At 34.9% G+C, this 72,089-nt stretch overlaps 1 protein-coding gene, 1 long non-coding RNA gene and 1 pseudogene across 2 annotated transcripts; 2 read left to right on the top strand and 1 right to left on the bottom strand.

Annotated features, from left to right (window-relative positions):
• The first annotated feature begins 22,945 nt into the window (after window positions 1-22,945).
• LOC125660854 (uncharacterized) lies at window positions 22,946-24,323 on the top strand. Its single transcript, XR_007364503.2, has 3 exons — window positions 22,946-23,465; window positions 23,764-23,892; window positions 23,999-24,323. It is a non-coding gene; the product is annotated as an uncharacterized LOC125660854 (long non-coding RNA).
• A 5,150-nt stretch (window positions 24,324-29,473) lies between these two features.
• LOC125660805 (uncharacterized) lies at window positions 29,474-54,845 on the top strand. The gene is made up of 10 exons (XM_056146750.1): window positions 29,474-29,711; window positions 35,266-35,478; window positions 35,749-36,006; window positions 36,185-36,322; window positions 37,249-37,383; window positions 46,976-47,113; window positions 49,856-49,990; window positions 50,812-50,949; window positions 53,846-53,884; window positions 53,965-54,845. The coding sequence occupies exons 1-10, from the start codon at window positions 29,654-29,656 to the stop codon at window positions 54,249-54,251; spliced, it is 1,539 nt and encodes a 512-aa protein (XP_056002725.1). The 5' UTR covers window positions 29,474-29,653; the 3' UTR covers window positions 54,252-54,845.
• On the bottom strand, window positions 42,787-44,758 carry LOC125660824 (uncharacterized; annotated as a pseudogene).
• Window positions 54,846-72,089: the final 17,244 nt, after the last annotated feature.

Below are 72,089 nucleotides of genomic sequence, written 5' to 3'. Positions count from 1 at the left end.
ATTTCTTCTTAAATTGTTGCATTTAAATACATTGTATATACCTTTTGCTTAAATTGTATCTTGACATATTTGATATCCTACACTACGACTCTTTAATGGTCTACTAAAATTTCGCAATTCGGTGGATTCTTGTATTATACAATGTTTTAATAATGATGTACCATATGTGGATGCACAAAATATTAATCAGAGATACATAAAAATAATCTTTTCAGCGAACTTATTTCATTTACTGAGAATTAAGACAAAATGTCCCATACGCTACGAGATAAAATTGCATAAAATCATCTCCATAAATTGTGAAGTCGCCATGGTTACTACTTGCACAATCTACATCAGAGATATGAATATATTGTTTTATGATTTTTTTGATGAATAAATCTGATCAATGTCATTCATAAATGGATTATGTTCTTTGTTGCGAAATACAATCGGCTACGTTTTCGTTAAAAACCGGGTATCGTAAAAGTTTCCAGCATTCTGATTCTTTACAACTCATACAAATAGTACTTTTGTTTTTGGGATGACATGTGGATAAAATCGGTGGCAAGATAAAGAATACCAACGCAGTGAAATGATCCCCAGACAATTGTGTTTTACAAGTGAAATGTAATCATTTACCAATTACAACAGTATACAGCAAAGTGAATCAACTTAAAATGTTTCTATTTAACACCCATAATTGTGTATCACTAGTATCGTCTTTGAAATACATAATTTACATACTTAGTCATTAATACATGGCTCATGTGGTGTTTCCGAGATCGCAATACCCGTATCAACCACCACCATACAAAATAAAAACACCATACGTACACGTATTTACATCCACTGAAAAAAAAATGAATATCAAAGTGAAAACTTGACAAGTACATAAGATTCTACTACTAGATGTATTCCGTTCAAAAGCACCATTTATTTCAACAGTAGTTATAACAAAGAAGGAATTGGTTGGGAGTTTAATAAACTTCTTAAATTGAAGATTTGATCGTAGATTTAATGATAAATATTCGTCCTATCAAACTTCTTCACTTAAGCTACGGTGGAATATCGTGACTTTACGACAGAATATGGGATATATTGTGTGTCCAGGGGTCCGTGTTTGTCCAACTATCTATTTTGTATTGCTTATAGAAGTTGTGAGATTGATCGATGTTCGCTGCATACATAATTCTAAAGTCAGTATTTTTCGTAGAAGTTTAGTAGAACCTGCGCCAGATCTTATAAAGACTTAAAACTAGTTTGATAGTTCTTGGTTGTGACAATTACGACAACAATCAATCAGTGTATGGAATTCTTGGATTACTAGTTAAGTGATTTAACACTGATCATGAGCTAACTAGGAAGTGTAATATCACTACATGTAACACAATATAACAGTTAAACCGGATATCATAAAAGAATTCTTCATATCGAGGAGGCGAAACACAGTTTCAGAAATAAATGGTAAAACATCGCCAATAGTCTCATTCTATCCTCACAGGAAAAACAACAAAGAACATGTGCTCAATTCAAATCCAATATTTCTTTGCACCCACTGCTTATCAATCACCATCAACTCCATTCTTAGACAATACAAATGTTTCCAGAACAGGATAAAATTATAGTTTTAGTATTCAGTTATGTAAGTCTTGGTAACAATAAAAAATACCCTGTAAACTGTTCAAGACAATCAACAGGTAATGTCAATAGACCCATGCCTTGTAACTCAAGATTATTTGACAATGTGTGAATTTTGGAACGTACATCGCACAATACAAAGTGCATGTGAAGGTGAAGATAACAAACAGTGACTAATCCCAGAATTCCTATAAGGAATACAAAATAAAAGTTGGGCAAACATGGACTCCTGGACATATTAGAAGTGCGATCAGGTGCCTAGCAGGAGTAAACACTCCTCGCCAGCCGGTCACACCACATTGAGGCCTATGTCTTGATCAGTTAAACGGAGTAATCCGTAGTCAAAAGCAGCGACAAAAAGAGTGTGTCAGTAACTGCTTAACAAACATCGCGTGGTTGTTCTTCATTGCTAAATCGCTGGTATCTCATAAAATTAAATGATAGACATGCTGAACGAACCATGTACAAGAAATTCTGTAGAAACGTGATCATGTCCCCTGTGAAATTAAATATATGATACATATAACGATAGTGAAATATGTAGGTTATGTACTAGTCAAAGACAACCGCAATGTTAAGCTTGATCTTCCACGATACTGAGTAGATATTTCCAAGTAAACAGTCATGTGATTTGTGAACTTTGTCCCTGTGACTTGCGGATCATTCATAGGAGTTATGAGATTGATCACTGTTCGTTATTTTCACCTTGCATTATTACTTTAGGGTCACTTATGTACCAAATCAAATATCTCTAAAGATATTGAGCGAATGATATTTTTTATGTTCAGACTATCTTGATTTTTAATATTGTGACCTCCAAAAATGAATAGGGGTAATTTACTTATCAGTATTACCAGTGTACCAATTTCGTTCGATGTCTTCTGTGCAAAGGCTTCTCGACATATTGATCAGAAAATATACTTACTTTGTCCAGTCTGACCTTTGACCTTGTGACTTCAAAAATCAGTTGGGTACATCTACCTATCTAGCATATCTACAAGAGTGTACCACGTTTGATGTTTATCAAACAAAAGGATTTTAAAGATATTGACCAGATAGTATCTTACTTTGCCTAGTTTAGCTATTAATCTTTGCTTCTGTGTCCTGAAGATCAAAAAGGACATTTACTTTTAGAAGGAAATTATAGTACCGAGATTGATTTCTGTCAATGATGTCTCGTCAAACTACAAACGTTTAACATTTAGAATGAGCTCTCCCGGCAAAAAGGTGAAAGTAACAGGCCTTTAAGAACAGAGCTGAAATTACCTCGAATAAAAATCCTAAACAAACAAATACGTTTTCTTTAAAAAAGGTAATTGGTGGATTGAAACCAATATCTGTTGAAAGAAATAACCTAATATTACTGAATATTGGTTAGAAAAGATAATTGAAAAAGGTGGCGAACAGTGAGTTTCCGAAAGGGCGATGTGGAAGTCAACTTTCTCTTTGTACAGAGTTTGAATGTTTTCAACCTTATCATCTATATATGCCAGCATTGCCATGTACATTTGTGGCGAAAATGAAGCTCTAAATCGGCCACTGGACAATATATCCGTTTTAAAAACTTAGAATATCGTTCTGTATAATTTTTGCAATATATACTGCATTGTAACCCTTACAAACCGAAAAACCATGTATATGATTACAAATAATATAAAAAAGAAAGCTTTTGAGCAACGGCACATGAAAGTTGCCTAAACGGATGTTAAAGGCCTGTATCGGAGGAGGGATATAGTGGTAGATTTGATTTTGTGAACCACATTCAGATAGCAGAGAGTTATTGATAAATATCATAATATTGACTCAAGTTCATCATCACAATCTTGAAAGAAGGTATGCTCTTCTTGTAAGTTTGCATCTTTGGGCACATAATAAATTTCCTGTCAACATTCTGCTAAGCTGTATTTTACAGTGAAATTCACAATTGACAGCCAGTGGGCGTGATTTACTTTGTTATTGTTTACACCGGATGATACCTGAACAGCTCGGCCATGGTTACATGCAGAGTTAGGTATGTTTGACATACTTAATGTAAAACTTATACGGTACCAATTTTGATGCACCGGATGCGCATTTCGACAAATAATGTCTCTTCAGTGATGATCAACCGAAATGTTTGAAATCCGAAATAAGTATGAAGTTTTAGATCTAGATATAACCAAAAACAACGTGCCAAACAAGTGTAGCAAAATTCGTCCAAGGATAAGAGCTATGTATGAGGGAGATAACCCTTAATTTTGAAATGAATTTCAAATTTTATAACAGCAATTAAATATAGATCCGTATTTTCAAGCTAGTAACTTGAATATCAGCCTCCAAAAGATAAATCGAAAATACAATTTTGTTTTCTATTTGCATTGATTGTGAAATCATCCCTTTGTACATTTCATAATGCTGAGTGTTCAAAATCCTTACACCGGGGTCACTGACTGTCAACTATGAAATGAAAGATTAATCCTCAAATAAATACTCCAACAAATGACCCATGTTTTGCACATCTTTCGGATTTGGTAGCATTGTTCTCACAAAAATTCAATCTACTCAGATACATAGGTAAAATGCCCGTGCCATTGATGCCCTGGGTGAAATTATTCTGCCTTGAAGCTTGGAAGTTATATTTTTTCTCGACATATTGTTGAACACTCCATCTCCATGTTGTAAAATCATTTCACCAAAGCCTGTCATGTATCTTTCTTCCCCAGTTTTGAGTCCCGGAATGAGGTGGTATAAATAGCTCAATTTCCCACCGTAATTGCCATATGTTTGTAACTCTGATGCATGACATAGTTTGCATAGGCTGAATGGACATTCTTCTTTGTTACTCGGTATCTTAAAGGATGATAAACTTTTTTTCATCATCATTATTGACACTGCATTAAATTCCCAAACGCCCAGTAGATTGCATGTCTGTTTGCACCTCTTTGTCCGGGCACTGTGGTGGTACACATGTTTAAATGGTTTTGTATCGCCAAATGTATCTTCCTGTGAGTGTAATGGGTCAATCTAAGGGCGAAAACTCAAATAACTATACAAGTTTTAAAAGGTATATTTCAATGTATTCCACTAATATCCCAAATATATTTCTGCTTATCCTAATTTTGCTTAGAAAAGACCACAAATCGTTCTCTAAATGATTGCTGAGTAGGTAGTATTATAAATTATAATTGATGTGGAGATGTGAAGTCTAATGAACCTCTTACATGATAGCATGGGTGATAGGAGAATGGTTTATTACTTCATGAAATTTGACTCCTTGGTTATCGGCATGCTGGAATTTATTTTTAACTGAGCTTCTGCAATAAACACAGCTCACCACCACATTTGCTTAGTTGCACTACCAATGAATTTTCCAGTAGGTCTTGATCGGCCGTTAAGGTTTGTTTGACAAATTGATAATGCGTTGAGAGCATTTTATTCTGGATTGCATCAAATCTCAGTAAAAAAAAAAAGGATTCAAGAAGCGAGATACCCTTAAAGTAAACTATGCAATAACAGTCATTTTTATACGCTTTTAGGAATTCCTAAGTTTTCAAAACAACAATAACGAAGAGTAGACTCCCTTGTATTTCTTTAACAGTAGTACGGAAACAGTCTGTTTTTCTTCAAAATATAAATACAATATTGTTTTTACAGAACGCTGACAGTTTGGATCATCTTCAATATCAACAACAGGTTGATTTCAGGGCAATGTTAAGGGTATTAGCGTATTGCTTGAGGAATTGAAGAAAATTTGTATAAGATAAGGGTTGCATCATCACCACATATCAATGCCCAACTAAATCAAATGCACAATAACAATGGAGGAAATAATAAAAGTACCAGAAATAGATGGGGTCAGGGATATGGACGACTATCAGGAAATGCGCGCTGTCACTGACCAACCTCTACAAAACTAAACTTCCGCCTATCTCAATTTATCTTCATGATACGAAACATTTATTTACATATCGTTTTTTTAAAAAATATAATGATAGGGGAATATACACGTATTTAGCAGGAACTAGACATAAACCGAATGACAAGAAGAATATGTCCAATAGGATGGAGTACATGCAAAACAAATTTTAGCATTCAATGAATATATATATTCTCGACAGAGACGTTAAACAATGTACACGCAATCAATTTGCTTTCCCATTCTGCCATATACGTTGCTCTGATTTCTATTTCGCTGTAGTTGAGAGGTGTGTTACATTTACTAGCATGCATAATAAACATACATAACGTTATGATACAGCTTGATAACTTTGATAGAACATGATGATTATACCACCGTAATTATCGAAAAAGTCAATATGTCTTTGGTTGTGTTGTGCATGAAACAAATGTTCTTTTAATAGAAATGAACTGGATAGTTTGCTTACACGCAAAGGTCGAAAGGCCTCTTAATTAAATAATTCGAAAGATGCAAGAACAAGGAAGCAGTAAGCGACGCGTGAAATTCATTTGATTAGCATGGTATCGAGTTCTTCAATGGAATTCAAATACATCACTTTCCAATAAAGGTTTACTATCTCATACAATTCGTAATACCCGTATCAACCACCGTCATACAAAAAAAAAAACACCGCACGTATTCACATCCACTGAAAAAAAATGAATATTAAAGTGGAAACTTGATAAATACATAAAAATTCTACTACTAGATGTATTCCGTTCAAAAGCACCATTTATTTCAACAGTAGTTAAAAATAAAAGAAGGAATTCGTTGGGAGTTTAATAAACTTCTTAAATTCAAGATTTGATCGTAGATTTAATGATAAATATTCGACCTATCAAACTTCTTCACTTAAGCTACGGTGGAATATTGTAACTTTACGACAGAATATGGGATATATTGTGTGTCCAGGGGTCCGTGTTTGTCCAACTATCTATTTTGTATTGCTTATAGGAGTTGTGAGATTGATCGATGTTCGTTACATACAGAATTCTAAAGTCAGTATTTTTCGTAGATGTTTAGTAGAACCTGCACCAGATCTTATAAAGACTTAAAACTAGTTTGATAGTTCTTGGTTGTGACAATTACGACAACAATCAATCAGTGTATGGAATTCTTGTATTACTAGTTAAGTGATTTAACCACTGATCATGAGCTAAGTAGGCACTGTAACAGCACTACATTGTAAAACAATATAACATTTAAACCGGATATCATACAAGAACTCTTCATACCGAGGGGGCGAAACACAGTTTCAAAAATAAATGGTAAAACATTGCCAATGGTCTTATGCTATCATGACAGGAAAACCAACAATTTGCTCAATTCAAATCCAATATTTCTTTGCACCTACTACTTATCAATCACCATCAACTCCAATTTTAGACAATACAAACGTTTCCAGAACAGGATAATATTATAGTTTTAGTATTCAGTTATGTAAGTCTTGGTAACAATAACAATTACCCTGTAAACTGTTCAAGACAATTGAGAGGTAATGTCAGTACACTCATGCCTTGTAACTCAAGATTATCTGACAATGTGTGAATTTTGGAACGTACATCGCACAATACAAAGTGCATGTGAAAAGTGAAGATAACAAACAGTGACTAATCCCAGAATTCCTATAAGGAATACAAAATAAAAGTTGGGCAAACATGGACTCCTGGACATATTAGAAGTGCAATCAGGTGCCTAGCAGGAGTAAACACCCCTAGCCAGCCGGTCACACCACATTGAGGCCTATGTCTTGATCAGTTAAACGGAGTAATCCGTAGTCAAAAGCAGCGACAAAAAGAGTGTGTCAATAACTGTTTAACAAAGAGCACGTGGTTGTTCTTCATTAGTAAATCACTGGTATCTCATAAAATCAAATGATAGATATGCTTAACGAACCATGTACAAGAAATCCTGTAGAAACATGATCATGTCCCCTGTGAAATTAAATATATGATGCATATAACGATAGTGAAATATGTAGGTTATGTACTAGTCAAAGACAACCGCAATGCTAAGCTTGATCTTCCACGATACTGAGTAGATATTTCCAAGTAAACAGTCATGTGATTTGTGAACTTTGTCCCTGTGACTTGCGGATCATTCATAGGAGTTATGAGATTGATCACTGTTCGTTATCTTCACCTTGCATTATTACTTTAGGGTCACTTATGTACCAAATCAAATATCTCCAAAGATATTGAACGAATGATATTTTTTATGTTCAGACTATCTTGACCTTTAATATTGTGACCTCCAAAAATGAATAGGGGTAATTTACTTATCAGTATTACCAGTGTACCAATTTCGTTCGATGTCTTCTGTGCAAAGGCTTCTCGACATATTGATCAGAAAATATACTTACTTTGTCCAGTCTGACCTTTGACCTTGTGACTTCAAAAATCAGTTGGGTACATCTACCTATCTAGCATATCTACAAGAGTGTGCCACGTTTGATGTTTATCAAACAAAAGGGTTTTAAAGATATTGACCAGATATTATCTTATTTTGCCTAGTTTAGCTCTTAACCTTTGCTTCTGTGTCCTGAAGATCAAAAAGGACATTTACTTTTAGAAGGAAATTATAGTACCGAGATTGATTTCTGTCAATGATGTCTCGTCAAACTACAAACGTTTAACATTTAGAATGAGCTCTCCCGGCAAAAAGGTGAAAGTAACAGGCCTTTAAGAACAGAGCTGAAATTACCTCGAATAAAAATCCTAAACAAACAATTACGTTTTCTTTAAAAAGGTAATTGGTGGATTGAAACGAATATCTGTTGAAAGAAATAACCTTTTATTATTGAATATTGGTTAGAAAAGATAATTGAAAAAGGTGGCAAACAGTGAATTTCCGAAAGGGCGATGTGGATGTCAACATTCTCTTTGTACAGAGTTTGAATGTTTTCAACCTTATCATCTATATATTGCAGTAATGCCTTGTACATTTGTGGCGAAAATGAAGGTGCCCGTAACCCCGTCACCTCTAAATCGGCCACTGGACAATATATCCGTTTAAAAACTTAGAATATCGTTCTGTATAATTTTTGCAATATATACTGCATTGTAACCCTTACAAACCGAAAAACCATGTATATGATTACAAATAATATAAAAAAGAAAGCTTTTGAGCAACGGCACATGAAAGTTGCCTAAACGGATGTTAAAGGCCTGTATCGGAGGAGGGATATAGTGGTAGATTTGATTTTGTGAACCACATTCAGATAGCAGAGAGTTATTGATAAATATCATAATATTGACTCAAGTTCATCATCAGAATCTTGAAAGAAGGTATGCTCTTCTTGCAAGTTTGTATCTTTGGGCACAGAATAAATTTCCTGTCAACATTCTGCTAAGCTGTATTTTACAGTGAAATTCACAATTGACAGCCAGTGGGCGTGATTTACTTTGTTATTGTTTACACCGGATGATACCTGAACAGCTCGGCCATGGTTACATACAGAGTTAGCTATGTTTGACATACTTAATATCAGCCTCCAAAAGATAAATCGAAAATACAATTTTGTTTTCTATTTGCATTGATTGTGAAATCATCCCTTTGTACATTTCATAATGCTGAGTGTTCAAAATCCTTACACTGGGGTCAATGACTGTCAACTATGAAATAAAAGATTATTCCTCAAATAAATACTCCAACAAATGACCCATGTTTTGCACATCTTTTGGATTTGGTAACATTGTTCTCACAAAAAATCAATGTACACATATGCATAGGTAAAATGTTATGTCCGTGCCATTCATGCCCTGGGTGAAAATATTAGGCCTTAAAGCTTGGAAGTTATTTTTGCTCGAAATAATGTTGATCACTCCATCTCCATGTTGTAAAATCATTCCCCAAAGCCTGTTATGTATCTTTTTTTCCTAGTTTTGAGTCCCAGAACGAGGTGATGTAAATGGCTCAATTTCCCACCGTAATTGCCATGTGTTTGTAACCGTGATGCATGCATAGTTTACATAGGCTGAATGGACAATCTTCTTTGTTACTCGGTATCTGGAACGATGATAAACCTTTTCTCGTCATCATTATTGACACTGCATTAAATTTCCAAACACCCAGTAGATTTCATGTCTGTTTGCACCTCTTTATCCGCGCTTTGTGGTGGTACACATGTTTAAATGGGTTTTTTTTTTATCGCCAAATGTATCTTCCTGTGAGTGTAATGGGTCAATCTAAGGGCGAAAACTCAAATAGGTATACAAGTTTTAAGACGTATATTTCAATGTATTTCATTTATATCCAAAATTTATTTCTGCTTATCCTAATTTTGCTTAGAAAAGACCACAAAACGTTCTCTAAATGATTGCTGAGTAGGTAGTATTATAAATTATGATTGATGTGGAGATGCAAAGTCTAATCAACCTCTTACATGATAGCATGGGTGATAGGAGAATGGTTTATTACTTCATGAAATTTGGCTCCTTGGTTATCGGCATGCTGGAATTTATTTTTAACTAAGCTTCTGCAATAAACACCGCTCACCACCACATTTGCTTAGTTGCACAACCAATGAATTTTCCAGTAGGTCTTCATCGGCCTTTAAGGTTTGTTTGACAAATTGATAATGCGTTGAGAGCATTTTATTCTGGATTGCATCAAATCGCATTAAAAAAAAAAAGGATTCACGAAACGAGATACCCTTAACGTAAACTATGCAATAACAGTCATATTTATATGCTTTTGGGAAATCCTAAGTTTTCAGAACAACAAATATGAAGAGTAGACTCCCTTGTGTTTCTTTAACAGTAGTACGGAAACAGTCTGGTTTTTTAAAATATAAATACAATATTGTTTTTACAGAACGTTGGCAGTGTGGATCATCTTCAATATCAACACTAGGTTGATTTCAGGGCAATGTTAAGGGTATTAGCGTATTGCTTGAGGAATTGAAGAAAATTTGTATAAGATAAGGGTTGCATCATCACCACATATCAATGCCCAACTAAATCAAATGCACAATAACAATGGAGGAAATAATAAAAGTACCAGAAATATATAGGGTCAGGGATATGGACGACTATCAGGAAATGCGCGCTGTCACTGACCAAACTCTACAAAACTAAACTTCCGCCTATCTCAATTTATCTTCATGACACGAAACATCTGTTTGCATATCGTCACGTGTGTGTGTGTTTTTTTAATATAACGATAGGGGCATGTGCACGTATTTAGCAGGAACTAGACATAAACCGAATAACAAGAAGAATATGTCCAATAGTATGTAGTACATGCAAAACAAATTTTAGCAATCAATGAATGTAGATATATATATATATATATATATATATATATATATATATTCTCGATAGAGACGTTAAACAATGTACACGCAATCAATTTGCTTTCCCATTCTGCCATATACGTTGCTCTGATTTCTATTTTGCTGTGCACATAGTATAGAGGTGTGTTACATTTACTATCATGCATAAGAGACGTACATAACCTTATGATACAACTTGATCACTTTGATAGAACATGATAATTATACCACCGTAATTATCGAAAAAGTCAAAATGTCTTTGTTTGTTTTGTGCATGAAACAAATGTACTTTTAATAGAAATGAACTGGATAGTTTGCTTACACGCAAAGGTCGAAAGGCCTCTTAATTAAATAATTCGAGAAATGGAAGAACAAGGAAGAAGTAAGCGACGCGCAAACTTCATTTGATTAGCGTGATATCGAGTTCTTCAATGGAATTCAAATACATCAATTTCCAATAAAAGTTTACTATCTCATACATTTTGAATATTCTGGTATATATATCTGAAGAGATATATCACTCTAATAGTTGAATATTTATTCCAATAAACTTGAATTATAAGATACATTTATTCATACGTTGACGCCTTTCTTGATATTTTCGGAAGATTTTAGTTATTGATAAATGATAATAAACACAATTTGCTCGAGGCAAAAGCACTATACAGTCCACGAGTACACCCCGAAATACACAATACAGTCCACGAGCACACCCCAAAATACACAATACAATCCACGAGTACACCCCGAAAAACACAATACAGTCCACGAGTACACCCCGAAATACACAATACAGTCCACGAGCACACCCCGAAATGCACAATACAGTTCACGAGTACACCCCGAAAAACACAATACAGTCCACGAGTACACCCCGAAATACACAATACAGTCCACGAGCACACCCCGAAAAACACGAACCGCCGTTGACAAAAAGCCCATGCTTCACCGTGGGCAAAGAAAGAAAGTAGGGGCCTTTGCAGTTGCGATTTCTGCGTTACCCTTGGATCTGAGAGCCCTCCGCGTAACAGGGTGTGTCCACGGAGTGTCACGGTGTATTTTCACGGTGTACACAGAGGATAAAATTTCAAAATACTAATAAAATATTAATTATTCAAATCAAAATATGTATTTCATGGGGGATTTTAAAATGTTTGAAGATTGATTTGATTTAAATGAAGATTTCTATTTTATAGATATTTGAATAATTTGTAAATTGTGCAGTAATTCCTATTCATATCAACTATCGTTCTTATGCCTCGTTCACATGGATGCGCATTGAATTTTACTTCGCATAAAATTTGATGCGAATTAAAATAATGCGAATTAAATTAATTATTCGAATTAAATAGTGTTCACACAGCGGTAATATTTAATGCGAAGTAAACTAATGCGCATTAAATCCGTATGCATCTCGTATGCGCGAAATAAATTAAATAATAGACTATGCTATTGAAAATTATTTTCATAGATATTTTGATGAATATTGTGTAGATACAGATTTCTTTGTTCAAAACACCATATACATGTAGTATACTATATGTTTACAATTTACATGCATAACTGATCTACACATAAGGAGTTTTGTCGTGTTTATGTATATGTTCCCAAGAAATTACTTGTTATTTCCTCTGACGACCAGTATTCAATCTAGACAATATATTGTTTCTTCATGGGCCCAATTTTAAAACTTCGGAACGTCTTTTTCACCATTCCGCTGACTACTGTTGTGACGTAATTTTTAATTAATAATACGTATATTAAGGTATTCCATGTATAATGAAAGGATAATGAACAATTTTGAAGGATTTAGATCAACATAAAAGTTTATTGTTAAATAATGATGAAAGTGAAGCAGATGAAATTCACATGACTGATAAATGATTAGAAGCTGACCTTTTTGCACTGAAGACTTTTTGAAAGGGTTGTCTGCCCTTTGTAAAAATAAGAAAAATATAATTTTCTAAAGTTGTGTGTGGTCAATGATTAATTTTATTTCATATTTTCATAAAAAGAAATTGTATGTAACTTTCTACCAAGAAATTAGTATGAAAATATAATTTGTTTTTAAAATATTGTAATAAAACATGCTTTTCCCATATACTTCAATGTTAAATTCCAGGTGAAATAAATCGAGTAGTAAACAAAATTTTGAAAATTTCTATAATGGATTATTTTTATTTGATGAACCCTTCAAAATGATACCATGATTACATATATTCCACCATCCATTTATTAGATATGAGATATGGTCATTATACATTGAATAGCTTAAGTCTACTATGACGTCATGTGGTATAAAAATTAACAATGAGCGGCACATTTGTTTTTAAAAATGTAAAAAAGAAAATCATATTATCACTATTTTAAATATTTTGTCGTATTTAAAAACAATTCCTTCCACATGTACTACTCAGTATGCCTATGCAGAGCACAGATTTACGTCTGATATTATCTAATGGCATGCTGTTTGTACGTGTTTTTAGTGATTATTATCATTTTGCTTAGTTTTTCGTACAAAACTAACATTAATATATAAAGCTGACCATGGGTATGATGCATGTGACCCAAATTTGCCATTACGCATGCGTGTACATTTAATCCGAATTAGCTTCGCTTAGCATTCACACGGAGCTAATGCGAAGTAAATTTAATTCGCATGAAATCGCGACGTCAATCTTAATTCGAAGTAAACTAATGCGCATTAAAATATCTGTGTGAACGCAGTTCAGATTTAATTTGCATTAACTTACGTTTAATTCGAATTAAATTCTTCATGTGAACCATTATTGTTATAATTTGTTTATTTGATTGAGGGCATCGTGCATTGAATCATACCATGTTCGAAAGTTCTAAACTACCGAGAAAGACCAGTTTTTATCAATACCGACGTTTCCAAAGCTCCGAACAACCGATTAAAGACGTTTTGTTTTTATTGTAGGGTTACCTATGAAAAAGACGCATACGTGATACTTACATCACCTAGAGTACTCGCACTATTGGACGGAGAGTGTGCTGCCTACTGCCATTGTGTTTTTGACGATGCTAAGCGTTCATGGTTACTTGTATTTTTAATGTTGGCACAAAAAATCATGTTGGTGCTTAGAAATGCTAATAGTTACTGATACATTTAAATACTGCGATGTTTGTGTTTCTTTAATTCGTAAGTATCCATATCGGTGTATTAAGTATGAACTTATTTCAATAAATACACGAGGTACAAACTGTCGGTTGTGTGTAGTGCTGGTTTATAGATATACACGCGGTTTGGATTGGAGGTGGGAAAATCAACCGTGGGCAAAATAAACCAGGATATTTAAGGTGGTGTTTATTTTTTTTTTCCTAAGACAATTTTTCATGATATGTATATTGTTTTTTAGAGTATTGAGATAATTACAACGGTACCAAACACGATCTACGTTTAAAACTAGCTCAATTAGCTATATTTTACTTCTAAAGGAAGAGAATTCCAGTTTAAAATGCCATGATAATAAAGATTTGAACAATTGTAGGCCCTAACCTTAGGAACATGATAATCAAAATTGGAGGCTCCCTTAGTACCATTATCATTTCTGTCAAATTTCTCATTTAAATAATTTGGTGCAGACCATGATTGATATTAAAGACATGGTTGAGTCTTAATTGTTTAATACTATCTGCTACACAGAGTGTGTTTATGGAATCTAAAATATCACAATCTATACTAGTTCTGGGGTTCAGATTTAAGATGAATCTTATTGTTTTGTTTTCAAGAATTTGTAGCTTTAATTCTTCAAGAATTTATATAAGCTTTCACACCATGCAGAGGAGCAATAATCAAAGTAACACTGAATAAGTACAGAAGATAATGTTAACCTTGACCTTTTATTCAACCACTTTCCGTTTCTATAAAGAAACTGAAGTCTGTAGTTGACCTTGGACACAATCCCATCCACTATGAAATGACGAACTCACTAGATTTAATAGCATGACCGTGACATTCAACCTCAAATTGACCTTCAGTTTTCAGTTTGCGACTAGGGCCAACAATAATATACTCTGTTTTTCCAAGATGAAGAAATAACTTGTTATCTATACGCCACTCGGAACATCTCTCTAGCACTTTACCAAGTTTATCAGATATCGCATTTTTTTAAAGTATGAGAGGGGTATGTTGCATGTTGACTTGTCCAAATTTAACAAAAGCAAACAATGACAACAAATTGTGGTTTTTTTTTTCGAACTTCAAAACCCTAAACCGTGTACATGTGTGTGGGGTGGGTGGGCAGGTTTAACTCAAAGTACCCCACCCCCCACCGCTTGATGATTTGTGAAGTGGGTGGGTCACTACATGGATTGAATACTAACTTTTAAGGTTAAATATTTTAATGTAGGTTGCTCTCACACTGCTGCCTCTAACAAAATAGGCGGAGGACCCCATTTATCTCTAATATCGTCGTGAAAATAGTGGGATTGAGTCTCTCTCTCTCTCTCTCTCTCTCTCTCTCTCTCTCTCTCTCTCTCTCTTACCTACATTAATATCCCCTTTGAGGAAATTAAACATATGCACTCAAAATTAATCTCTGGCATTAACTAATCATTTCATTTATTAGAACTTTAACAATTATTATATTGTTGATTGTTAGGTTGTGATGCCACAAGCTACAGTGAAAGTTGTTCTCATGTATGTGACAGGAGATGTCTAAACCAACACTGTGATGACTATAATGGTGAATGTATATATGGATGTAGTAAACCGCATTGTGCTGGATCATATTGTACAGGTAATGTCGGAATTTTTTTTCTTGCTCAAAAACTTTAATTCGTTTAATACAAAATTTGACCTCATTAAGGGACATACATCCATATTGCATTACTTCACAAAAAATGCATGCTGTCACAGGCTTTACGAATTAAAGTCCTATGTATAAAGATTAAGTTTCAAGAGTATGGACTGTCACCAGACTACCCCACGCAAAGACTTTGCATGTTGCAAGATGATGCTACGCGATGCTTTCAAAAGTGGAGAACGAAATTGATTGATTTTCAAAAGCTGCCGATATGTTCAAAATAAAAACGTTAACAATCTCTAACTTTCATCCAATATCAATTCTCCCGAACGATGAACATATGTAAAAAAGAAAAATAATTTAAAAATACGCAGATGGTTGGTATAGAAGCCTTCAAGTGAAAAATCAAAGCGTGTTAGTGTTAAATAAAGACAGTATATAAAGTTTAATGAAGTTCCAGACCTGAGCAATCACGCCCACTTCTAACGATGAATTACAAAAATTAGCTCCTCGGATGTTCATCACAAATCCGCAGTATGCAATTAATGACTGTGTAGATATTGGTTCAATGTTGATTTCATTAAAATAAATCTACATCGATTCCTTAATGCTATCGACTTAACAAATTTGTTGGCAATTCAAATGCTGGACGAGTTTGACAGGGACTACATAATGTGGCGGAAGGATTGTTTAATCAAAAAGTTCTAAATCTGCATGGTTCTATTGTTTCCGTTTTATCCCAAATATCGTCAATATTTATAACCCTATATTTGTACTTCAATTTATATTTCATTATAATAGTAGTAGAGACTTACAACTAATTCAAATGTTGTAATTCAATAATTTGGTGGACGTATTTTTCCCAAACACATATTCTAAGTTTAAATTAACTTACCCGATATTTTTATAAAAATTAAGTACTTTTGCCAATAATTAATAATAATAATAAAACAAGCTACGCACTCATCTTTAAAGACTTTTTAATGTATGTGCAATTTTGAAAATAAGTAATTCTCCTAAAATGTCTTTTTAACTATCAAATGATAACGTGAATTTTTGGTACCCCAAGTTCAAAAACGTCCTTAGTCATTTCCATTAGAAGTATTTTTATGGTTATGTATCTGTTTTATTCAATGATCGGGTTGTGTTATTTATGCTGCGTTGACATAAACAGACAAATCAAGGATAGGTGACAAAATCGACAGGGTATTTAATTTTTTTTAAATGGCAAGTTTAAGACACTTAAATTCATTAACAAGCATTATAACCCCAATTTTTTTTTAATTTCATAGTTCACCTTCAATGTAAAATGTCAAAACTGTCACAACAATCGTAAGCCCTATATCTTCATTGGGTAAACGAACTATCTCTAGTTTCTTCTGTTGTGTTCAGAGATCCATGTTTGCCCTACTTTAATATTGTTTATAGTTGATTATGAGATATATTCTGCATGTTATCTTTACTTTTTATCTTTTTAGACTGTTTTCCAGTTTGTGCTGACGGATACTATGGCGACAGTTGTTCATTGCAATGTGGTCACTGTAAATATAACATGTCCTGCTATCATGATGAACTATGTCCTCTGAGTCGTTCCGACGCTGGAGATTGGCAATATCCAAAATGGCAAGGTGAACAATCTACATCCATAGCTACCTTGAACAAAATATATGGCAAATATAATTTAATTGAAAAAATCTACATCAGACAATACAAATATCCCTGTTATTCTATTATTAAAACTGGCATCAAATAAACTTGGTCTTAGTTTGTAGGCTCCAACATCCTCTCATCATTTCTGAAGATCCTATGTCTCCATCAGCCCTGGTTCTAAAGTTATACAATTTCTATGATCAAAGTCAAGGGTCAAGGTCACTGAAGATACTACTTTTTCATCCCAACATCCTTTATCATTTCAGAATATTTCATGTCTTTATCGGTCCCGGATCTAAAATTATACTATTTTCTGCTCCACATTTGAATAACTTGACATCGACGCCAATTTGTAGATACTATCATCCTTTCACCATTACAAAGCCTGTATGTATCAGAGCTGGTTCTGATGTAATACCAGATTTATGTTTCAATGTCAAGGTCACTGGAGTCACTTGACTTTAATTCTGATTTGTGAGTCAAATCATAATTTTATCTTCTCTGAAAATAATGTTGGAAGAATAATCAGAACCCAGCAGACACAGTGGATTTTTAACCTTCGTTTGAAACACTTTTAAACATATATAATTATGTTCTTATGAGAACAGATCACATGAAGATGTCTCGATGATTATAATGGCAGTCAGAATGTCCAGAAACGCGATCTAAAGTCCAGAATGACCAGATACGCATTAGAAACAGGAGCGATATCTGCATTACCTCATGCGGCACATCACAGATTAAAACAAACGTAATGAATCTAACAATTTTTATTCCCGGGTGTCGAGAGATGATTGAAGATATTGAAAGAAGTGTGTAATTCAAACGTACAATCACCACGGGGTTGCTCCAAACCTCTGCTGAGTAAAATATTGTTACCTTCCGGTATCCTGTTCCCGTTAAAGATAAGATAATTAGTTGCATAAAACCTAAATTGAAATGTCACCAATTACAGCATATATTGCCTGAAACATCACAGACATTTTGGGTTTTTTCTCTATCTCTAAAGCATCCAAGTCAAATGTCAAACCCAAGTCAAATGGGAACAATGAATTTCAGATTACTTGGAAATTAAACTATCGTTTCCCTGTCTTGTATTTTACGATTCCATTTTCCTTGCAACATTCTTTCTTTTAGATTGTGATGTTATGTGGATGGTTTTCATGGATCCAGATGCAACAAAAGATGTGGACATTGTATGGACAAGACGCAATGCAATAAAGCAGTCGGTCATTGCGTTAGTGGGTGTAAAGGGCATTGGATGGAACCGAAATGTCAAGGTTAGGAAAGTATATACTAGATTGGTTGGTTTGTTGTATATTGTTTAACGTCTTGTTCGAGAAGTTATCACTCATATTATGCTGTCACCATTACCAGTGAATGGCTGTAGAATTTGAACTGATGATAGGCGCTTATGGCGTTTGAGCAGAAAGGGATCTTTATCGCGCTACATTTTACACGTCATAAATCGAGACAGGCTCCTGACAAACAAGTTCATGATACAAGGGTCTCGACAATTTCCCAAATATTTTACAGTATAGTGTGACCTGTGACAGGACTTATGTAATATTTTACAATATAGTGTGACCTGTAACAGGACTGATGTAATATTTTACAATATAGTGTGACATGTGACAGGACTGATGTAGTAACTGATGTAATATTTTATAATATAGTGTGACCTGTGACAGTACTGATGTAATATTTTACAATATAGTGTGACATGTGACAAGGCTGATGTCATTTTTTACAATATAGTGTGACCTGTGACAGGACTGATGTACTATTTTACAATATAGTGTGACCTGTGACAGGACTGATGTAATATTTTACAATATAGTGTGACCTGTAACAGAACTGATGTAATATTTTACAATATAGTGTAACCTGTGATAGGACTGATGTACTATTTTACAATATAGTGTGACCCGTTACAGCACTGATGTAATATTTTACAATATAGTGTAACCTGTGATAGGACTGATGTACTATTTTACAATATAGTGTGACCTGTGACAGGACTGATGTAATATTTTACAATATAGTGTGACATGTAATAGGACTGATGTAATATTTTACAATATAGTGTGACCTGTGACAGGACTGATGTAATATTTTACAATATAGTGTGACCTGTGACAGGACTGATGTAATATGTGTATATTTCTAGCCTGGTCAAGGTTGATTGGACTTGATTATGTTTCGTCACAGTGATATTCTTCACTCAAATTTAGACGGCAGTGGTTGTAAGTAAAGTACCCCATATTTACACCTATGCTTAGTGTTTACGGCCTTAGGAGTGGAAGTTTTTTAACATGTCGACGTCTGCCACATCACGGAGCCTACATTCTGAAGGTCATATCCGAAAGATCCGTGATTCTTACTTCTAAATACCAGGCCTTTGGAGAAGAGGCAACTATTACCTATATATGAAGGTAAAGGCCTCACGGAAATTGTGTTCGGTCGAAAGGGGATGCTTACTACCCCTAATATCTTATACCTCTGGTATAATATTTGATCAATGTTCGTTATATTAACCTTTCCAATTTTTATTTGAAAATACTATTTCATTATATATTGGTAAAGTTAGTAAAGTGATATGCAATTTGTGAATGTTCCTTCGTATTGTCAACAATTTCCTTGAGCATGAAAGATGAAGATAATGAACAATGATCAGTCTCATAACTCCTACAAGCAATATAAAATAGATAGTTGGGCAAACACGGACCCCTGGGCACGCCAGAGTTGGGATCAGGTGCCTAGGAGGAGTAAGCATTTCAGCCAAACTATTGTCCGCTTCATGGTTCTATCTGTTGTTATACTGTGCGTGAATTCTGCTACAAATGTGATTCCGCTTTTCAACGATAACATTGAATTTTATAATACATATTTCTGTTGAGAAATTTTTGAGCAATGTTTCCTGAAATATCAACACAGATTATTCTTGGTAAATATATAAATTAAAACATTGTGTTTCTCTTAATTGCAAATGAGGAAATAAAACAACTTTTTCGTGTATCTCGAAGTCAATACTTACCATTTCTCCGCGGGAATATTTTTAACTTTTTTCCTGATGTACATGAAATAATTTAATATTGTTGGTGTATTTGCAGTTTGTGCATATGGTTATTATGTACATGAAGACAGGGGATGCTTACTCCTCCTAGACATCTGATCCCACTTCTGGTATAACTAGGGGTCCGTGTTTGCCAAACTCTCTATTTTGTATTGCTTTTAGGACTTATGAGATTGATCACTGTTTGCTATCTTCGCCTTTCATGATTGTATACCGTTAGTGTATTTGTAGTTTGTGCAGATGGCTACTATAGAAAAGGCTCTACAGGAATATGTGGCAAATGTAAGGACGGCAGTACGTGCGATAAATCAAATGGGAGTTGCCATTTTAGTCGCAAAGATCAATGGTTGCCTCAAATTTGTCAAGGTAAATGTACTATGTAACAGTGAATTTGGTTGGTTAATTGTCATTCAGTGACATCTGTATGTCGTTAATGACCTAATGCAAGATAAGGCTGTGGCTAGTGTCGGAATCAAAGTGAATGTTTTGATACCATCGTCCTTTATTCAATTCAATTGTCTGATCACGTTGCAAATGATGATATGGAATAAAGATGCAACGTTTGGAACATGATACACTATTGGGTTAATAAAGTTGATTCATTTGATCATGAACTTATTTTTGATGAACTTATTTTTGAATTACCTTTCGTGAAATCAATGCTCATATGGTCACCTGATACCACCTCTGATGTGTCCAAGATTTCGTGTTTCCCTACTTGCAATTTGCATTCGTTATGGGATTTATGAGTTTTTCATATTCATCACATTTTGTAATCTTTATTTTTCACATTCATTATCCAAATAAAGCAGTTTGTCCTATCTGAAGTTTACGATCTATTGTTTTTAATTGTGCCTTTGATTGCGGTCATTGTAAAGATAGACGGCCTTGTTTCACAGACAATGGAAGTTGTATAAATGGCTGTGAAGAGGGGTGGAGAGACATATTTTGTTTGACGGGTCGGTGACATATCTCTATTTCTTGTCATCTCATCTCAGTAATGTCATTATGCAAGTATTTGATGATTTCAAATTTTAAAAGACTTTAAACATTAAGTGCAGCTATAAAACTTATACTAGGACTGACGTGGTTTTGAATTTCCAAGTGCTAGAATACTTAAAATATATAAATTTACACTTTGAATAAAGACGATATTGACTCAACGTCTTAATGTTGAAAACGTTCCACGTAGGATCACAACTCATCATTTTCATTCATATATCGATTCGACACAACCTTGTGAACTCGAGATAAGACATCACAGAGTCCTCCACGTCTGTTTCTTACTTAGATACTTCATTGAAAATGAATATTAAGGACAACTTCAAAATTCAACTTTATGACAGTCTCGTTGAAAGTCAGCGTTTCGCAAATTTTATGATCGATATGATGATCTAGTTTGCTAATACAATCTATTTCTAAGTCAAATGCTGTCTGACGTTTCATGTTGATTGTTAGGCCAACATGCCACTCTTGGCACACTGACCTTGATTGGGGATTACTCTGCTTACCGGATCACGATACGAAGCGCACTGCGGTTGTGACTGGTCGACACGGTATGGGGATGCTTACTCCTCCTAGACACATATGCCCATCTCTGGAGTATACCCAGGGGTCCGTGTTTGCCTAAATACTAAGTTTGCATTTCTTAAAAAAATTACGAAATCAACCACAGTTTGTTATCATCACCTTTCATCCAAATATTTTCTTTTTAAAAAAATACTTTGTTGCTTTATATATCTCTGTGAATAAACAACTGAAACAGGATGAACTTAGCGAAACGATATGTTTGGTGTGCGGCTCCTGTTGTTTACTTTTAAAGAATAGCACGTAATAAGTTTGTACAATGAAATCTTACATCATATAGTGTTGATTAACTATGCCTTTATCCGAAACCACATAACACTACCGTCAGGCTAAATAACGCGTCATACCACTGCAAAACGCCACCGTTTTTAAGATAACCGTTGTATCTACATAAAAGGATCAACATTAAAATAGACAATTTTAACTGGAAATGTATAATTATAAATTGATTAATTTTGCCAATAAAATACGAAACGCTTGCTTTAAAGTTACTGCTTGCACCTTTAATTTTGTTTCATATTTAAGTCCGTAAGCTATGATAGAAACTTAATTGACTAGTACACATCGTAAAATGAAAGCGTTCGTTTTCGATAAACTACCCTGAAATTGCAGAAAGAAAGTAAAGTGGCGGATCTAAGACTATAAGACTATCTTATGAGTAGCCATGAAATATAAGGTGATTCCACCCGAGGGTTGCAAAAAACCTGTGAAACCCGAGGCTTTGCCGAGGGTTTTACCGCTTTTTTGCAACCCCGAGGGTGGAATCACCTTACTATTTCATGGCAACTCATAAGAAAGTATTTTCCTCTAATATTTCTAGAGTTTTCCGTTTTCCTTGTACCAAGCGACGCCATTTTGAGAATTTTCCAATCAATTAATTTTTCGCTGTACATCAAAAATAACACCAGAATTGAATTCTACGACCTTCATTTTGGCAACTGCGTTGCCGACAAAAAATCGGCGACGAGTGTATAAGTGAATGATATTAGAGTTATTCCTCTTTGAATAAATCAATAATCAGGGTGATGCGTGACTTAACTCGACAGTCCATCAGCGCGAAACATTTTGACAGACCTAATCACAATATGAATCAACAACTGCACATTTTTTTCTTAGAGGAGCATTGATATTGATATTAATTGAGCAATTATTTAATGACGAGTGTGTGAAGAGAGATTCCAAGTGGTTTTTGTTGGTGAATATGGGCATGGCTAGACTATCGTTTTCCACGCGTGCAAGGACTCGAGTCTCATAGACATTGGAGGCACTTATTTCACCTGAGACACGGACAGTAGACGTTGACAGAGTGAATGTGGAGGTAGGCCTATAACTAATAGACCGTGTGGGCTGGGTTTCTGTGAACTGGCATAATGCACCGGGTGACATAGGTGTATGAGGAATTTGTGACTGTTGTTGAGTGTGTGGTAGTTGTTCAAGGAATGTGTATTTTTGTGTCCGGTCACATACACCTGGACATTATCAGGGACATTACAATCTGTAATTTTTTGTACAAGAGCTTTGCAGATGCTAGTGTTCTTCAATCGAGGCGAGGTAAGTTGCAAGCTAGTTGTGTATTGATTATGACGTCAAGGGATATGTAAGATAAACGTCACGTGATATGAAAGATAGAAATATCTTACATACCTTTCTTTCATAGAATATATCTATCTTACATACGTAGATATGAGAGAAAATTTTCGTCTTCGTTTAAGGACAACTTAAGATAGTACGATATGAAGTAAACCCGTCGTTTATCGATGGTTCATTTTGATCTTACAAAAGAAATAAGTTTTGATTATTGTTGAATAAATCAAATATGCCTGATCGTTTCTTCAATCCGTGATTTTAGTCTTGCATCAGCCACATGGACATTTCCAGAACGAAGCGAGACAACGTCATACCAATCGAGCGTCCTATGGTCTTTCCGGCAAGCCGATACGATGCGATTGGTTTACAATATGATCAGCATAAAATATGTGTAGGTTTTGAGTGATTTCTACACTTACAATAGTTTTGACTAGGTCCATATTCATCACTTTATGAAGATTTATATCTATTTTAGTTAAATGTATATCTCATTCAAGGGCATGTAAATAACCAACCAGGGCAAACTCATACCAAAATGGAGGAAACACGAGAGTATGACAAAATAGGTGTCAGAGATACGGACGACTATCAAGAGCTGTCGCCCACTGTCACTGACCAATCTCCTCAAGACAGAGCTTCCGCTTATATCAACTTATGGTGATAAGGATAACATTTTTCGTCCAAATAATTTGTATCTTGTTTTGAGATACGGTAGGGACCACCTGTTACCTAATTGACAATAATATCAAGTTTTTTTATGGTTTGATAGAATAAAGGCATGAAGTGTTATCCGGAAATAAATATATTTTATCGACACTGAAATGGTATGATTATTGTGAACTTTACCTCGGTTTGCGATGGTTGATTCTGATCGGGGCTACATATACAAGCCAAATATTCCCCGCAATGTAGATGCACCTAGACACTTAATGAAATTGATAAAACAAGTCATTTCACTCAGTTGGCGTCAAATATAGTGTAGATTATTCAAAGCAGATTGGGCAGAAATAAGTAATACTTACTTGATTGAATGGTACATAAATTTTCAACAAGCATATATAAATGATCGATAATGATTTGAGAGAGAGAGAGAGAGAGAGAGAGAGAGAGAGAGAGAGAGAGGGGGGGTAAAACTTCATTTGCAAACAACGAGCTATCTTCAAATAATCCGCGGTGACCGAAAGATTAGAGCGTTCGCCTCGCTTGCGGAAGGCCGGGGTTCGAATCCCGGCCACGACATACCTAAGTCGTTAAAACAGGTAGTGACAGTTCCATAGCCAAACGCTCGGCATAAGGTGTGAATGTCACGGGTCCTCGGAGATGAACTTAAAAACGAATGACCGATTTCCCAGTACGAGTGGCAAGCTAAATAACCCTCACTGCTCAATGGCCATAAGCGCCGAGCATATGCCTAAATTTGAAGCCCTTCACCAACGTTTCTATATAGAATTGTCGATGAAATATAACTAATGATTTCGAGTTTCCCATTAGCAGATTTCTCAAAATGTGTAATGAAAATGACAGGGTAATTGGAATACTCCAATATCCGAAACATCATTAAATGGCAAAGTGCATTTCCGCGAATTTACTCCTATGATAGAGGACGTTTGCACGAACGACTTTGGGGACCTTTTCGCGCATTTACCTGTTCAATACCTGTTGGAAACTATTAAAGGGATAGGGACACGATTTGAGCTGAACATTTTTATTTCTTTTCCCATTTTCAATATTTGCAATGCTTAATTAACGTATTTCTAATGGTCAACTAAAATGTGAATAGCAGTTAATATACAAGTGAGATATGAGATTGATCACTGTCCGTTATCTTCACCTTGCATATAACACTCACAAGTCTCTGTAATGTAAACAAGGATCGTACCATGTGTTTGTTTACATAAAGATTGCTTAATATAGAATATATTGTTTAAGACAAAATCAGTTGTGCCAAACAATAGAAGCTGTTTAATTGGGTTCGGAATTAACTTTCAAATGAAAAATATGCCTTAAATGGAACTTTTATCAATATATTAATTCTATGTAAACAAAAAATGTCACACGCCTTGTTTACATAACAATGCATGAATTCTGAGCTATGTATCTCCCACATACCTGGAAAACTGACACTTAAATTCTTGTTGACCATTAGAAATACTTTATCTTAGCCTTCTAAAAAATAAAAAGAGACATAGTTAGAAAAGTTCAGCTCAAACCATCCTTTTAAAAATCATAGATAACACAAAACAAAACTTCAACTAACTTACTAACTTTAAACAAATTGAAATCGTGTATAGTGTTTTATTTTTCTATCTCCTGTAGTCATGATAGTTCTTTCGTAATCAGTTGCACTATCACTGGACTACCGGTACGTTATTTCTTCCCACCAGTCATACTATTATCGGACTACAAGTACGAAATTTCTACTTAATATATTACACTATTACCGAATTACCTCTACGATTCGTGAAAAGTGTTGATGTAAAACTTATACGGTACCAATTTTGATGCATCAGATGCGCATTTCGACAAATAATGTCTCTTCAGTGATGCTTAACCGAAATGTTTGAATTAATTCTCAATACTAGCTTAAATCCTTACATGTGTCAGCCGAATTAGATCGCCGGTTAATAGGTTAATAGAGCACCCCACTAGATATTCAGGGGACCCGAGTTCGAATACCGGTGTGGTCTGTTGCATTTAACCCCTCCAGTTATTTCTTGGAACTGACAGGTGAAAATGCCTGCCACGGGGTAAAAATCCTGGGTTGATCTTCCCAAGTGCATGCGATTTTGAGTTATCTTCAAATTCAGATATCCCTTGGTGATCAGGGTTAGAATAGATCCTCAGTACCCCTGGCTTGTCGAAAGAGGCGACTAAATGGGGCGGTCCTTCGGATAAGACTGCATAAACCGAGGTCCCGTGTCACAGCAGGAGTGGCACGATAAAGATCCCTCCCTGCTCAATGGCCATAAGCGCCGACCATAGGCATAGCATTTTGCAGTCCTTCACCGGCAATGGTGACGTCTCCATATGAGTGAACTACTCTGGAGAGAGACGTTAAACAAAATCTAATCAATCAACCAAATTCGGAGACTTTCCTTATTTGTAATGAAAATGACCATGGCGTGTTGACGTTAATTTGTCGAATCTAAAATCACTGCATGAAAACCATGGTTTCCACGGTTTGGAAACTACGTACTTTATGCGGAAACTTATAAGATAACAAATGGTTTACGCAAGGTTTCAGTTTGGAAACTTCAAGTTTACAAGGGTTCACGGAGTGTGTAAACCTAGGCCGTCCCCAATTCCAGGTGGTTTAGATAATGGAAACTTGCTGAGACCAAGGTTTCTGCACTGTTTCCTCACTACGAAAACTGGTCGCCACCCTAGGTTTCCATAAGATTTCCACACTACTCACACTACTTTACAACCTATGTCTATGCAGTGTGAAAGCATCCAGAAACGTATTAACATGAATAGCCCACCCTTCTCTAAAATATAACGACATGATTGAATCAAGGCCATGTACACCCAGTCACATTTTAGTATTAATGATATATATATATTGTGCTCCTGAAATTCACAAATCTTTGAGCAAGAGTTTATGCAAACCAAATCTGTTTAAATTAAATATTACTTTAGGATTTTGGGTTTTTGTTCGTTAAGGAAACTAACAGCTAAGGGTTTGAGCAGAATTTCGAAGTTGTTATAAATGTTTAAGTACTGTCTCAATACTTATTTCATTGATCCACATATATTATGCATTTATCCAGTTAAAGCTATGTTTGTCAATTCAAATTTTAAATGGGTTTGGAAAAGAATTCATGCTGTGGCGGAAGTATTGTTTGATAAAATAAAATATCTACCTCTGCCATTTCCTTGTTATCGAGTATTTTTTATATTTTTATACCACTATACACTCATTTCAAAATAATTATTTGCGATTGAAATATTTCTTTCCTGAATTTGGTTGTTATAGTTTTTTTCTAAACAGGATTCCTAAATAAAAAGGTCAACATTACTTTACTGAAATTTTGCATAAAATTTTGGATTTCCGTCAGAAAGTCAGACAATTGATACATAACTTTTCTAAAAAAAAAATTAAAGTTCCATCTGAAATTTAAAGGCAAGATTTTTAACGTGTGCACAATTTTAACTGGATACTCACTGGCCTTATCAATCAACTGAGTATCAGTTAAAAATATTGCTAGTCCAAAGAGCTATGGAATATAGAAAACATTTCAATTTTTTTCATTCCTAAGCTAAATTCTTATATTCAGCAACAGTATCATACAACATGTGTTCTGAAAGTGACTATACTGATGAAAGATGTTACACGACACATGCAACATTAAGACTGTGTGACTAATTGAGATCCGTCCTCGAATCAAAATCCCGGGGTTGCAAAATTTACAATTTTGATACATCCTTTCCTGTTTTACCTGAATATATACTGCAAATATAATAATTTTGGCCCCATCCTAAAATCCCCCCCCCCCCCCGGTTTAAAAAAAATGCAATTTCGGTAAAGGATGACCAACTCATTCTAAACATTTTTAAAAATATTAATTAAAGAAGACAGTATTGAAATGTTTTACACATATACACTCATAAGTATATACAATACTAAGTTTGGATTAACCCGAGGTTCAGAACCATTACCCCGGGATTTATGAAATTACCCATTTTGGCAGTGACCTTCCTGCTCAACATTACTATATATTTAGTTTGTCGTAAATTTACTTTTTGTGGCGACAAAGATTTCTAAAAACTGGTTATTTTTGGAAGTTTTTGGCCCACTTCTAAATCCCAGGAAGTTCTGAAATTTGCAACTGATGCACTCTTGTACCAAAAACACTACATATCAAATCGGAAAAGAATTAGAATATTACGTAGTTACCAAAAAAGTTAAAAATGTTCAATTGTGAACAAATGTTTATGCTGGTCAATTGGTAAACAATGTACCAATGAATTCGTACAATATATCTAATATGTTTATAACTCACAAATTACATATGATGATATTTAAGTACCAACATATCGTATATAGCTATTCTGCCATTCTATAGGTACATCACTTATTAACTATCAATATTGTTAGAAGACATAGGTGTGTATCAATATGATGATTGATTCGTATCCAATACGTTGTGTTGATTATAATCTATAATAGTAAGTAAATTATATGTGTAAAAAGTAGATTTCAACACTTTTAAGTTCAATAACGCTATGACTCCATTTTTTTTCTTTCGAATTATATAACCTCTTCAAGGTATAACTTAAAATGTACTTCAAAAAGTAAATGACAAAGTACAACCTATGTAGCATATTTGTTTCATTTATTCCAATTAACATGCAAAATGTAGAGAAATGCTTGAGATAGAAGGTCAGATAAGGAAGTTAAAAAATATGTGTAAAGTATTAACATGGATCAGAGCATTAGATGCATATGACAAAGAGAACACATAACAAATAACGGGTAGCAAGAAAAAAGCAACAGGCATGTCATATGATTGAAAAAGCAACGTTGCAGAAAATCATGCCGTCATATCGTAAAAACGTGACGTCGACTTTACCGCTTGATTTCTCGATAAACGTCACAAGGCACTTAAGGGTGGTTTTCGCTTGACGGTAATCATATATATATATAAAATTTTGCATATATATATCAACAGGGGATGCTTACTCCTCCTAGGCACCTGATACCACCTCAGGTGTGTCCAGGGGTCCGTGTTTGCCCAACTATCTATTTTGTATTGCTTGTAGGAGTTATGAGATCGATTACTGTTCGTTATCTTCACCTTGCATATATATATATATATATATATATATATATATATATATATATCAGAAATATTGAATATATTTCAGAAGCATTTTTTAAAATCCATTTTAAAACACGACCTCCTTCCTGTTGATAAATCTTAATTTAGTATTATTTCTGAAGCAGTGTTCCTGATACTTAGATATGTTTATTGACAATATCGGATCGCTTTATTGACTTAATGTTTTATGTAAAACGCAATGTTTTAGAGACGGAGAATTTCATTACCCTGTTATCTCCAGCACGTTAAGGTACATTACGTTAAACACACAGCTTTGAGATCCAAACCAGGAAGCTAGAATTGTTTAATATCTGACACGGATGTCTGAAAATGTGGATGCTGAAACACATGTGGGTGCTGTTATTTGCGATGAATTGTGAATGTTTTGGTAAGCCCTCTCAATATCTCTATTTCTCCATTTCTCTCCCTTCATTTGGTGAACGAAACGATAATATAGCAGTAAATGCTATTTTTTCTTTCACTTTTCTTTGTTTCTGCTTTTGTTTTGTTTTGTTGTTTTTAATTGAATTTGGGTTTTGTTTTTGTGTTGTTTTTTTTTTTTTTTTTTTTTTGTGCGAGGATTCCTGTTTTCTGTATTTCATTTGTATTTGCCAAGACCAAACAGTGATATTTTTGCAAAAACAAATTAAAACCTTCGACGACAGAGTTTATTTCCAATTTAATAAATTATTTATAATAAAACAATTAGACCTATGAACAATCTTTCTAAAATCATGTTTTAAGTAATCAGTGTCTAGCCATATAGTATACAATGTAAAACTTATACCGGGCTGTAGAGACCCTCGAGGACTAACAGTCCACCAGCAGAGGCCTCGACCCAGGGGTCATAATGTAAAACTTATACGGTACCAATTTTGATGCACCAGATGCACATTTCGACAAATAATGTCTCTTCAGTGATGCTCAACCGAAATCTTTGAAATCCGAAATAACTATGAAGTTTTAGAGCTAAATATAGCCAAAAGCAGCGTGCCAAAAAAGTGGAGCCAAATTCGTCCAAGAATAAGAGCTATGCATGAGGGAGATAATCCTTAATTTTTAAATGAATTTCTAAATTTTGTAACAGCAATTAAATATACATCCGTATTTTCCAGCTAGTAACGAAGTACTTAGCTACTGGACTGTAGATACCCTCGGGGACTAACAGTCCACCAGCAGAGGCCTCAACCCAGGGGTCATAATGTAAAACTTATACGGTACCAATGTATTCTTGAATTATATCATCATATTTATTAAATACTCACCACTATCAATGATCTTTTTTTAATATTCATAAATCGAAGAAATACGTGTTGTCTTACTTGTACATTACCTGTATATTTCTCTGAGATGAGCTATTTTACTCTACCCGTAATATGTTTATATACTGCAATGTGATTACTGCACCTCAATGACTTCCTAGCTAGACTCGACCATGCACACCACCTATAGTAAAGTATAGGGAATGTGTATTTTTCGAAAATATTATATTATATTTATTCTGATAAATCGACAACACATACTTAATTTGTAATTGGACAGAACTTTGTAACAAGCATGCGACACACTCCACTCGTGCCAATCAGGATGTCTCCAATGAGAATGTTATCAGAATCAAATAGTGCTTCCTGTTTTGAATGATTGACTGGTCAGATGTTGTGCAGTTTATAAAAATCAAGAATCTGATCAGAAAGTACAATTTATATATGGTTTCATATCAAACATGAATACTATCCAAATATAAAATACCTCTGGGCGAAAATACGGATATTATTTGCGCTATCCTAAATAGACAATTAATGACGCACAATTACGCAATATAGGGGATATTCAGTTGAAAATAAAATGTAGTTTTCGGAATATGTCGTCTGTTCGAGAATCACATAATTAATTAAGGTAACTTTGTGTGTACATAATTAGAGGAACAATATATAGATGGAGAGATACATAGAGTCATACTTCTATGCACTGTTTACCTCTGGTATCTTCCACATCAGTAACATTAATGCTTTTTCAAAAATGATATTAGTTTGGGCTTGGACATAAAAATAATTAATTGTAAATTACTAAAGGCATGGCATATCAGATATTTCAAACAATGCATGAAATCCCTACCTCAAACAGCTCAGAGAAAAGTGTTTAAGTTACGTTTTATCAAATGTAAGTCCAATCCAAGATCAAAGTTACGACGTCAAAATCAAGACGGAAAGTTTTCAGGCAAACTACAAGATCAAGATTACAAGGTCAAACATCTTGGAGTCTAATAAAGTTTTTGACATAAAGAATCTTAATACAAAGTATGAAAACGCTGCGATAAATAGTTCAGAAGATATTGTCCAGGTTAGATTTCCTTAAGGGTAGGTCAAACTCCATGATGAAGGTCACATGTTCCCATCCATTCGTAGCAAAAGACATATATCAGAACCAATATATCTATCTATCTATCTTTTATCTATATCATATATATAACATAGCTTTAACAACTTTATTGTTATTTCGGATTTAAAACATTTCCATTGAGCATCACTGGAGAAACATTTTTTGTCGAAATGCGCATCTGGTGGATCAAAATTGGTACCGTAAAAGTTATATAAATGTTTCTTCATTGATGCTCAATGGATATGTTATATATATATATATATATATATATATATATATATATATATATATATATATATATAAAGCACTTTAATCCAACAACACTCAACTCCAAAGTGTTGGATCTAATAGTAGATACGAGGTCATAAAAAGCACTAAACTGGCCAACGACACAAACAACAGTGAATTGTCAAATTTTACGGACAACCTGTCTTGATGTTTCATGTCAACGGACTTCTCTATTGCCACATATCACACTCAATAATTTCAATATGTAGACGCTTTGTTTCTTATCAGCTTTTGTAGTTTAGGTGTAGTTTTAGTTTCCTTTTCTATTTCGTTTTCTTTTCTATGTAAATATTCCATCGTCCTGAGGAAGGGACAGGTTCTCCTGCAAATTTGTAGATAGATAGATAGATGGACATTTATTTATGAATTTTGAAGGATTTTAAAACGCAGATCCGTATTATGTCGTTCTTTTGTCAAGTAGGGTTTATCATACTCTGATGAATTAAGTGACACTACCCAATCCTTTTATTGATATAAAGTTTTGTAAGAGACAGAGGAATTCCTTTAGCCCGCTATTTCCGCCGTGATAAGGTGTATGACACTGAACATACATCAATTATATCCAAATCAGGAAGTTTAAATCGTTTAATTTCTTGCACAAATGTCTTAACATGGGGGTGTTGAACCGGGTGTGGCTGGTAATATACGCGACGAATTGTGAAAGTTTTGGTAAGGTCGCTCTCCCTATCTATCGTTTTGTCTCTCTATCCCATTCGATTTAATTTCGACTAGCGTAATGGAAACGATTACTAAAACGGTTGTCCGAGAGAATAATCTTAAAACAAAACAGGTTATTTTATTTATTTTTTTGGCCAAGAAGCAAAAGGTCAACTTGAGGCATTGTTTATAATACTGCAAATTTTACTATGTTTTCAAATATGATGATTAACCAAAAAAATGTTTACTTGTCACATTATATACCAAGAAACAGATACGTATAGTATACAGCTGTTGTCTGGAATAGAGAGCAACATTCGATCTGCTGGACTGGAGTGCAAACTGTTTTCCATGGCGGAGACTGTTCTGTTTTACACATATCAAAATACATTCATATCCATGAATCACCTGATGTGATTGATCAATATTTGAATATGTATCTATATTTGTAAAAACTCATTAACAGAAAGGTGAAGATGATGAATTGATTTTAAATCGTTTGAAATTAGTATTTTACGAGTTCAATAAATAATGAAACTCAATACGTAAATGATTCTTTTGGTAATTACATCAAATCAGAATGTTATAGATATGCTCACAATCATTACAAAATGTATTGTTTCTTTCCTGGGGGATACAAGTAACTTACTCTGATTTTTCCTTCTTCTGACAAATTGTGTACGTTGTGGCCTACATAGATGAAAGGGGGGGGGGGGATTATAAATTATTTCCAAGGCAAAATTTGACAGCAGGCAATTGAGAAATATAAGTAAATTTAAGAAATGAAATGTGCAGCGTGAATAAATTGTCGAAATTTTAATCAATTGTTGTCAGTCATTCGCCAGAATTACCTCATCAATATGTACTTGTAATGTTTATCATTGATGATACCAAGCTTGTGAGAGTTTTCATACTATTTCTTCAATCCATAAACTTTAAAAATCATTGGGGGTTTGCTTGCGTACATGCTCCTCTTTTTTTTCCGTTCGCGCATACTCATAATGTCGACCAAATATTTGCAAGATTTCTAGCGAAGGAGTAGTCCCGCGAATGTTTTGTAATATTTTCACTAAAGTTTTGCTTTCTTACTGCCTCTATTTTCAAGCATTGTTTGAATTTCATTCTCGGTTACTGGTATAAAACACAGTAGTTCTTGGCATACTGATTTTGACTGCGGATTACTCCGTTTACCTGATCAGGATATAGGGCTCACGGCGGGTGTGACCGGTCGACAGGGGATACTTACTCCTCCTAGGCACCTGATCCCACCTCTGGTGTGTCCAGGGGTCCGTGTTTGCCCAACTATCTATTTTGTATTGCTTGTAGGAGTTATGAGATTGATCACTGTTCGTTATCTTCATCTTTCATCTATCATCGTTTTATAATCAGTCATCAAACTGATATCTTCCTTTTTTCACCAAAAAAAAAAATTCTTACAGAGGTCAAGCGAATAGGCATATAATTACATCTAATACTGGTATCACTAGGGCAGAATATAAACAATTTGAACAACCATGCAGCACCTCATGGGTGATACATGATTCATTGGATGTTCCAATACAAATAGGAGATGTCAATGAAAAAATAACAATTAGAAATGATGAGAAGTTTAGAGTGCATTGATAAGGGTAACAATAACCAAGAAAAGTTCATGATAACATAAACCTGCTGATGAGTTTTACTTTTGGGGGTGCAATAAAATCGTTATGTGTATAAAAACAATACATTAGAGACAGAGGGTGAATTTATAGAAAGTCTAAAATAAATAGAGAATATTAGTTATAGTTTGAATACCTGTAATATTGTGAGCTTTACAAAACGTACAACGTAAGCGTTATCAAATTAAGATTTTACTGGGAATCTTACACATTTTACTAATATTTGGAAAATCAACAGAAAATACATTTGATCAATGCTTATTCTATTGCATATTTCATTGATATTAACGGCAAACTGACAACTCAACTGTATGACAAATGGGATGATTTCAGCTTCTCCATCGTCAACTACCCATATGTGTGTAGCAATATTTCATTATCACATGCATATGGTGTTTCTATATCTCAACTGATTCGATATGCAAGAGTGTGTTCTGCGTATAGTCAGTTCTTAGATTGATGTAAGCTACTGACAAACAAGTTGATGGTAGAGGGGTTTCAACAGTCTCGATTAAAGTCAGTATTTCGCAAATTATATGGACGTTATGACGATCTACTTGGTCAATACAACCTCGCATTGGGTCAAATGCTGTCTGGCTTATTTGATACCGATTGTTAGGCCGTTCTTGGCACACTGATGTTAACTACGGATAACTCCGTTTACCTGATCAGGATATAGGGCTCATGGCGGGTGTGACCGGTCGACAGGGGACGCTTACTCCCTCTCTGCACCTGATCCCACCTCTGGTGTGTCCAGGGGTCTGTATTTGCCCAACTATCAATTTTGTATTGCTTATAGGAGTTATTAGATTGATCACTGTTCGTTATCTTCAGCTTGCATATCCGAGTAAATCAAAGATATTTTCATGAATTATATCAACACAATTGAAGTCAGAGTATGTTAAATTCCGTAAAATCCGGATATGATGAGTAACGGAATATTGAGTTTATATTTTCTAGTTGATCTTGTTGATGAATTTGGAGGCAACACGACGATGAGCGGGCCTCCTTTTTATGATTACGTGGCTTCCAATGCAATTAATGGAGATACAGGCGCCCAGAAACCATGCGCCGTCATGGACGTCTCAGGGGGATATCAAAGTGTCTGGTGGAAAGTGTGGCTACAGAGGAAGTCCAACGTTGCTGAAATAAAGATCCATTTTCAACCAGCTAGTAATGTTTTCACTATACCTGTAAATGGGAAACTACGTTAAAAGCAGAATGCAACACACAAGCAGGAAATTGAAATAAATAATAATTGTTGTTTAACACCCACTACCCCACGCTTGAGGTTTTAACCGTGTGGAAAATGAGGCATATGTTGTAAATACAGTGTGAAATCAACTTCTCTTTCAGTTCCCTCACTTTTTTGTCGAAATACTATGCTACCTGTCTGAAACATGACTTGGCTAATTTCATAATATCTAAAATTATTTGTTTCAGCGATATATCGGTCAACAGGATTTTCAATATATGTTTTTGACAATGAATCCTTTATACCCCCTGATGGTGTGACAGGACGTCTAGTGTACCAACAAGATCCACTTACTGGGTGTCCACTACAGCATATGACTATTATTGTGAACAGGACAACACACGGCATCGCTTTCTATAACACTAAACAAAGGGTCCTACAATCCAACTGTAACGGCAAAAGTAAAGATAAACATTTGGTAGAGATCTGTGAAGTCAATGTACTGGGTACGATTGCTAATCTCTCTGTCTCTCTTTTTATTTCAAATATAAAATGTTTTGATTACTACTTCATTTACACATACTATGACAATCTTAGATACGTAATATGCGATTACTTGATCATTTCATAGACTAGATATTCTATAAACTTTAACTTGAATATGATAACGCTGTTGACTGTTAGGTTGTGGTGCCACGCGATACAGTGAAAATTGTTCTCATGTATGTGACAGAAGATGTTTCAACCAACACTGTGACGCCTATAATGGTGAATGTATATATGGATGCAGTGAATCACATCGTGCTGGACCACATTGTACAGGTATTGTCAGAATTATTTACCCTATATAATTTGTGAGCATTGGTAGACATGAATCTGTACTATATTTATTCAGAAAAGTTTTCAAAACAAAAATACATGTTGTCAAAGACATTAAGGGATAAAGTATTATACATAATGATATAAGTTCATGAATGGAAACTGCTCTCCGAATCTTCTACACAAAACCTGTATATGTTTCTAGATGTGTTTGTTTTCAAATGTGGATAATTGAATACGTTAAATTTAACAAGCTGCAAACATCACTAGATAATTTAATGCACAAATCCAGTATGAAATTCACAGGAAATAGCAACAACAATATCACATCGCCACGCGTGTCATACACCATAGAAGTTCGAATTGATGTAAATTATCCCATTGAAACAATGAAAACTGACTTTGGCAATCACCTTTACACATTCTGACAATGTCATAAATAAGACATGCTTTCAATGGAGTAGGCCATAAATATAAAAGATGCTGAAAAGCACAGGAAGCTGCGAGTCATGACAACACTAAATAACTCTATAACAATGTTTCCAATGCGCAATAATAATCATAACTCCTGATCAGATAAAACAGAAACATTACCAAAAAAAAATGCAATTATGAAACACGCAGATGTTTACCTGACCCCATCCCTGGTATACCCAGGGGTCCGTATTTGCCAAACTTTTTATTTTGTATTCATTTTTGGAATTACAGAATTTATCAGCATTCGGTATATTCGCCTTCCATTACATAACCACAGTTCACCGTGCTGTGTATCATGCCAGCGTGCATTTAAAGAAATAAAAACAATTCAACATTTCACCAAGTTTTGATCATATTGTTTTTAACTTTGAAAATATGTAACATCCTAAAGATTACAAAACATATGTAAAATGATTTGAATTCGCCACCCTCAATTTTGTATCTTATTATAGACTGTCAAAAGGGATACTATGGAGTAAACTGTACACATAAATGTGGTCACTGTATCGACAAACACGACTGTGATACGACAACTGGCGTCTGCTTAAAGGGATGTCTGTCGCACTGGAACGGGCCGAAATGTGATGGTTAGTGTTGCAATTATTTACATTTGTTGATATAAAGACGTTACATATGCATTTAACATTGTGCTTCCCATATATACCTGTAGCAATCAGCTGTGTTCGATCGCTGGTGCCCAGATAGCTCAGTTGGTAGAGTAAATGACTAGAGATTCAGGAGACCAGGGTTCGAATTTCGGTCTGGTCGGATGTTTCCCCTTCTTGTTATAGTAAGTACCGTAGACTAAGATCTGAGTTGATGTCTGCAAGTATGAAGGTATTTAAAGAGGAGTGAACGTAGCAGTCAGTCGCGTTACATTTTCTCCATTCCCGATACACACCATTGTAATCCACTGCTGTAATGTTCTTGATTTCATTTGAAAATTCCACATTCTTACTGTTTGCTAATGTTTGGTAGTTTTTTCGACTGCATTCTCTTATATGTATGCTCGTTCGTAATTTGTGCTGACGGATATTACGGAAAAAACTGTTCATTGCGTTGTGGTCATTGTAAAAACAACATGACCTGCAGCCAAGATGGATTATGTCCTGATAACTGTTCCGACGATGGACATTGGAAATATCCAACATGTCATGGTAAATATAGGAGATCCAATGATCGTTTGGTATGAATTGTAGCGAACGAGGTGTGTGATTTCCATCCCTGATGGGGTAGAATAAAATGTCTACCATAACTACCCTAAAGGGATTAAAAAACCCAACTCAGCAGCACTCATGTATATGGAAACATGTAAAACATTGCATTGCTGAGACCAGAAAGCAGCATACTTGTCAACATGTTTCACACTTAGGCAGGATACGAGATAGTCTAAATTCCTTTATTCTCAATACCTATCAATAGTCATGGTGTAAAAGAAATATGTACAGTTTTTCAGGAAAATTAATGTACTAGTACGTTAGAAAATGTCCGGATAAACAGACAGACAATAGACGCAATGGTTTCATTATACAGATCGAGGCGTACTACACGCTTCGTTATCGATTAGAATCGTTCCGTTTCGTTCCCACATCACACATTTCCGTTCAATTCATACAGTGTTCAGTCATCAGACTAAATTGCTGCGTTCTCAGATCGATTCGTTCTGTTCTCATTTAAAACCGCGTTGGTTCCATCAAACTGTATGTTTCCGCATCTAATTCGGAACTCTCCTAGCATGATTGAATCGTTTATATCAACACACTGCTCAGTTAGGGACAAAGAAGTTATTTTTTGGATGAATAGGATAACATCAATGTGTCATAGTCAATGTTTATTCAGGATCGGATTGCAACTGGGTTTCAAATAGGGCTGGGACGATTCAGGGTTACCTCGATTCGGTTCGGTTTCGATTCAGAACAGTACGGTTCGGTTATTTTCGATTCGGTTCATGTTAGGTCCAATTTATCTAATGACACCACAAAAATTAACAATTTTAATGAGTAGCATATTTGATTTGATTTTATTCAGGTTATATAACTATGTGTCGTCATTTGTAAGCATCATATCTATTCATAATGCTATTTTATAACTTTGATAGAAAAAAGAAAACACTGACAGTCTATCAAATTTTGTTATATTAATGTGCTGCATAAGTTTTGGTTTGCACAAATTTATTGTGAATCTAAAATGTATATGATATTGTTTTCATTGGTATGCAAACATTCAACAATTTTATCAATTGAGAGTCTTTGAAAATATCTCCTTTATTGATTTATACTTCTCTCATATGTGTCATTACCTACGATGTTGATTTCACTCCACCACTGACAGAAAATGCTATATGTCATGTAAAGATAAACTGCAATAATCTTACGGACCATATTCTGTTGGTATCTGATTGGTGAAAATTCTAACTCTCAACACAGTAGTGATTTAAGTCTCTGTTGCATAAAAAACCACGTTTTCAACATCACTCGGACGCCATATTTGTTGTTTTAGTGTAAGTAAAATCTAAACCGAACCGAACCGAAATCCGGAATTTGTAATCGGTGCATCGAATCGAATGTTATGAATCGCTGTGCACCGAAATTTTCGGTGCACCGCACAGCCCTAGTTTCAAAAGAAGCAAAACGTCAAATTACATGCGCATTGTAAGTGCGTTTAAGTCTTAAATTGAAAAAAAAACCACATATTGACAACATTGTTGGAAAAGAGGAATTATTCAGTTGTTTAATCGTTTACCTGGGCATGATATAGGACTCATGGTTGATGTGAACGGTCGACAAATGATGCCTACTACTCCTATGCACACGATCCCACATCTGGTACAACCAGGGTAAGTGTTTGTCAAACTATCTATTTTGTATTGCTTATAGGAGTTGTGAGATTTGTCACTGTTCGTTATCTTCACCTTGCATTCATCATTTTTATCCATCCTTTATTTTGGCAAGAAAAAAGAAATATATCTAAAATCATACGCGTGGATAAATCTCAATTAAGTAAACATTTATATCAGAGACTGTTCGTTATGGTCAGCTGTCCTCCAGTTGTTGTTTTCAAGTGGGAGTGTGAATTGAGAAGCTATGAATAACAAATACAAAATTGTTTTACTATACGAATGAATTGACACGAGGTCCAAGACCATGTACAATTAGCCTTCTTGGTATATATCTCTGGGTCGTTAAGTATAAAACAACTACTTACATGAGCTGTATATTACATGGATACCATTACATATCTGTATCGTCAATTTGTTCAATGCGAGCACAGTCCCTTAATAAATTAAGAAAATACCCAGCGTGACCTGTTCATAAACGTTATTTAATTATTTCTTTAAAACAACAGTTACGTGTATTTTGTTTTATGTTAAATCATTTTGAAAATATAACTTGCATCATGATAAATCATAAATGTCATTCACATTGTGCATGGACATCAATATTGACTATATTATTTACTGGGAACCTTTCACATCTTTTAAAGCATACTACCAGACCAGTAGAACGGTGTACGAACGTTGAATGACTTGGGAACGAACAGTTTTGATTGGGACACGAACGGTTAAGGTTTGAACGGAAATATTCGCAGCAAGAACGAAGCGCATTCTATCGACAACGGGACGCTTTAAGATGGAGAATGAACAGCTTAAGACGGGAACGAACGGTTTGGCTTTGATTTCAAATCCCGCATTTCGATCGATTCTTTCTATGCCGAGACATTGGGATCAAGAAAGATGAGAAATAGAGAATGAATGAAAGTTTTTCAAACGATTTATTTGAAAATGTTACCGTTTTAAAATAAAAAGAAATGGGGAATGAAAATGAAATAAAACATGAGATAGAGTTATTTATGCGGAACTTAAGCTCAGAAACAATAATTACCTGTGTAACGTTATTGATACAGACAGTTATTTAAGAATAATTCTGCTGGGACCTGTTCAGGTTTTTTAACGCCGTGTTATCTCGGAGACACTACTAAATAAGATAGCATTAATTGAAACCTGTGTGTCCGTTCACTTGTATATGGAAATGGTTTTGTGTGCAAATGTTTGACTAGTCGTAAGGTCCTCCTGCAAATTTATAACATCATGGTTTAATTTTGTACCTAGTCAAGGTACTCCTGACGAGTATGCCTATTTTTATTAAGCCATGTTATCAATTGAATATGATATACAAAAATGCTGAACGAAGGCGGGAGTTCGGGGCTGAGTTTTACTAAACTTTGTAAGTTCAAGATTTCATTGTAACCTTAACTTACGATAAAAATCCCTCTTATCAAACTTCATAACTTAAGTTACGTTCAGAAATCATCGTAACTCCACGACAGCCTATTGGCTATCTAAATTTGATATTTTTTTCGTAAGTTATTTGTTAACTAAATAAAAATGGCTGCTCTCATGCTATTCGATGTTCCAGAGCATTTTGAGACAAAATGAAAACTAACCTTTGCGTTTTCGTTGACATTTTAGCGACAGAAGCGAAGTTCTCACACTGTGACAAATATAGAACTCATTGAACGCTAGGCTATACGTTTCCAAAAACACGTATTCAGTTCACTGTGGACATATCCCAAATTTTCACATCTAAGAATATTCTTTGGGATACCACAGCCATATTTTCACACGGGTTTCAAATCGAGTTCAATCTCCACACAATAAATAATGACATGTGACGTCATATTCTATGTTTTGACATCATAATGCAAATGATGAAGTGGCCGATCTAATATTGAAGATTGAAGAAATTGTTATGTGCAATATATATTACAAACTGCATCTAAAACCAAAGTTTCTCTCTCTCTCTCTCTCTCTCTCTCTCTCTCTCTCTCTCTCTCTCTCTCTATCCGTGTGTGTTACTGTTTAACTTTTTTTAACGTGACGATGTCATTTTTTTGTAAATTTCACATACAAAATAACATATATATATTAATATACGTGACCCTTCCCCGGACCCAATTTGTGTGCCTGCATGCCAAAAATCAGCCATACAAACTCTGTATATAAAATTCTACTGAGGCTTTTAAATGAGTCTCAATATATCCTTATAAAAATGAGGGGAGGGATCCTAATATGGTTGGTCTACATATAGCAAAATATTTATATTTTTTATACGCAAATGCTGTAATATAATTTATTCATTGTATTAGATCTTCGGATTTTTTACAATATGGTGTTGTTCTAATTTCTTTGAAAAATACTCCAACGCTACACTGGGATTATTTTACATTTATAAAATTTCAGGATTATCACAGCCGGACTTGCTATTAAACAGAGATTTGGACTACTTTTTCCTATATACCGATTCAACAATAATGTGTAGGCGAGGGTCCGAACGACCGTCCCCCGAGCTTGAAATATTGAATTTACATGTAATATGTGACTGCGACTGCGAAAAAGGGCCCAGATGAGTAAAAAATCGAAATTTATTTTTTTGCTTCTTTATAACCAGAATACTTTGAATAATAAATACAGAAAAAATCATTTAAATATCTCTAACAATAAAGAAGATATAGTCCTATATATACAACACATCCAGTAAGATTCATAACGTCATCAAGCGTTCTGACGCATTTACAACTATCAGTCAATACTGAAACAGTCATTTCTTTATTTAAGCTTTAAATATTTATTAATCCCTGCTTAAAACTGTCAGATAAGATCAAATAAACTATTGTATAAAACATATTTCTGAGTTATTATGACAATGGAATTCATAAGGCTGACTATAATTTAAGGAGACTGTTGTCAACAAATGAACAATACAATCATTTTCAACTATCTAAGATTTCTTAAATTACTAGTAGCCCATTGGACATTTTCATACATTGAAATTCACTTGCAATCAGTCAATTATTGATTTCATTCAAAATTAGTTAAACCAGTTAAAAATCACCAAATTTTTTTTCAGGAGGTAGAAAAGGTTTCTAAAATGACCATGACTACATTGCCTCTTTAATACTTCATTTTAGACCTCAATGAAGAAGACAAAAACTGCAGTTTTCATTTGAAATAGTAAGATAAGCAGAAACATTTATTTGCACAAAAACAAGCAATGAATGTTTAAAACAAGTAAACAATGAACATTTGAATAAGAATTACATGCAAGTTACATCCAAATTGAAATTATATAGTCATCCCTACAAGATGTTTACATGTAGACAAAATATCATATTCCAGTAAAAATGAGCACAGCTAAAAATTTACAAATCTGTACAAGTATCAACTGCAAAACAAACATCACAAAATAGACAACTATGTAAAATAAATAATTAATATCAATAGATGAATACATGCTTGCATCAAATTGCACTTTCATTAACAGTATATACTGCTTATATCACACATTACATGTATAATAAATTATCTAAGGAGTAAAGATTTCCTTTTCCCCATGTGCGATGTGGCAGCGGAAGAATCGACTGTCACCTCCTTTTTAGGTACCACTGGTTTCGGACATGATGTGTCTTTCGCAGTAGGGGACCGACAATGTTCACGGATTTCCTCAAATAGATACCATTGTCTCCTAGGCTCAAAACCAGGTGCTAGAATATCTTGGGGCAGAGGATCATCTATGGAGGGAAGGATGTTCCGATCTTTCAAGAGATTCACACATAGAGGGACAGAATTGCAGACCTCCTTACATTCCACAACACCAGGAGTATCAGCATTCACTCGGAAATTATGATAACCTTTAATATTTTTCATAGGTTTAAAATAACGCTGTAGGTATGACTTCCAATCACTAAATTTCACAGGTTTTTGTGGATCGGACACAAGCTGAGGAATGTTATGCCCTCGCCGGGATGAATGACGGACTGTTTCTGCAATCTCATTCATTGTTTCAGCAGTGGATGAACGCCACTTCACTTTCCATACTCCAAAATGCCAGTCTGGATCAAACTTGGTGTGTCCTGCGACCATCATGGAATATTCCACAATCATATGGAGTCCTAATTTAAAGAAGTTACAATCCTAAATTTTCTATCATACTTTCATTACATTTTACTGTACTTCATGTCACTTTAACAAGTCCTACATATGAGGTGGTTGCCCTTACTCAAGATAACAATAATCAGAGATTAGTAGTTAAATGAACATGAATAATTCAATAGTAATTAAATTGAAAGAACAAAATATACTTTTAATAGTTAATACATATATATGAAACTTACCAACAAGAACTCTCCATAGTCCATACCATAAGACAAAATTGTTTTTGTTTTGTCCACTGCAATTGTCAAAATGTATGGAGGCTATTTTCTCTCCATGGCCATGGTGCTGAAAGAAGTGGTGAGCCATACTAATGACAGAATTTGCACCCTTCCCAGTGTTCTCAGCTTCATCAATCAAATAGAACACTTGCCTTCCTACAAAAATTAGAACAACTTAAGTGAAATAATCATAAAACTGCAACTTGAATAATGTTTAAACACGCAACATCATTCATGAGGGGTAAAATTTAGAATATGACAATATATTGCTTAGAAATCCAAAAATGAAGTAAGATTTTATACAAAGATATCAAATATATTTAATAAAATTTTAATTTACTGTAAATAGATTTCATATCAAACAGCTGACTGAATTGATTTGTAACTGATTCCTAGTTTATTTAAATATTTTACTGTTTCTTCAAATAAGAGTTCATACAACACATGAAATAAGTACATGAAGTATGTAACAATATGTCAAGTACATATTCACACATTGTTTCTATGGTGTCTGATAATTTGCACAGTTTGTGTTTATTGTATTATTCAAAGAACTTAATAATATAATTAAAAATATGTTTTATTTGGAAATGTATATACCTGAACCCTCGCAACACACACGAAACACATTACACTTCCTTGGTGTCTTGAAAAATATGGGTCCCACTTGCTGGGCATGATGAGGGAAATGGACCTGTTGTGCATAATCCCAAGAATAATGCATGTGCATGTCCACATGTGTATGGTAGTTATAGGTATTTGAAATAATTTTCTTGTAATGTAAATTCAATTAAAAATAGAAAGATGTTATATTTATCCAAAAAATTAATTTTCCCTCATGATTTTTCAATGACCAAAGCCAAATATTGAAAAGGGCTTTATCTACATTGTATTTTTTTTTTTAACATCATGATCATAGAAAACATTTCAAAGTTCAAATTGATATTTTAGAAACTAAAATTTACAACCAGAATGTATCAACTCATGTATTTTCAAACTAAAAAGATGCCCATGACATACATATGTATGTATATTTAGAATATACATGTATATGCCATAAATTAAGTATGTATGCAAATGAAAATTTTCAGTAGAATTTGAATTTACCTGTCTGTTTTGATTCATCTGGTAAGGAAAGGAATGTTTCTTTACTTAGGGTACATTGTTGTCTGTAATAGTCCCTTTGCTGTTTTGCCTCTGATACATGTTGAGTGTAATGGGACAGGATTTCTCTTTTTTCCTCATCATTCATGTTTGAAACCATAGCAAGTTTATGGGAAAAGTCTTGACAAAGTTGACAGAGATCAGTGCATGGTTTCATAATAGTAATGTATGGACATAATTCGTGCCACGTTCTCTGGAAAGTCCTTAGATGTACATTTCTAAAGTTCATGTCTTCTGCTAGTCTCTCATATAGAACATGAATATCTGCAGTTGTTGTGTCTGAAGGAAGAAGAACTTTCTCTGATTTGTAGTTTGGCAATCGACCTGGTAATGGCAGTGCATGGTCACTAGCATACTTGGTAAGGAATGTTTTAATCCGCTCCCAATCACTCATTGTTAGGCTCTTACGTGGTGATTTGCCACTGTTACCATGTTTTCTAGGTAAAAATTCATCTGTATCCAGAGATCTGGCAATTTTATGTAGCTTCTTCCTCTCAACAGCATGTACAAAACAAAACGTTGTACGACACACTTTGTGGCCATTAAAGAAATATTCTTGAAATGGTCTTTCTCGGTTTTTCTCTCTGTGTTTCTTGGCCTGTGTTACAGAACCAGACCGTTTGTGTGCAAATAACTCTGCCTTAATGATAGTGTCAAGTTCCTCTCTAGTACATTGAAGACAGTGATCATGGAATTCACATGCTGATTCAAAGTCAATTTTTGTGCTACATGGCATTCCATAAAACTCCTTACAACTGCAAGTGTCATTTTGAAATTTCGATCGGATTATGTATTCCTTAATGTCCGTACCATTAACTTCATGTGGTACATAAACATCTCCATCATTGTTGTTATTTTCACATTCGGAATCGGAATCATAATTGAAAATATCATCATCACTTGCCTGTGTCTCGCTGTCACTGGATAAGTCACAAAACTTTTTGTCGCGCGCGTCTAAATTTGAAGCGATAAGTTTGGAGAAATATAATTCATCAACACGTTCAATATCTTCTAAGAATTCATAGTCTTGATAAAGAGCAATTTCTGGTGGTATACTTATCGATGTTGCTGTGGAAGTTTGGCTCATTTCGTGACATTTCCCAAGCACTTTCACTTTGGCCGGAAATGTAAACACGTCCGCTTTCATTTGACAGAGTTATTACTCTTTGAAATCGCGGTAAATTCAAATTAGATCGACAAATAAAGTCGTTACAATTTGAATATCGCAAGCAATTACAGATAGGAAATAATACGTGTGCCTTTTTGTAATACATACATCAAATGCAAGGCAAAGAGGAAAAAAATATAACCACGTGTACCGCAACAGTTTTACTTGCGTTTTTTTTTATTGTGAGGCAAACATCTAGAGATTTCTATCGCCGATTTCTCATTATGACGTGCTGCTGCATCTGGGCCCTTTTTCGCAGTCGCATATTATGAAATACTTAAAGAGAAAGTAACAAATGCGATTGTGCAGCGTCAGATCGAAAGTTGCGAATATTTTTACGATGGAAACTTAAGAACACGTTATTAAAACAGAAGTATCGTATCTTAAATTAAAACGTACGGAATTCTTAAGTCAGTATAGTAAAACTCAGCCCAGATCCATATCTAGTGAAATCATACATAGGAAAAACACAGCATAACGTCGAAGGTTTTAACGATGCTCTAAGTTTTGAAGCTTTTTTGTTCATTACGTCGATAATATACTAGAATTTTAGTCCAGTATCTTAGATACACGATACATCAATAAAATGATGGGAAAACATGCATACTTAATTCGATGCTATCGTTTTATCTCTTCAGTAGAATGTGGAATTGGTTTTTACGGAGAAAATTGTACTCAGAAATGTGGACTCTGTGTGGATATAAATGATTGTAATAAAATAACAGGAGTATGCAGTAACGGGTGCCAGTTGCACTGGAATGGTTCTAAATGCGATGGTAAGTGTCCATCTATATAAGATAATTTAATTGCTGTCCACATAGTGCCTTGCAGACGATGATCATTCGAAGAAGAAAACTCTTGTGACTAGAAATTATTTTTATTAAAAAAACAACTGTCTCTCCACCTTCCAAAATTGAAAGTGCTCCAAATGACACCCCTTCCCCTTAATGCACTACATGGTATTGGGGAGAAAGCGTGAGCAAGAACATGCATCATGAACTCCGATGAGCCACATAGAAGTTTTCACATGCTAATTCATATCCTTCACCACTCTTAGATCCTCTATATTTATAGGGAAATAATTTGATCCTCCTGTCCAGACAATATGCACATCTACAAACGGTAATGAAACACTGTAAAAAGTTTCAAGTCTATCCGATAAGCCATGTAGGAGTAAACGCGTTTGTAAGATTTTATGATAGACAGACGGACAGACGGACGGCCGAATAGACGGATGGACAGACGGGCGAAGAGTACAAGAACAAAGTATCCCATCTGATAGTTTTTGTTATCATTTTGTAAATTGTATAGTGGTCATAAATTAAAATGTTGAAATTGAGTATGTATGTTTTCCAATATGTACTGTCAATACAACCTATCATTGGGTCAAATGTTGTCTGACATGTTTCATACCGGTTGTTAGGCCGTTCTTGGCACACTTAATTTGATTACGGATAACTCCGTTTAACTGATCAGGATATAGGGCTCACGGCGGGTGTGACCGGCCAACAAGGGATGCTTACTCCTCCTAGGCACCTGATCCCACCTCTGGTATGTCTAGGGGTCAGTGTTTGCTCAATAATCTACTTTGTATTGCTTATAGACGTTATGAGATTGATCACTGTTCGTTATCTTTACCTTCCATCTTACACATCATAAATCTAGACAGGCTCCTGACAAACAAGTTCAAGTTCAAGATACAAGGGTCTAGACAATTTCTCCAATATTTTACAATATAGTGTGACATGTGACAGGACTGATGTAATATTTTACAGCATAGTTTGACATGTGACAGGACTGATGTAATATTTTACAATATAGTGTGACATGTGACAGGACTGATGTGATATTTTACAGTATAGTGTGCTATGTGACAGGACTGATGTAATATTTTACAATATAGTGTGACCTGTGACAGGACTGATGTAATGTTTTACAATATAGTGTAACCTGTGACAGGACTGATGTAATATTTTACAATATAGTGTGACCTGTGACAGGACTGATGTAATATTTTACAATATAGTGTGACCTGTGACAGGACTGATGTAATATTTTACAATATAGTGTGACCTGTGACACGACTGATGTAATATTTTACAATATAGTGTGACCTGTGACAGGACTGATGAAATATTCTACAGTATAGTGTGCTATGTGACAGGACTGATGTAATATTTTACAATATAGTGTGACCTGTGACAGGACTGATGTAATGTTTTACAATATAGTGTGACCTGTGACAGGACTGATGTAATGTTTTACAATATAGTGTGACCTGTGACAGGACTGATGTAATATTTTACAATATAGTGTGACCTGTGACAGGACTGATGTAATATTTTACAATATAGTGTGACCTGTGACAGGACTGATGTAATATTTTACAATATAGTGTGACCTGTGACAGGACTGATGTAATGTTTTACAATATAGTGTGACCTGTGACAGGACTGATGTAATATTTTACAATATAGTGTGACCTGTGACAGGACTGATGTAATATTTTACAATATAGTGTGACCTGTGACAGGACTGATGTAATATTTTACAATATAGTGTGACCTGTGACACGACTGATGTAATATTTTACAATATAGTGTGACCTGTGACAGGACTGATGAAATATTTTACAGTATAGTGTGCTATGTGACAGGACTGATGTAATATTTTACAATATAGTGTGACCTGTGACAGGACTGATGTAATATGTGTATATTTCTAGCCTGGAGAAGGTAGGTTGGACTTGATTATGTTTCGTCAAGGTGATATTCTTCACTCAAATTTTAACGGCAGTAGCTGAAGGTAGAATACCTCATATATATACATATGCTTAGTGCTTACGAGCTTAACAATGGGTGTTCTTTAACATGTCAACGTCAGTCACGTCATGGGGCCTACATTTTGAAAGTCATATCCGAAAGATCCATGATTCTTACTTCTAAAGAGTAGGCCTTTGGATAAGAGGCAAGCATCACCTATGTATGAAGGTAAAGGCCTCACGGCGATTGTGTCCGGTCGATAAGGGATGCTTACTACTCCAAGTGAACTAATCCCACCTATGGTATAAGATTTGACCACTGATCGTTATCTTAACCTTTCCAATTTTTATTTGAAGATATTATTTCATTATCTATTAGTAAAGTGATATGCAATTTGTGAATGTCCCTTCGCATTATCAACATTTTCCTTGAGCATTTATCAGCAACACTTTTACTCCTCCTAGAAACCTGATCCCACCTCCGGATATAGAGAAAATGGTGGGCAATATCGGACGGAAGACTTATTCTTTACTCGCAGCAAGATCGTGTCTAGTTAATTTTAAAATATTCCGTCTTCAGCGGAAGACCCTTCTATTTTTCTATTGTTTCTTTTTCACTTTTATCATTATTCTTTGGTATGTCCAGAGGTCCATGTTTGCCCAACTCTCTATTTTGCATTGCTTCTTGGAGTTATGAGATTTATCACTGTTTGATATCTTCGCCTTTCATGATTGTATACTGTTAGTGTATTTGTAGTTTGTGCAGATGGCTACTATGGAAAACGCTGTACAGAAATATGTGGCAAATGTAAGGACGGCAGTACGTGCGATAAATCAAATGGGAGTTGCCATTTTGGTTGCAAAGATCACTGGATGCCTCAAAAGTGTCGAGGTAAATATATGATGTAACAGTGATATTGATTGGTTAATTGTCATTCATTAACTACTGTATGTCGTTAATGACCAAATACAAGACAAGAATGTGGCTAATGTCAGAATTAAAATTAATGTTTTGACATCATCGTCTTTTATTTAATTCAATTGCCTGAACACGTGTAAAATGATGGTATGGAGTAAAGATGCAGAATTTGGAACATAAAGATGCATATCAACTGAAGTTGGACAAACATGGACCACTGGATATATCAAAGGTGAAACCAGGTGTCTAAGAGGAGTAGGCACCTCCTCTCGACCGGCCACACCCGTCGTGGGGTCTATAATTTAATGATCTAACCACATAAATCATCATCTACAAGACACTATCACTGTTTCATGTACACAATACCACTCTGAAGTCAGCATTAATTTGTTCAAATGTGAAACTTGACTAATAAAACACATAAGATTGACAGTCACTCCACCACGATATACACAATACCACTTTGTGAAGTCAGCACACATTTTGTCTAGTATGAAGCCAATGGAAAGATAAGTAGATAATTTTATTCTAAGTAAAGTTGATACAATTGATGATGGACTTACTTTTGATTAACTTATTTGTGAATTACCTTTCGTGAAATCAATGCTGATATAGGTACCTGGTACCACCTCTGATGTGTCCAGGGGTTCGTCTTCCCCTACTTGTAATTCGTATGTTTATGAGGTGTATGAGTTTTTCATATTGATCACATTTTGTTATCTTCATTTTTCACATTCATTATCCAAACAAAGCCGTGTGTCCAATCTGGAGTTTACGATGTATTGTTTTAACAGTGTGTATCGCTTACAAGTATGGACCTAACTGTGCCTTTGATTGTGGACATTGTAAAGATGGGCGGTCTTGCTCTACAGACAATGGAAGTTGTATAAACGGTTGCGAAGAGGGGTGGAGAGGCATATCGTGCTTGACGGGTCGGTGAAATATCTCTATTCATTGTCATCTCATCTCAGTAATGTCATTATGCAAGTATGTCATGCTTTCAATTTTTAAAAGTCTTCAAATATTAACTGTGCTAGAAAACTTTCATTAAGGCTGATGTGATTTTGAGTTTTCAAGTGCTAGAATTCTATAAATATATAAGTTTACATTTTGAATAAAGAAGATATTGACTCAACGTCTTAATGTTGAAAATGTTCCACGTACGTAGGATCACAACTCATCATTTTCATTCATATATCGATTTGAAACATCCTTTTGACCTTGCGATAAGACACCACAGAGTCCTTCACATCTGCTTTTTACTTAAATACTTTATTGAAAATTAATATTAAGGACAACTTTAACATTCAACTTTATAAGAGATGGTATGATTTCAGCTTCTCCATCGTCAGCTTTCCATGTTTTCTAACACAATTGCATTATCACCTGTGACTGGTGTTTATAGCTCTCTACTGATTCAATACGCCTTAATTCGTTTTTCCTATGATCGTTTTTTTATCCACGGAGCTACTCACAAAACAAGTTGATGGTGGAGGAAGTTCAACAGTCTATTTGAAAGTCAGCGTTTCGCAAATTTTATGATCGTTATGATGATCTAGTTTGCCAATACAATCTATTTCAAGTCAAATGTCTGACGTTTCATATTGATTATTACGCCGTTCTTGGCAGACTGATTTTGATTGGGGATTACTCCGCTTACCGGATCACGATACGAGGCCGCGGTGTGGGGATGCTTACTGTTCCTAGACACATGTTTCCATCCCTGGTGTATACCCATGGTCCGTGTTTGCCCAAATCCTATTTTTGCATTTCTTAAAGAATTTACGAGATCAACCACAGTTCGTTATCTTCACCTTTCACCCAACTCTGTTTTTAAATACATTGTTGCTTTATATATCTCTGTGCATAAAAAAACAGGAACAGGATGAACTTAGCGAAACGATGTCCGACTCCTGTCGTTTACTTCTAAAAAATAGCACGTAATAAGTTTGTACAACGAAATCTTACATCATATAGTGCTGATTAACTATGCCTTTATCCCAAACTACATGACACCACCGTCAGGCTAAATAACGCGTCATACCACTGCAAAACACCACCGTTGTCTCTACATAAAAACTATGATTATTAGAATATACTATTTTAACTGGAAATATTTAATTTTAGATTACTGAATTTTCCCAATAAACTATGAAACCCTTCCTTCAAAATTACTGCGTGAACCTTTAATTTTGTTTCACATTTGAGGTTAAGTCCGTAAGCTATGATATAAACTTACTTGATTAGTAAACATCACAAAATGGAAATGATAACTTACGTTTTCGATAAACTACCATGAAATTGCAAAAATGAAAGTGAAGTGATGGATCTAAGTCAATTTTCGTCTCTGTTTAAGGACTACTTAAGATAATACGATATGAATTAAACGCGTCGTTCATCAATAATTCATTTTGATCTTACAGAAGAAATAAGTTTTGATAATTCTTGAATGAATAAGATACTGTAAACGTATTATATTTGGCGTGTACGATATTTGGCGGAAATCGTTTTTTCAACAAGTTAGCGTAGATTTGATTTAGCGCATTCCTGAATTACTTTAAACATCTAGATTTACGGATGGCATTTAGCGATGTACTTGATTTAGCGGAAGCTGCGTTCCGCCAAAGGCGCTAAATAGAATACACAACCAAATGTAATACATTTACAGTATGCCTGATCGTTTCTTCAATCTGTGATTTTATTCTTGAATCAGCCGTATGCACATGTCCAGAACGAAGCGAGACAACGTCATACCAATCGCATATTCTCAGGTCTTTCCTGCAAGCCGAGACGATGCGATTTGGTTTACAATATGATCAGCATAAAATTGTGTAGGTTTTCAGTGATATCTATACTTATGATTATTTTGACTAGATACATATTAATCACTTTATGAAGATTTATATATATTTTACTTAAATATATATATATATATATATATATAAATATATATATAGATATAGATATATATATATCTTTCAAAGAAGGAAAACCGCTCCCATGACCAACGATCTGACACATCGATATTTTTGTAATACAGTTTTCATCTGATATTTACAATGTTCTTATATTTTCGTGGTTATAGAAGTCCCTGTTACGATCGCGAATTTTGTAATAATTTATTAAAAACTACTAAAATGTACACACACATGGATCGACACAAAATGCGTTTCTCTTTTTATTTTGAGTGCAGCATGCTTTGTGATGACACTGATCTTAAAAGTGAATAATAAGTAGAAAACTGTCCAATATGCCAGATTTCGAATGGTCCAGGACTGTTCTGAGAAGTTGGCGCCTTAAAACTTAAGCATATAACGGTAATTAGATTGCACACTACCTAACAATGTCTACGAAACCAGGCCACTATTCACGGTATAGCAGTTTTTCAGTTTGCCGTTCATATAATGCACTACGTTTTCGATTATTGCGTTTGAGGAGAAGAAACAACGTGCATTCAAAGCCTTGCCCTTAAATTGTCGCACAGGAAATAAATAGAACATTTGATTTGGAGCGCCAAATGACTTCCTAATAAACAAGTTTTATTTACTGCACAAGATATCAATGAATATAATATAACTGATGCACCATATTATTAAAAAAAATAATAAATTCATTTGAACTACAGATATCATTAATTTAATTCATGTGCATAACAATTCAAACACCCATTTAAAAAGTCCGTCCTCTGTGCTATATCATTTAATTTTGATTCCCCGTGTGTTTGCAGAATTTCATCTAGTAGATAATGAAATGAAGATCAAAACATTATATAAATGTAGAAAATTAATTTTGCATAACATAACCTTAAGTATTGTTCTTTATTTTTAGTATCTCCTGACTCGAGCAGTTTAGGATTTGCCAAATATGGTAAGGCGTCATATTGGATCATTGTTATCAGTATATCATTATCATTATTCTAACTGTTCTATCACATTGTGTAATTTCAGAGGAAGGTTCCCCCAGTGGATTGTACATTCCTATAATCGCTGTTACCTCAACACTACTGGTCATATCCGTATTGGTGAACGTTATTCTAGTTTTCCGCAAACAGAGACGGCAATCCCCAACACATCATGTAAATAACCAACCAGAACAAACTCATACCGAAATGGAGGAAACACGAGAGTACGACAAAATAGGTGTCAGAGATACGGACGACTATCAAGAGCTGTCGCCCACTGTCACTGACCAATCTCCTCAAGACAGAGATTCCCCCTATATCAACTTATCTTGATAAATGGCCCATTTATCCACACAATATTTGTATCTTCTTTAAAGATAACGATAAAGACATATGTTACCTACTTCACCCTCATATCAATTTTGTTTATGGTTTAGTAGAATCAAGTCATGAAGTGTTACCCGGACGGAAGTATATTTTATCGACACAGACATGGTATGTCTAGTGTGACTCCACTGGAACTTAATCTCATTTTGCTAATTTTCATTCTGATCATTGATACATATCCCCAGGGAATTTTAATGAAATTCATAAAATAGGTCGTTTAACTGTATTCAATAGGCGCCAAATTTAGTGAACATTCCTCAAAACACATTGGACAGAAATAAGTAACACTTTGTTGATTGGGGGTTCAGCTTATATAGATGATCCATGATGATTACAGTGAGAGAGAGAGAGAGAGAGAGAGAGAGAGAGAGAGAGAGAGAGAGAGAGAGAAATTTCTGCAAAATGAAGTTCAAAATATTGTTTATTGTTTTTGTTTTGAAATAACGGAGTAAAGGACATTTAGTTTACTGAGGTTGATATAAGATTGTGTGCATCGAATATCAAAATGTCTACATACTTTTCAATAAAATATAACTTCATTTCGTGTTTCCCCACTAGCAGATTTCTCAATTGAAAATTACAGGGTAATGGGGATATATCAACACCCGACACACCTTTAAAGGGCTATGTGCATTTGCGCGAATTTATTGTAACTGTGGATTACGTTTACGCGAAGGAATTTGAGGTAGTATACGCGCATATACCTTTTAATTGCCTGTTGGAAATTCTTAAAGGCAATGGCTAACATAAAATATACCGCGGTAACTTTAATGAACCAACTTATGTAGAAAAAATGAATCTACAATGGAGTTATCATCTCATTCTTCGATCTCCTATAGTTGATCGAAGTTCTTTCGTCGTATTCGGTTACACAATTACCGGACTACCAGTAGGATATTTCATCTAAATCGGTTAAACTATTTCCAGATTAACAGTACGATCTTTCTTGTTAATCGCTTATACTAACACTAATCCTAATACCGGACTACCAGTTCAATATATCCTCTTAATCCTGTCAAGTGAAATTGAAAATGTCTTTCTAAGGTTCAAGCAATTTCATATGGATGGAACTTTCAAATGAGAGGTGAAAATAACGAACAGTAAGCAATCCCATAAGTCATGTAAGCAATACAAAATAGATAGTTAGGTGAATATGAACCCCTGGACACATCAGGGGTGGAATCAGGTATCAACTCTCAACCGGTCACACACTCCGTAAGCACTATATTTTATCAGGTAAGCGGGACTTATCCGTAGTCAAAATCAGTGTTTTAAGACCGGTCTAACAATCTGTATGAAAGACATCATGCAGCATTTGACTTACTGATAAGATGTATTGCAATCTACAACGTTATAACGGCCATATAATTAGCGACATGCTTACTTAAACTGTTGAATTCCCTACACCATCAACTTGTTTGTCAATAGCTTGTCTCCATTTAAAAACTAACCATACGCAGAACAAGCTCTTGAGTATTGAATCAGTTGAAAGATATAAACAGCATATGCAGGGGATAATTGAATATTGCTACCTAAATGTGGGGAGTTGATATCAGGTACCCATGAAGAGTAAGATCCCTTGTCGACAAGTCAACCCCACATGAGTCCTATATCTTGAATCCTTTCTAAAAACAATTTCAGGTACTAGTTGAAATCACAACTAAATACTTAGTTTTGTTCCAATGCACAGAAGTCCCACTACACATGGGAAGAATAGAAAGTATCCCCTCTCCATGAGGACTTCAATTCCATGTTGACCTAACGTTCTCTTTGACACATTGTTGGTTGTGAAAATCTTTTTATCGAGGTATCATCTGAATACACCATGCTGTTTTACCTGTGAATTAAATTAACATGATTAATATAATACAGTAAACCATTGTTGTCTCAAACTCGTTGGGACCAAGAAAAACCTCCAAGATAACCGACTATTCGAGATATCGAGGGTAAAATACTTCAAAGTGATTGGGGTTGTATAAGTACATGAGGTTATATCAGTACATAAGGTCACTATTTCACATTACTCATCCAATGATTTGCATATCCGCAAGTAACAAGAAATGTTTTAGAAACATAGAAAAGGCCCCAGGTGTGGCAATATTAAAAAGGATCAACTTTAAATTCGAAACGTATGTTGCGTGAGTGGAAAAATATGGGTTATCAACTAGGCAGTGGGATATCATTTTTAATAAGTTTTGATCTCTCAAGATATAGTGCAGTCATTCCAAAAACCAATCATTTGAGTAATGACCTTTGACCTTTTGATTTGAAAATCAGTGGGGGCCAATGTACCAAGTTTAACGTCTGCTAACCAAGGGGCTATCGAAATACGGAATGACTAACATCTTATGTCCAGATTAGTTGGACCAATGACCTTGAGACCTAAAAATCAATAGATTATGTACCAATATACCCGTGAACAAATTTTGACATCTGCCAAGCAATGGGTCCACGCAAATTCAGTAAACAAGTTCTTGATATGACCAGTTTAACTGTGGATCTTTCAAAGTTAAAGTCTATATATAGATATTACCTATTACAAAACGACTAGCAGAACCACGACATGTTTAATTCATGATCATCTTTATTCAAATGAGATTGCTACAAGTAACCATATGTTTCCCCGCAAAAATGTCAAAGTACAAAAATCTCATAACTCCTGTAAAATTTGTCAAATCAAAATGGTGGCACAATTTGATCAACTACATATGGCGACTAACAATGCCACAACAAATTTAAAAGAATCTGTTGAGTGGTTTCGGAGGAGTTGCCCCCAAAACGTGTTTTTATGATGTAGCATGTAAATATTCAACAAAGTCCCATAACATAAAATTTGTCGAATCAAAATGGCGTTACTATTTGCAATCATAATTCTAAAAGCATATTGTTTCCAAACTGCCAAACGGTAGGATGCCTGTTGGCCCTATGGTTTAAACTGACAAAGTTTATTATTTTCGTCAGCCTCAAGGCAAACAACAGTGTGAACGTTATTCCTCTCATGCAGGTACAATAATAAGGACGGGCCGAATTCGATGCATTATACTGAACTTGTATCGAACAGAAACTCAAGGCAATGAATCGAACACTGAATCGAGCGATTATATTGAACGAAATCAATATTTTGGTACTTGTTCCATATTGAAAGATGATGTCGTTCATAACCCAAAACACTTTTGGATATTTTCATTTCTATGAATTCCTTGTCGTATATATCATTGTTGTTGCGTCATATTTATTTCTTCTGTAAAAGCGAGTACTTTTAGTAGAAGTCTTTGCAAGAAGTCCACCTGTTATTGCGTAAACGAATTAGCTGTGGAGTTGTTATAAGGCGATGCAAAAAAAACTTGAAGGGACGGAAAAATGGATGGACGTACAGACATCGGTATACAATAACACGGCCCATCTACAGACGGATGTACAGGCAGTGCTGTACTATAATGTACCCCACCTACAGACGAATGTACAGACATTGCTGTGCCATAATGCTCCCCAACTACAGACGGATGTACAGATATTGCTCTACCATAATACATCCAACCTACAGACGGTTGTACAGACATTTGTGTACCATAATACACTCCACTTACAGACAGATATGCAGACAGTGCTGTACTATAATACACCCAGCCTACAGACGGATGTAGATACATTCCTGTACCATAATATACCCCAACTACAGACGGATGTACAGACAGTGCTCCACCATAATACACCCCACCTACAGACAGATCTACCGATAAATGTAAAGACAATGCTGTACTATAATACACCCAACCTTCATATGGATATACAGACAGTGCTGTACCGTAATAAACCCCACCTACAGACAGATCTACCGACAGATGTACAGACTACAGACGAATTTAGAGACAATCCTGTACCATAATTCACCCCACCTACAGACGGATGCACAGTCAGTGCTGCACCATAATACACCCCACCTACAGACGGATGCACAGTCAGTGCTGCACCATAATACACCCCACCTACAGACGGATCTATAGACATTGCTGTACCATAATACACCCAACCTAAGAATGGATGTACAGACAGTGTTGTAACATTATACACCCCACCTACCAACGGATATATACATAGTGCTGTACCATAACACACACCAACTACAGACGGATGTACAGATATATAAGCAAAATCAGTATTTGTTCTTTCTTTCTGTGAGCTCCTAAATTCATACAATAAATCACATATATGAGATAACTTATCTAAATCTATACTTTATTTCAAATGTAGGGTAAGAATATTGCATTGACTCAAACAACCTGTAAATTTTGCCATCAAAGTGGAATTCCTTGTACCTCGTATAACTCCCCTCAATGAAATTCCCCACTCCAATACTCAACATTTGTACTAAAGAGCGTTCTTTTCATTATTTGTCGAACATATCTAACGAGTATAGAACACTCACTCTGGATCAAGAATGCAAACTTTGGAGAAAGCCATAAAAAGTTGCGTAAAACTTCCTGCTTTTTGTAGTGATGCATCCAATCTTGTCAGAAGCTTGTAAAAATCCCCAAAAGTTCAACATATTACTCTTCCATCTGAAGTAGACTTCTAAACTGAAATAAAGAAAACCAGAAGCCTTGTTATGACATTTCATCGCCCGATCACTGAGACAAGCACTTTTTCTGGGCAAGGAAGAACATTCTTGATCAGTGCATGTATGCAGGGATACCCATCAACGTTATATTGCACTTGCCCTTCGAGCAAACTAACTCGAACTTTCACGTGTCGGAATGAAAATATAATTTGTTGTCCGATATATTTATACTCTAATACGCCTTTCAACCAGTGGGTTTGATCATCTTCATTCCAGGGGTTATCCACAATCGTTGAATAGCCCAGTTTTCCTTCTTTACACTACCAAATTGTAAAAACTATGTTACAACTATGAATTATACATAACGAATTATTAATGATTTTATACAAGTCAAGTCCACGGGTTGCCTATCCCCGAGACATCATTGCAGTTGGTGCCATTGATGGCAAAATAACCTCAAACAACCAAACCTTAAAGTCACAAAATTGGTCCCAATTCAGCGATTCAGCTAATCTGCTTGATTTACGTTCATTGTTTTGGAATTCCAAAGCAAATGTTTGAAATATTCCTGCATTTTAGCACTAGGAATGGGGCGTAAAAAATCCCTGGTTCATGAATTGATTGTTCATAGAATAAGAGACAAGTCCCTCAGAATCCTGACATTTCTATCTGCCGATTCGTAATACAGAATTTGCCAGTCCCGCACTTCGAGCTTGAAGAATTTCCAACTCCTGTATATTACCCACGTTAAATGAATAGGCCGCGATCATGTAGTTCTCCTCATGATATTTGGATATTACTGGGCGTTTTGCACAAGGCGAATTTTACACACAATTGATATTTTCAAGTTTATCGTTATTTCTACTTCTAATATTTATTGTACTTAATTCATATAATTTATGATTATTATCTACATAATTATCACTTGCAAGCCATTGACCATTTGACGCTGAGCTCGGTCCAACGGTCCCACCGTAGACATATTATGTTGAGAGGTAGAAAGTTAACATTTCAAATATGTATTGGCATTCAATAGGTTGACAGTTGAAAATAAGTTGCCGATAAATCCTCGTGAAGCTTGGTGATTGTTGTTTATATGGTAGACATTAACAGATATAACTGCACACGTTAGTAAATAAATAGTGTGGGAATAGGAAGTAAATTCGTCCCATTGAATGTTTTGACATTTAGCTGTTTAGAATGTCACTGTTGATGCAAGTTTTTAACTGAAGAAAGAATTGAAAATTGAATCATAAGACGAGCAATCTGCTTTTAGATGTTCAGCGGTGCTGCTTTTTTCCTCTTGTAGTTCCTTTAGAACCCCTTCCGTCTGTTGCTTTGCCAATTCAACACCGCCCCAATTATCTTTTGACGAAATCCGTTTGTCAAAATGAAATAAGTATTTCCAAGAGTCCTTAGTACACTGCAACATAATCTCATGTAGCGGTTGTACTTCACACTCTCCGCGAAAGAGCAAGGACATAAACATTGGAAGAACCATGGATTCATATTCAATACCAACACGAGATTGTTGATCAGTCTTTCAATTTGACGCTTGGAGAGGAATCTTGTTGTCGAATATACTAGATGGAGAAGACGACAACGAGGATAGAGAATATGACCATTTACTGTATCCAAATGAGGATGAGGATTCTTCGTGATGCTGTGTTTTATTGAATAGTATTTTTGCCATGTTTAAATTGCATTTCTATTTGAAAGATATGGGAAAATGGAACTCGGCACACCTCAGCTGATTACATTTGTTCAAAGGTACCGTAATCGGCCGAGGTTAGCCGAATGTTTACCTGTAAGGTATCAGGACAACTCGACCATGAGACAATGTGACCCCCTTGAAGAATTTATCAGTTAACCGTGCAGAGAAGAAACCAAAAAAATACCACATTTGTAAATTCAGTGATACATGTATCCACCTGTTTCAATTCAATGTTTGAAATTATTAGATTTCCAAAACATCGTCTTTACCCAAGACTGATCTAGCAGACAAACTGTCCAGCAAAAACTTTTTTTCAACAAGCAGTAAACATCGAAAGTAATATTCTGCAAACATTCAAGCATCCGTACTCATTATGACTACACACTCTGTAAAACAGTTGTCTGTATAAATTAGTAATGGATATCAGGAAATCGTTGCATAATAAACATACAACGGGGGAAACACCAGCATAGGAGTTATTGTCCTTGGCATTTTTTTTAATTATAGACTACTAAAAATTGTTTTAGCACACTAAAACTGATGTTTCCCCTTACATACGAAAAATGTCCATTAGAATATAATAGGAGTATTCAGTTGATGATTCATTAACAATCATTTGACCATCAATTGACCCCTAGATGAACTATTCTCATGCAAATGAGGGAGCGGTCAACTCGTTGAATAAAATAACACCAGTGGACCATTATTGAATACTCCTCCTTTTCTATTTCAGTTGACCATAATTGGCCGCGCTCCTCTACTTCATGTATAGTTGACCATACTTGAATCCTCTTCTATCTCATGTATACTTTACCCCAATTGAGCTCTCCTATATTTTATATGCAGTTGATCATTGTAAAACGGTCCTATATTTTATATGCAGTTGAGCATAGTTGAATACTATGTTATATGTGCAGTTGACCATAGTTGGACGCTCTTATATAAAAATAAAACATCCTGAAAGCAATGGAAAAATAAAGATAGAAACGCTTCACATACGCAAGATAAAAATGTAAATCATCAATTTACGATCACTATACTGTGATTGCATGAGGATTAAATCAAGTTCATATTATGGAGGCAAGCAATGCGCAGTCCTGTGCGCAATATAACGTAACTAAAGTCGATCAGCATGCATATAGTATCAACATCAACTCACAATGTAGGCGATAAACTATTGTCATATGGCCAATGAACAAACATGACGATTGGATTTTGACGTTCCACTAAGTACCTTACGTTCTAAAAAAAAACATGTATATAGTAAGTTATCTTATAAAACAATATCAAAAGTAGATATTTTCATAAAAATAATTTAGATTTTCTGATTCAATAGTCTACTTACCCTGTTCGTCTTTTGAATATGGTCAAACTTGATTGTTTTATGTAAAAAAAAAAAAAAAAAAAAAAAAAAAAAAATACTCGGGTGTAAAAAGAAATAGCCTTCAGGGAGTTAACATTCAACCAGTAATCTCTGAAGAGCTGTCAATTAACAGTCAACCGTTCATTTTATGCAAAATAATTGACTTCTTTTCATTTTTGATCAAGGGCATTTAACTCCTAGAGGTAAACTGCTTTCGTGTGATCAGTCAACGTTCAGCTCACTACTAGTTGAGGACTAGTTGACGGTCAACAATACCTTTACGTATGGATAATTGAAAAAAAATCTTGGGGCACGGAAAGGAACTCTTAATCAATAAATAATATGCTTTAAAGTAGGAGCGTTGGGATGAGCGAAACACCTTAACATATTTCAACGTGAGTTTAGACATTTTCTCTGTCTCTTCATTTAGCACAGGAAATATAAGGCAGAACTCTGCTGCAAACAATGCATTGCACAACGTTATATTAGATGTACTGTTTCTTTTTTCAAACTAAGCAATTATCAGCTATAAAAGAAACAGACCATACGACTGTATGAGAAAGATTATCTGAAATTTAAAAACGTCTGTGGTACTTTCCAAACAATTTATTTATTTTATCTACGGGCCGACGGAGTGAATTACCTCCTCTAGTTGTGGTTCTATAGAGCTTTTTTAAATCAGTGTCAGCTTCATGGTGACAAGCAAATGAGACAAAAGAAAACCTACACAACAAATATACATAAAAATGTCTGGAATACAACTATCAGCAACTGTTATGCACTGCCACTGACCGACATCCACAAGACGGAAGTTCTGCCTATGTAAACTTATCGTGATACGGAACATATTTGTTCAAGCAGCACGATTATTTGTTTTTGAGATAACAATAAGGACCCCGTTATCTTCTTGACAATTATAAAAATATATTTTGATAGTTTATGAAGAGTTTATCGGGAAATAAATATATATTATCTGGTATGTCCAGGGGTCCGTGTTTGCCCAACTCTTATTTTTTATTCTTTATCGGAGTTACAGAATTGATCACGCATCATTATCGTCACCTTTTCATCATATATACATGGATGGAATATCTATCTTCAGTACATTCTATTTGAAACTTTAATCAATCAAATTATCCTCGTTTTGCTTTACTGGGCACCACAGCACAGTTCTGATCAGTGCTACATGCATGTGTACGAATAAAATATTCCCATCAAGGTAGATGCATCTAGACAGTTCATGAAATTGATAAAAACAAGTCATTTTACTGTATTCGATAAGTGTTAAATAGTATACACTAATCAAATGGAATTGGACAGAAATGAAATGTATTTTGTTGGTTGAAGGTACAAAAGTCTTCAAGGTTATATACAGTTGATCGATGAGGTGATGTCAGGAAAAAAACCTAGAGCAAATGATAATATCTGTTAAATTTAAGTTGCAGACATTGTGCTCATTCTAGTAATAACAGGGTAAATATGGGATATGGGTTCATTTGGTGTGTTCGCTTCCTAATGTGCACTCTAGCATTTTCTAACACTGAGAAAGATTTACACAGTAAGACATGATCAGTTATGACAAAGGGAGGAGGGTTCAATATAAAAAACATTTCAGTTCATGTTACCTGATGTATTTTTTTTTTCTTTCAACGTATTTTTTGTTTTCTTGATCATTGCGAATATTTTAAGATTGATCCAAAACATGATCGAGGGTTGTATGCAACGCCGAGCTGCAGGCTGTTTCACTTTTTCGAGACGATCAGTAGGCTAGATAATGAAAATGACAGGTTTGTTCCCTTGGTCGTAATTAATGACTTCATATATATTTATATATATATTCATTGTTTTCAAATTTTGAAGAATTGAGCAACACCTGTGAAACTTCCATATTTTTTTTTTACAGTGGGTGGATCCTGCCACCCTGATCCATTTCCGATGCACGTTACGTCACACGGCGTAGGAATACCTACAATGGGTTACGAATAAATTATCATATGAGTGATATCCACTGGATAAGGGGTAAATATGTAATAACACAAATTATTGTTTATTGACGTTCGTAAAAGATTGTGTGCATGGAATATCACAATTTGTACATATCAACTTTTTTGTTAAAATACAACGAATGATTTTGGGTTTCCGATTAACAGATTTTTCAAAATTTTCAATTAAAATGTATGGATAATTCCAACACCCTATACATTCAAGAGCGAAGGACATTTGTGCGAATTTACTGTAATTATAGCGAACGTTTGTGAGGAAGTTTGCGGAAATCTACCAGTTCATTACCTGTTGTCATGTACAATAAAATTAGATATAAAAAATAAATTTAATGAACTTTGTGTAAACAAAATGTGATAAATCATGGAATATGTATTTCTTTTTCGATCTCCTATAGTTGATCGAAGTTTACACGTTTGTTTGGTCTTTCTTCTTAGTCGGTTATATTATCAACGGACTACCACCAGTACAAGATTTCTTTTTAATTGGTTACAGTATTTTCGGCTTATCTAAGAAGTTTCCTTGGCGTTTTTGAAATGTGATAAGTTGTTTTCCCTTTATCACTAACACTGTACTCGATTTACCTAGATCCCGGTGAGTGATAGTGTTCAGTACAAATTTCTGAGCTTCGGTCGTTTTTAATCATAGTTAATACATATTCTTATTGCATTGTCACGCAAATTCTATACCTTTTAATTGCCTTTCGAAACGAAAACTACCCTTCCACACAAATATATTTCTTTCCACGAATACTATTACCGACCTCCATCTTCATGCTTAGACTTTGAAAGTTGAGATTTACATGCAAGGTTCAACGTTGATATTGACAGTGATGGACACTTTTCACTAACCGGTACTGGTAGTCCGGTAATAGTGTAATCAATTAAGGAGAAATATCGTACTGATAGTCCGGTAATAGTGTAACTGATTAAGGAGAAATATCGTAATGGTAGTCCGGTAATAGTGTAACCGATTAAAGGGAAAGGCAACCCAAAAGATTTTTACATGATGATTGATAGGATTAATCATATGATAAAGATTTGTCATTCAATTTTGTTGATATATGGCCTAGATAAGCTTCAGTACTATTTTGAAAACGTCACAAATTGAAATGTCCGCGATCTATAGAGGCTGCCATGATGTGTAACTCTTTGGTATTCAAGATCACAAAAATCAATAATTTTGACGTCACACCGTCTGTTCCGGTTCTGATGAGAATCTAAGATCATCAACAGGTCCTTGGGTTCAGGACCCCCCCCCCCTTCCGAATAAGCTACATAGGTTGATTTAATTATTTGTTTTCTTGGAAATATTTCTAATGCATGTCAACATCGTCTTTCATACCCATAAACTCCATCATAATTTAAAATAGGCCCTTTTAAAAAAAAATACCCTCACTGGTTATCATAACACAACTTATAATAACCAGTGACGGTATTTTTTGTAAAGGCTTATTTTGAATTACATATATTTTGGACTGTATGAGTATGCAAGACGGATGTACATATATCGCTGTACCATAACTCATCCAACCTAGATACTGTTGTACAGACATATAAGATTTCACCTTAATCGATTACACCATCACTGGACTACCAGTAGTCGTTAGTGAAAAGTGTTCATCAATGTCAATATCAACTGAGCTCCTTACATGTAACTCTCCCACTTACAAAGTCTAAGGATAAAGATAAAGGTCGGGAATAGTAGTCGTGGGAAGAAATAGTAGTTTTCGCTTCGAAAGGCAATTAAAAGTATAGAATTTGCGTGAAGATGCAATGAGAATATGTATTTACTAAGATTAAAAACAGTCGAGGCTCAGAAATTTGTACTGAACACAATCAACCACCGGAATGTAGATAAATCGAATACCAGACGTTGTTTGTTATTGTAAAAAGGAAAGCAACTTGTCACATTTCAAAAACAACAAAGAAACTCGTTAGATCCGAACTAGAAAAGACATAAGACCCTAAAATAAATAAAATACCCACCTGAAAGATCTGAAGGCACGTGTGGTGTACTTCAGTCATTTATAAAGTGCATAGGACAATGTATGCAGGTGGACCCATTGGAGAGCTTCAAAATCATAAAATTTCCTTATTTTATCAAGGCAATGAGCATCGCGTGTTGATTTTAAATTGTCGGTCAAATGTCTGAAATATCTTTCTAAAATACAAGTACATTCAATGATGATTAAGTGCGCATGGTTCACATTTAAGTACAATTGGCAGTTTCGCTGTGTTGTTTGAATCTCCAGAGCATATATATATATATATATATATATATATATATATATATATATATATGAGCAGTATTAACATTTGATTCGAGATCAAATAACAGGATACCTATTTTTTATAACTCTACCTGCTAAAATGGAAAACAAAGTTCCGTTCTACAATTATTTTAAGCCATTTCAAATAAACGCATATCTACACCCGCTTTCTTTCACCAGGAATATATTAATCCGTGAAGCAGAGTCCTTTATACTTTTATACATGTATATTGATTTGCATTATCTGATTCCTTTATTGATATAAAGTTTACATAAAACACAAAGTGTTTGAAACAGGATAATTCCTCTACCTGACTATTTCCGCCGTGATAAAGTGTACGACGCTAAATACATAGCAATGTGCTCCAAACCAGGAAGATAGAAAGTTTAATTCTGGCGCCAATGTCTTAAAATGTGGATGTTGAAATGGACGTGGCTGTTAATATATGGGACTTATTGTGAATGTTTTGGTAAGTCTCTCTCTCTCTCTCTCTCTCTCTCTCTCTCTCTCTCTCTCTCTCTCTCTCTCTCGTTTAAGGTAGTATACTTTTTGTTAAGAATAAAAACCTGCATTGATGCTTTGTATCATAAGCATACTGAGAACAATTAAATCAAGGAAATATTATTGGGAAACATTGATAAAAATAAAATTGAACCAATATTGCACACCAAACCAATAAAATTATATTGTAAAATATTGATAAACAGCAAGAACAATTGAATCAATGAAATTTGTTTGGAAAATATTGATAAAAATAATAAAAGCAATGAAATATTATTGGAAATATTCATAAAACTAATGAAATATCATTGAAAAATATTGATAAACCAATGAAATATGATTGGAAAATATTTAATAAAAATAATAAAACCAATGGAATATGATTGGAAAATAACATGCTTTATCTGCCTTCTGTCTACCTGTTTCTTAACTCGTACATGTTATCTAGAACGTCACGTTTGTTTATGCACATTATTCTTATCTTATCGATGTTCGAACTGGTCGATTTAAAGTTTGGATTTATCAAATTCATATTAATGGTCTGATATCAGTTCATAGATTTGGTATTTGTCGTTTTTAAATTGAAAATCAACGTGTGGATCAAGTCCATCGACGGCACTGCAAATCTCGCTATACAACAATAGAAATTTTAATATTACTTCGAAACCGTTACATGTACAGTACCTGGCCATACGTGAGTCACCATTTCATTTTTAGCTATATATTTCAGTGAAAAATGCCTTTTTGAAAGAAAGAAAAAACAACTCAATGCAACGTTATTTGTAGCTCATTCTTAAGGATATAATATATTTAGATACATAATTCTTTGTAATTTCCTCGCATAATTACAAAATAATTTTATCTGTAGGAGTTGGGGTGATAATCACCCATCAAATGCAAAATTAAAATTTTACGACACAAAGAAGATTGGTGATATTATCCAGACGAAAATCCACAGAGGGACACATATTCAAGTTCAAATCGAAACTCTCCAGAGAAAGAAAAAATACCTTCATGTTACAAAAATGAATCCATAGACTTCAAAAATCCTTTATCCATGTGCCAAGTTTAAAGGAACATTGAAACAATCCTATATAAAATCACGTATACGCAAAAAACGTACAAAATGGCAGAAAATTGGACTTTTCCAAGCAGATTTTCATATGTAGTGGGTCAAGTCTCCATTGTGAACTAAGTAAAATATGTTAGCACATGTTCAGGTGTAATATGTTGTGTAAATAAAAGTATGGAGATTTGACCCACTCTATGGAAACAAAACTTCTTGTGTATAACGTTTGTCGTATTATTTCTATGTCCACGACGCATGATTTTACATAGCCTGTAATTCTTTATGGTATGGGTAGCCGAAGTGGTATAGCGGGAGTCTCACTGACGTTTTGGACAGGCCCAGATTGCACACCTTTGGGTCGAATACGAATTTTTCCTACCCATTAGTTTTTCTTATGAATTATCAGACTTCACACCATTACTTGTCTCTGGCATTTTATGCTAAGTTTTACTCATAGTATGCAGTCTTAATGACGATCACAAGTAATTGATTCCAACATGCAGCTAGTGAATAAATGTAAACAAGTATGCGGCCTGCTGTGAAGTATAGGTGTGGTTTATGTAAACGACAACTAAAAGGAAAGTTAAGGAGAACAATTTCAACAATGCTCAAGAAACTACTTGAAGATATCATGACAAAACCAAATATGCAACCAGTGCAGACTGTCTAAAAGGCACAATGAACTACAGTTCGGTACAAAAACAAAAGCAAATCAAGTGTCTGTTTCTGTCCCATTTGTTTTTGCTGGGAGATGTAATTGCAAATGTGCGTTCTGTAACGGTAAACCAGTCCTCGGTGTTGTACGAAAAGAGGCGAGAACTAATGCCTTTATTTAAATATATTCGGTATATTAGTACCAGTAGGTTGTAAATGCTGTTCAAAAACATTAGTTGGGAAAAACTGAATCCAAATCAAAGCATTAATATTGCACCATGCAGACAACGCTATTCCATATTTGATTTACAACACAAAACATGTGAGATTTCTCATTCATATCAGTTAATATGGAAATGCGGAACACTTACTGTTGGATGTTGGGAGCATATATGCAGTGTCATTTGATACCCTAGGTACTCCAGGCATCAGTGTAATTATGTGTGTTGAAAACCGTTTAATGCCTAATAGATATGATGCTGCCCGTGAAACAAATTCTGATGATGATTTTCATTAAATAGCTTTTGAAGTATCATCTATATATTTCTTTTTAATTCTAGATATTTTAGACAACGTTTTAGTACGGTCCTGTATCTATTGTACCATCAATGCAGACTTCAAACTCTTGATTCGCGACCGGTGCCCAATCCTGAATAGGCTTTTTGTTCGCCAAGTTCGTCCATATTCTGGTAAAGAAAGTGTAGTATTTTAAGGTTAGAAAATTTCCCTTTATGATTTCATAAATTATTCTCAATGATCAATGCATTATAACTTGCTTAACATCCTAAGGAAAGAAATTGCAAACAATTTTTCATGATTAGCTGAAAAAAATATGGAAATCGGATTGATATTGACCTCACAGTAAGTATTTATCAAAAGGCATTTTTCAATGAAATATATAGTGAAGAAATGAATGATGACTCACTTATGGCCACATACTGTACATGCATTATAAGAGATGGATATCGCATGTTATATCATTTTTGTACGCCACACCTGACGTCACACCTGATCCCACCTCTGGTATATCCAGGGGTCCGTGTTTCCCAAACTCTCTATTTGGAGTTATGAGATTGATCACCGTTCGTTATCTTCACCTTTCAGTTGTAAGGGAACTGTCCGTCAGCAGTAGATCGTTCGCTTTGTAACCGGGAGGTTAAGAGCTTTGAAGCCCTCTATGACAAGGAATAAGGGAACACTTCTAGTTCGCCCATATAACCTATTATTTGGGTAAAATGTTGTCCGACGTGTTTCACACAGATTGTTAGGCCGTTCTTGACACATTGATTTTGACTACGGATTACTCTGTTTACCTGCTTAAGACATAGGGCTTACGGTGTGGGTGTGACCGGTAGACAGGGGATGCTTACTCCTCCTAGGCACCTGATCCAACCTCTGGCATGTATAGGGGTCTGTGTTTGTCCAACTCCTTATCTTGTATTCCTTTTAGTTATGAGATTGATCACTGCCTTCCTTCTAGTATAACGGTTCCCAAAATATAGTGCTAAAATAAATGCCGCCGAACGCAGCACAGTTAAGGCTATCCGAGAAAAATTCCAGTGCTGTTATAAAAGTACCTCTGTGCACTTCGCACCATATGACGTCACAATGAAAAAGTACGTAACAGCGTATATGTTCTGATAGTTGTATCACGGGGAAAGTGTCATGGTATTTTGTCGTAAAAACTACTGTTATCAAGTGATCAGCTGTATACGTGAAAACATATCTTGTCCAATGATTATTTACATTATTCCTTTATGATATCAAATCATTTTCCCTTTTTAATATATGGTATGCACGAAGTTGATATTCATATTATATTGTGACCTTGAAATCGCCCCTAATCTGAATGACTGATGCGTTTAAAAATTCCCTTATGTACATAAATAATCTCATACTACAGAAGCAGTGGCAAAGTTCACGTTCATCTGCTATAAAAAACGATATGAATTTTTCTGATATATAATCTAGATATATCTATGCGTTTGAAAAGTGCAGGGAACAATTCTGTCTGGTATATTAACGGTATGATATGTATAGGAATGTGGACAACCCCGGTAATTCGGTGATGACTGTTGATATGCTGTTAAATTATAGCATGTATAGTTTGAGTATATATTTCCTCCTAACACTTTTCAGCTTAAATATTTTTTTTCGGAGTATATCAATAAAAATTCAGCTGATTACCTGCCTAAACCTTAACTTTTGTTCACAAGTAGGGCCTCTTGCTTTTTCCAAAAATAAAGTGTTACGTGATATTCAACTGACGTCACGGAAAATTACCATGAGAGGAATTTACGGTAGCTCAGTCACAGTCAACATATGGGTAGTATCTTTCGGCGTTTAACCGTAACAAGTGTAATGATACCTGTGAATTTGAGGTGCAATTTCACCCCATGATTATTGTGCATTTTACTATGGAAGCCCTTAATCTAGTTGCGAAGGAGTTTAGTATATACTCCCGTCTGATGATACCGCGGATCCTACGGTACCGAGATATTTCAGTTTTACATACGTCATCAATGAACCTTTACACCTGTTGGCGAATTCGTAATTGTCAATTTAAAATTGCAAAATAGATTCACTACCTTTGTTATATATTTGGCATTGAGTTTAACCATTTTAAAAAGCTAACATGAAGTAGATCATAGAAATTTACGAAAAAAATTGATGCAACATTGCTTAAAGCGGCTTTTTTTTAAAGACATGGTTATCTCCAAGGTTTAAAAAAAGGAGCTCACTCAATACAAGATCTTTCGTCGACGTTTTTCTGTTTTGGTATCCCGAACCAATGAAGGTTAGAACATTACCACTATATTGATTGATTGTTTGGGTGTATCTTACTTAACGTCTCCCTCGAGACTTTTTCACTTATATGGAAACGTCACCAATACCGGTGAAGAGCTTCAAATTTAAGCATTTGCCACACCTACTGTGACATGGGGTATCCGTTTTTAAGGTCATATCCATGACATTCACACCTGCTGCCGAACGTTTGGCGATGGAACTGTCACCACCTGTTTCAACAACTAAGGTATGTCGCGACCCGGATTCGAACCCCCGGTCTTACGCATGCGGCGTGAACGTTCTAACATGTAGGCCACTGCGGTGGTTAATTACCATAACGAATTTTACAATTATCATTTCATATCTTTTAGAGAAGCGGACAGGCGTAGCATTTAGTTTATTCATTGTTAATGTGATATTGCGATCGCAAAAGAAGAAAATAATTTCAATTATTAGCCGCGCAACATGATTCAGGTATATTGTGCAATAAATACACACACACACACCTACACACACACACACACACACACACACACACACACACACACACACACACACATATATATATATATATATATATATATATATATATATATATATATATATATATATATATATATTAAGGATCTAACTCAACTAGTTCAGGATTTATTGTATAGGTCAAATTTTTATTAGCAGACAGATAACAGGTGATCAGAAAAGCTCACTCCGGTGAGCTATCAAAAACGGATGGAGAACTTTCTCGCGTCCTTTCCAATTTTATAGAATTACATTACAACAGATGACATGGGGGTATGTGTTTCAAACATGCTATGAATGCTATGGGATTTGTGGATGATGTCTAACGGGATGTAACTTCTATAT

Source organism: Ostrea edulis, chromosome 8, assembly GCF_947568905.1.
Source record: "Ostrea edulis chromosome 8, xbOstEdul1.1, whole genome shotgun sequence".
Lineage (NCBI taxonomy): Eukaryota > Metazoa > Mollusca > Bivalvia > Ostreida > Ostreidae > Ostrea > Ostrea edulis.
The sequence above is the reverse complement of the archived record's forward strand: the minus strand, read 5'-3'. Positions and strand labels throughout refer to the sequence as shown.

Bases quoted from the DNA above. Each gene is read 5' to 3' on its own strand.
- LOC125660805 (XM_056146750.1), top strand. From the start codon at position 29,654: ATGTGGATGCTGAAACACATGTGGGTGCTGTTATTTGCGATGAATTGT. The intron at 47,114-49,855 runs GTAAGTGTCCAT...GTGTATTTGTAG, and splicing joins GAATGGTTCTAAATGCGATG to TTTGTGCAGATGGCTACTAT. The intron at 53,885-53,964 runs GTAAGGCGTCAT...GTGTAATTTCAG, and splicing joins TTTAGGATTTGCCAAATATG to AGGAAGGTTCCCCCAGTGGA.